At 34.5% G+C, this 72089-nt stretch overlaps 3 protein-coding genes and 1 long non-coding RNA gene across 4 annotated transcripts; 3 read left to right on the top strand and 1 right to left on the bottom strand.

The window, feature by feature from the left end:
* Window positions 1–35011: 35011 nt before the first annotated feature.
* Window positions 35012–36903, top strand: LOC119071995. The gene is made up of 5 exons (XM_037177118.1): window positions 35012–35152; window positions 35963–36033; window positions 36099–36239; window positions 36491–36576; window positions 36636–36903. Exons 2-5 carry the CDS (start codon window positions 35979–35981, stop codon window positions 36882–36884), a joined length of 531 nt encoding a protein of 176 aa, XP_037033013.1. The 5' UTR covers window positions 35012–35152; window positions 35963–35978; the 3' UTR covers window positions 36885–36903.
* Window positions 36904–46894: 9991 nt separating this feature from the next.
* Window positions 46895–59804, top strand: LOC119071989. Its single transcript, XR_005086764.1, has 3 exons — window positions 46895–46904; window positions 53478–53482; window positions 59770–59804. It is a non-coding gene; the product is annotated as an uncharacterized LOC119071989 (long non-coding RNA).
* Window positions 59805–60386: 582 nt separating this feature from the next.
* On the top strand, window positions 60387–62102 carry LOC119072023 (NADP-dependent malic enzyme-like). Its single transcript, XM_037177141.1, has 6 exons — window positions 60387–60530; window positions 60575–60976; window positions 61047–61386; window positions 61451–61578; window positions 61639–61918; window positions 62044–62102. The coding sequence occupies exons 1-6, from the start codon at window positions 60387–60389 to the stop codon at window positions 62100–62102; spliced, it is 1353 nt and encodes a 450-aa protein (XP_037033036.1).
* A 4621-nt stretch (window positions 62103–66723) lies between these two features.
* On the bottom strand, window positions 66724–67697 carry LOC119071988. Its single transcript, XM_037177111.1, has 3 exons — window positions 67432–67697; window positions 67191–67372; window positions 66724–67127 (listed from the first exon to the last, which is right to left on the bottom strand). Exons 1-3 carry the CDS (start codon window positions 67650–67652, stop codon window positions 66778–66780), a joined length of 753 nt encoding a protein of 250 aa, XP_037033006.1. The 5' UTR covers window positions 67653–67697; the 3' UTR covers window positions 66724–66777.
* Window positions 67698–72089: the final 4392 nt, after the last annotated feature.

Below are 72089 nucleotides of genomic sequence, written 5' to 3'. Positions count from 1 at the left end.
CAGATTACGCTTTAGCATTACGGTTTGGAAGTTGAATTATTAATTAAAATGGAAGTTGAGGAACGGTAGATCATAAAACTTACCTTTACTGACGTCACACTTTTGCTTTGAGGTTGTCTGGGTTGTTGGATATAAATGTGTTGTAAGTAACATTATGTTGACACTGAACAGCACAAAACGATAGTGATCCTATAAACAACATTGGCCGATTGAAATTAATGAGTTGTGGCGGATGTTTGTATTGAACATACTTTTTTGGTGAATTTTATTTCTGAATAATTTTGATTTCTGATTTTTCGAAATTTTTTAGAGCTTCTAGATTTGTTCACAATTAAAATTTCGCAATAATAAGCCCTGTTTGAAGAAGTGTAGTCGAGTTGGTCGGAAATCAGAACGCTGAATATCGTATGACGAAATATTCAAAGAAGGTCACCATAATTGAGTCTATTACTTCTATTGATACAAACAATTTGAACAGAATCTTTTACTTCACTAATTTTAACATAGGTCTTACTATATATTGAGGCCCTTATTAATCAGAGAACACCGATTATTTAATCGTTGTCGATAACAAATGTCCACCTGGCGTGTTGTAAGAACTTTACGAGTAGTTTTCATCGCTTAAGTCTTTATCAAACATTCACTGAAAATCCGCTAAATAATCTGAATGTTTTTTACTATTTAATTTACTATTATTATTTAATTATTATTACATAGTGTTAGAATGATAGTTTCAAATTTCTTTCATTATTGAGCATTTTTAAAATAAAGAAGAGCTTAAGGCTACCCACAAGCTGCCTGTTCGTTTCTCCTCGATGTGTCGTTTCAGAGAAGGATTGCAGACTGTGCTGACTATTCCAAAATGTATGAGTTTGCTGTTTGCTGTTTGCAAGTTTGTGCTTCGTGTTGAACATCTTTAAGCACCACTCCCTTCTCTTCTCGAACAACTTTAATCAGTACGACACTCGGTTCTCCTACCCATTGAGAAGGCCTTGGGTCCGTTCCAAGTTTGGCGAGCGCAGCCTACAGTCTTCAGGCCATCGACTATTTAATTCGTTACCTTCTCAGATTATAAATTCAACGCCGCAATCCGAATTCATTCATAAATTAAACGCATTTCTTTTGGAATCCACGTCAGGCTGATAATTTTTTTTTTGTGGATTTAACGTGAAGGAAACGCAACTTACTTTATGTCTAAGACAGCAATGGTTCCATATGTTGATTTTCTCTTAGGTTTTCAACTATAATCTTCTTCTTCTTTCCCTTTTTGTTTTATTTTGTTTTAGCTACTTATCTAGCTTGTGAACTATATTTTTGAATTAACTTATCTTCTCACGAATCATTTTGATTTAATTTTATTTCTAATTTTGAAAGCTCCTTAAAATGGCTATCTAGCTCACCGGAGCTACGCTCTTATTAATTTGAATTAGGTTTAAAAAAAAACTTATTTTGCTGTTTTGTATGCTGTATGACGACAATGCTTGCCGCAAAGCTCGAGAAAACATATACCACCCCAGTTCACCACTGGTAACGCGACAGAACAAAAGCAAATATTGGTACACAGCCTATCTCTCATCCAATATCCGATCCGAATACGATTTTGTAGATTCATCCATTATTTGTCTTTCGAAACAGAACGTTCGATCAATGTCGCCGCCGGCACAACCAATTTTGCTTTTAAACTTTAGGTTGCTAATTATGTTAGAAAGTAATTATTGAACAAACAAAAAATTATGATGGCGAAAGCGATTTTCGTGTACATGGCTTTCAAGCTATAAAAAAAGTCTTTTTTTACCTGTGTGACTGGAAAACTATTTTCACCACACGATTCCGACTGACACAAAATTCTCATTCGCTCTCATCGCGTTGTATGTATGAGATTGGTATATTCACGTTAAATAAATCAAAAATCTTTAAATATTTTTCCATAATATTGTGAAATTGTATGCATACATCAAATCGTGACATATAGAGCCGAAGATAATAGGACAATTTATTTGATTTATTACACTCTATTTATCAGACATAAAATTTTGTTTCGCTGTTTTCGCTCTAACGGCGACGGCGACATGAAACGAGAATGCGATATGTATGTGCAAAAGCAGCTTTTATGTTAAAAGTGATAATACAAAAATATTAAGTTATTGATGGTGTCCTTATGCATAAATTCTTTTTTTTCTTCTTCCTTTGTTATATTATAATATGCGTTACTGTTCCGCTACGTACTGTATCCATACAGTGGTATATGTCACAGAAAATCTCCGAGACGGAAGTTGATCTTAAAAATATTTTGAAATTCAAGGGACGTATGATTTAGCATATTTTATGTTTGGTGTTAATATACCAAAAACATGGATAAATAGAGTTGTTTGCAAAATCACTCGGTCATTTTTATAGATGTCTTCTTAATGGCTACATTTTTATAATAGCACTTCTTGTGGAGATGACAAATGTTGCAGATGAATTTTTCTTTTAAATTTATTCAAATTCCCCCACTTCACAGACACTCTTTTTTTAGTACAAGTAGGAAAATCATTTATTTAAATTATGTCTTAAATTTTACAGATTTAGCATTTTTTCAGCGCGTGTTGAAGATAGTGACAAATGCGAGATTGGGTTGTGATTCCCCTTTCTATCATTTAGTGGTTTTGGTAGTTGGTGTGAATGATACCAAATTTCTATACAATTATTGGTCTCATTGGCCTCTCATTTTAACGCTTCAACGCACTAACGATTCTCGAAGGTAAGTGATTGTAGTGGGACGGCAATTTGCCTCATTACCATTTCAGACTGTAATTTACAGCAAATTCCGCTATCTCTCGGCAAAATTTGTTCTTTCACTGCGAAGAAAATGTTCTTGCTGACGGCTAACGCCAAATGTGTCATCCAATATGGACAAGCTTTCATTGTGCTGAAAAATTATTCCTGTGAGAAACCAAACCAAAACCTATATCGCAAAAACTTTCTTAGACTAAAATAACTTAAAACTTTCATGTACTAATTAATTAACCAACTTATCCATTACCGACGATGGCGACGTATATAAACTATACAGCAAAATTGTTCTTGAAACAAATGAAGTAAAAGATTTCATTTCGATTTATTGCAACAGATTCGACACGAGGTATATGTGACAACTAAAATTATTAACTTGAGATTATATAGATCATTTTCTTCCTACGTTTGGCAAGCTGTTTGAATCCGTTGTGTGCAATCTTCTGACAGAGAAGCTTAGACCCATCATCTCGGTAACGCAGCACGGCTTTATGAAGGGTCGATCGACATCGACGAATTTGATTGATTTCGTACACGAAGCAATTCGGGTGGTGGAAAGAGGTAACCAGATGGATGTTGTTTACACGGATGTGCGCAAAGCGTTCGACAGGGTTCAACACGATTCTCTCCTTTGTAAGCTTAGAGAACTTGGAGTGCACTCTTCACTGTTGGGGTGGTTGCGATCGTATCTGTCTGATCGTAAACAATATGTCAAGTTGATGGGGTGGAAGTCACAGTCGTTTTTAGTGACTTCTGGTATTCCTCAAGGGAGCCACTTAGGTCCGCTCTTGTTTTTGATCTTTATAAACGATGTCATGGAAGCAGTCAGGTTCTCAAAGTGCTCGTTGTTCGCTGATGACCTCAAATTATACCGAGAGGTAAAAACGCTGAGAGACTGCATCGCTCTTCAGAGAGACTTGCTTGCTCTGAATCGATGGTTTGAAGCGAATGCGCTGGAACTCAACGTTAGTAAATGCGTCACTATGTCCTTTTTTCGAAAACGGAAACCGTTGCGATTTGCTTATGGGGTGGCCGGCTCTGTCTTGAAACGGGCTGTGGAGGTTCGCGATCTAGGAGTAACACTCACTGAGGAGTTGTCGTTTAACAGGCACATGGATATCATTGTAGCTAAAGCGTACTCGATGCTTGGATTTGTGAAGCGAATCTGTAAAAATTTTCATAGTGTGGCAGCCCTTAAGAGTGTTTACTTTGCTCATGTCAGGTCTCATCTTGAGTACGCCTCGGTCGTTTGGTCTCCGTACTACCAGAACTATAGTGACAAAATCGAGTCCGTGCAGAAGAACTTCCTTATATACGCGTTGAGGAGGACCGTTAAGAGGGATGAGAATTTCAAACTTCCTTCGTATGAGAGCAGGTGTGAGTCGATCCAGATCGAATCACTGGCACGAAGACGACTCAATTTGTCAGCAATGTTTGTCTTTGATGTCCTCAGCGACCGCGTAGACTCGCCCAGTTTGCGCTCAAAGTTGAGTGTTAATCAGCCAGTCAGGCCTTTACGCAACACTGGGTACCTGGTCATTGAAAGTCACCGCGTAAATTACGGGCTATATGAGCCAATCAATTACTTGTCAAGAGTCTTCAATGTGTTCGCACACCTTTTCACCCCGTCCACTACTCGGTTCGCTTTTCGATCGTCGGTTAAATCTATGCATCTGACGAGTCAGACGTTAAGAAGGCATGGATTTATTCTTTCTGCCACCTGATCATTTTCTTTTTCGGTCGTTATTCATAGTTCTTGTCATACGTCTTCTTGACTGTACTTTCTAAGAATTGCTCTTTTCTTATTCCATATTGACTGCGTGGACCGATCACACGAATGGAGAATCATGCGAGTTGTTTTCATGGACCGGTTACCCAATCATTCAGTGTATGGAACGTGGACTGTTGTGCGCTGCTGGACCGCGAATTTCCGAAATAGAACGCGATCGATCAGTTTCAATCAAGTGACGAAGCAAAAGGCGAAACGAGGCTCCGACGGGTCGACTGGGCCGAATTTCACCTCCGGTTTTGCTTAATGAATTTACCTTATTCTATTTGTAAATTCTTATGTTGTAAATTACAGCCAGTAGGTGTCAGCCGTTGGCTTAAATAAATTAAAATTAAATTTTCATTATACGGTACTTGACAACGTAACCCCACTTAATTTTTCGTCAAGTAGTTCTTAACCTCAATCAATTGACGTTAACTACGTTCAATTTACTGAAAATCGTTCGTTCAATTCATTCGATATTTTTCGACATGTCTGACAGTTGTGATCGTGTCTGACGTTTACAAGGTCATGAATATGATCTATTGTACAAGCTCATAACGCCACTGACTTTCGCTGACACACATAAACAATAATTTCAACACCTGATTATAGTCATGATTAACAAAAAAAAAATTTATCGTAAATGTCTGATTTTATTATTTCTTTTAAATGTTATTTTGACGTATAGGTATTATGGCCCACGCCTTCGGCTAGGGCAATAATGTCCTACACGTCAAAATACCAATCTTGGCAACAGGTACATAATATATAAAAAATGTGCGGCAGATCAATACCTTGTTTGGCTTGTAGTCATACCACGGCGTACTAGTTAAATCTCCAAAATCTTTTCCATCATTTGTTTTGGCATACAATTTTGATAAAATAATGGGACACCATCCAATGCTCTTTGATTATTTTTGTCATCGTTGTCGATAACACATGAATTTTGTGCAATGGATAATTTGATTTAGAATTAGAATAACTAGTAGTACTCGTTCTAATTCTTAAAAGTGGCGATTCAGTGATATTAGACGACAGACAAGCCACCTGCAGCCGAAATTATATCTTGCTTCTTACACGACTCATCAAACCTTTTGTTAAAATTCACCGTAAATAAGCTTTAACAACCTTAATCAACTGTAAACAAACATAGCACAGCGGATTAACTTTTTGTCATCTGAGTTCATCCAATATAATGCTCTCAAAAATAAATCAATCGACACATAAAGTGATTTGAACAACTTTTTCGTTCGTATGTCCTCCGACCGACGAAGTTTTCATGAACGATTTTCTGGTATAACCGAAAATGTAATCTTCACTTATAGGTCAAGATCGATCTTTTAATTCCGATTTTCTATCCCATTCCAATGAGAAATAATTTATCAACAAGAAAATAACCATCGAAAATATACCAAAATAATAATAACTTTTGCTCTGGTTTATCTTTAAGAAGTAAACGGAAGTTGGTTGATGGAAAAACTTTTTCCACTTCATTAGTGCAAAGACATTTTGGGATTTTTATTTTCTGGGCTTTTTTCTCTCTCGTTCTCGGGGTATTACGCATTGGGCTTATATGAGGATTATTTGATGTTTCCCTACAATATGAATGTGTGCCCAATTCGCATTTTATATAAAAAAAAATTCTTGGCATTTTTTCTGTTTCTGCCGATGAAAATCAAAATACATTTCAGTAATGATCGAATATAAAATGCTGTACCATACTGCTGAAATATGATTTGCTACGTCTTATGTATTATATTGAAGGATTATGTGTAAGCAAAATAAACCAAAAATAAACAAACCGATTTAAATGCTCTGGAAAATATTAACCATAAATAATTATTGGGCCATTAAAGCAGATAAATTCTGAATTTATAAAACCAATACTCCAGATCTACAGTGTGGTAGACATTGAAAATACCGAAAAAAATATTTTTCTAGACAATAGGCATATAGGATCATATCATATTATACTTACACCACCACCGATACCGGAATAAAATGGGAAAAACCAACATTAAGACAAAGCGAACGAAGAAGAAGAAAAAATTAATAAACCCATTTCCGAAATATCCCAAGCTTATAAAACTCCGTTTCTTGTTTTTTAATCCACCCCTCTCTCTCACTGGTGGCCCACTCCAAAAAAAGCTTAAATATAAATTTCCATCTTATACAAATTACAGCAATTTGAAATAAGCTTTCGGTATACACGACTTCTTCATTATTAAAATCAACAAAGGGCTTTTGCGAAAATAAAGTAAACTCGACTGTGCAAAAGATATGCTATTAGAAGAAAGGAAGACGAAAAAAAATAACGGGGAAAAAATCTCAATAAGACTAAGTATATTAGAGCGATTCCACACCAGTATTACAAAGACAAACTCGACCAATGAACGGCAAACCGTACACCATATAATTTTATTCATTTATTGGAATTCCAAATGACAATTTTCGGAATATTGAGAAGTGTCTGATTTGCATAAAATTTGAAAGCTTTTTTTTGTGGGGGTTTTTATTTTGGGTATAATTTTGTTTTTCTGCCACTCAATAAATGTAAAACAAAATTTTAACGGACTTCTGTCGCATTTATTGCCATTCGAGAATTTTTCTTCATAGTTTATATGGAAACTGATTGATAGGCCTCGAAATACCCTCTAACGATCTGTCTCGATCATATTATCTTTGATCTACACTTCCTGCAAAACGATCAGATCCTATTGTTAAGGTTCAGTCATTAAATCTGTCTGTTTTATAGATTGAAGCATCGCCTAGTGTGTAACACAAAATCTTTTACTTCATTTGTTTAGTGATTAATTTAAGATTACATAAACCGTTGATCATCGTCACTTATTTTTGCCGTTGGCCTCGATAGCAGATGATTGGTCGCTTCTGAAATGATTCGTAAATTCTAGTTTTGTCAATTAAAGACTTTTATGGACGTTGAAACACAAAGCTTATTTTGTCGCCTAAGTAAACACTCTAAATTAGGGGTTTTGATGAGCGTTTTTATCAATAATTTGTAGAAAACTCGGAGTCGCTCAATTCAATTTCATTTAATGCCAAATCAATTTCGACATCAATTTGATGTCATCATCAGTGGCTGAAAACATCGTTACAATAAGGACACATTTTTCATTGAAAATTACAGCACAATATCCTACCTCGAATGTTTACAAATGCTAAATTACAAAACAAAACATTAAAACACTAGCTTAGCGATAGTCACCTACTTAAAACATCGGTGGTCACGAATAAACAGAATAATCGGTTAAATCCTACGGTTGAATAAATTAATTTAAAATAATAGATCGACGGTCGATTAGCAAAAACAAAATATTAACTGACAGAAGTTTAAACAAAGGAAAAATCCTTAATGAGTCATTGATACCAACTAAAATTGAATGATAAGAACTTCTACATCTGATTAGACACGAATTTCAAATGACGTTATTGTAAACAGTCGAAAGCATTACACAGTCCATTTGCTTATTCAGACTGTTATTTGTCTTTTTTACCGCAATCATCTCTAGAATATCTCTTTTCTTTTGGTTAGTCTCACGGTACACAATCTTTACATCATCCCATAATGGTATGTGACCGGTGTTGATAGCATGATCACACAACGCACTATGACTGTTGTTCTTGATGCTGACATTGTATTTGTGTTGGTAAATCCTGTCTTCCAGAAGCTCTCTAAAGCACTCTAATGGGTTATGAAGAACATAGAACCTTTCTCCATTAAATCACAACCACATTAACCCCAGCTAATATAATCCATTTTAATTTCTCGTATGCACTTTTAGAATTAGTTGAAAAGACATTTTTTTCACTAATTTTACAGTCGGTACACGAAGAGCTGTAAAACAATTAACTTTCCTTTCTTCCTTCACTGCATTGTGTCGATATTTCTCCAGGCAGCCATAGTTCATATATAAATTTAAAGTTAACTCACAATCAAGTTGAAGACTTTATGCTACCTTTATCTCGATGGTACTTCGGCAATAAATAAAACTTTTGTAACAACACTCTATCGAAGAACGAGAATAAATCATTTACGTAAAAAAAACGATATTCCGTGCATAATAATCACACAGGCGAGTTGTACAGTAAGGGAGTGTATATCGCGAAAACATATTTCATTTTTTTTCTGCTTGAAACGGCAAAAAGTTTTCTGTAATAAAAAAAAATAGAACCTGAAAAAGGAATGTATAACTAAAGTGATACTCGTGTTGGGAATAATTTTTTAACGTGACCTTTAATGAAATGAAGATATAAATAAAGACTTTTTTCCTTTGCTCTCTTCTTTTTCTATAAATGATAAACAATCTGTCGTTAAGACTATGTTGCTTTGTGATACAGGACCAACAAACTAGAAACTTTTTCTGATTCGATATTTCATGAATCCACAAAAATGGTAAAAGTACTAAATTTTCTGGTGCATAATGTACCAGGATGCATTTCTAAGTAGATAAGTCGTAGGTGTAATCTGGTAATTGTGAAGCTTCAGCAGGACTTAGCAATATTGGGATTATTAAAGGTTTTTGAATGTATATCACATGTTGGACAAAACGTCTTTAACGTCTCTTATAATGATTTTCTTATAGTTTTACCTTCAATCTACTACTTCTTTTGTTTATAGTATCATCCATCGTTTGATACACATCTTGCTTGAATGTACATCTTGCTTGATGTTAGTCAGAGTTAGTCGCCTCTAACTAACGAACGGTTTGCATTCGAGCTAGCCGAATTTTAGGTAATATTTGAAAACTTTACCTGACTACCGATTTTTCAGCAGCAATTGCAACGAAACTTTTTAAGTTCCATGAATAAGTATCTAGTACTTTAAAGTCTAAAGAGGAACGTAATATATAAATGTTAATGAAACTTGTTAAATATGTCAAAATAGTGAACGGTTTTAAAGTTGTGTTGTTAGCTTCTATTAGCCATTAAAAAATATTCTTTCTCCATCATTTTGTTCGATCCCTCAACAACAAAAATAACAGACTGTAAACTCTTTTTTAACTGAAAAAACCACCCAAATTATTTTGCACAAAATCGTCGTACATACACACATATATTCCGAGCAGAGAAGAGAAAGAAAAATAAATGACCGCCTCATCCCACACCCTATTGTATCCAAATCCACATCCTTCCATCCTATTAAACGTTTGCCCCAATTTCTTTACAATAAAAATCAATGCATTAATGTTACATTATTATATGTCGATGGAGAGGTCTCTATCAAATGTGCCCATTTTCTTGTTGGCCGAATTCGTTCTTTTTTATTTCCTTTTATTATAGTGCTTTGAAAAATAAATTGAAATGCTTTGTCTTTGTGAACCTGGAAAGTTATTTTTCGAAAATATAAATTGGATGTTTGGTACAGTGAGTTAGAAGTATATAAATGTGTAGGATGGAATGGTTGTTTACGAAATAGGTCTTTATTATGCCTATATATGTGGGACATAGACGTGTATATAGATTTAATATTGCTGGTGTACTCTCGGAGAATTTTGTTGTTATTGCGGGAAAAAATTTCTTCTTTTACATTATTAAATGCATGAGGATGTTACGTTTATTTTTCGTTTAACTTAAGCTGTGTTTTTCATTTCGTCAGCATTTCTTTCAACCATTCCAGCAAGTTAAAGAAAATTATGGGAAATACCACCGACGCGGCTAGAACAGCCGCCACTCTATAAAATTGAATCAGCATATTGTTCAAGTTCGGTCATTCTGAGCTCAGGAGAAAAACCAGATAATAATCTGCTATCCCCAACAACAACAAATACAAGCGATGAATTCAGGTTAACGTGGTCTTAAACAGTAATTTTAATTCGTTTATTGAAAGAAAATATTTGGCGTCAATTAGGTTAGATGATACTTTGAACAAACGAAGTAGTAGATTTCATGATAATGTCGTCATTAGGCTAGTTTTTTTTGTATGAAAAAAACATTTGTCGGCTACGGAAAACCTTGACCCCCTCAAAATATTGTACCATTAAATGCATCTCAAATATATATTTTTTTTATTTTTTCATTCAGCCTTGGCGGTGGAGAAAATTCAGTAAAGAGCAACTTTCCCATACAAAATTTTTTTTCAAAAAACTTCAATGATTTTTATCCACGCTAAAGCTGCGTGAAAAAATTTAAAAAAATATATATTTGAGATGCATTTAATGGCACAATATTTTGAGGGGGTCAAGGTTTTCCGTAGCCGACAATATTTTTTTTTTCATACAGTCAAAAACTAGCCTACGTCATACGCATGTCGTTTGTAAATGAATTATTTGCCGTGTACACGGACGGGCGGACACACAATTATTCTGAATGGAATTCGCAATAGTAGTAATGGCGACATACATTTTGTATAATACCGGGCAATAGAAAATGTCAATTGTTTCCTTATGATATTTTGTTTCGAAAAACTCTTTGTTCACCAGTATGTCAAACAAATCAATTTCAGTGGTACTCAGAAGTTTCTATATAATCCCTTTGGAATAAACTGTTTCTGTTGTTTTTGATCACTTGAAACGTCTTCGACGTTACCTAACAATTTACATTTCCTTTACTCATTCGTACAGACGTAAATTCACTTCAGCGTAGCGATTAAGTAAGTGAAGTCGTTTCTTTTCACTTTAAACATTTAAATATAAACCGAAAATATGTAAATGCAATGGCACTCTTTTCTTTAAAAATATAAATAAAAAATTTATGATGCAGTGAAAGGCTAAACACATCATAGCACATATTATTGCCAACACAAAACATAGTCCATGTTCTGGAAAGCTTCTTTGAAAGGTTATAAAAACATGGAATTTTAGAGAAAACTTGCAATTTATACTTTAATGTACTCTGTTCGTACTTATATATATGTTAGGGTGAGCCGAGCTTTACCTTTTTCTCGGAAAGTCTGACCCCTTGTTGATGGAATGGTTTTTACCATTTTTCAACAAATTGGTTTCCTCTTGAGGGATTCTTTTGAAGATCCACCTATCAAAATCGGACCCATTTCGTCTGGGATGGATGTATACATGGTTTGAAAAGTCTTAAAGCACTGCATATGAGGTATCAATGAAAAGCTTAGACAATGTATGTTGCGACTAGCATCTTAGGTTCACATTAAGCGTCATCAGTACCAGCCCAGACCTGTCTAAAGTTCACACAGATTTTGAAAAAAATTTCTTGCAAATTTTTGCAAACATATATCAATGAATCTAATCAAACTTGGCATGACCTGAAAGTACTTAAGCTCAGCTTTCGAACGAGCTCACTCTCAACCGGAACTATCATTTATAACGCCCAAAAAATTCGGATAAAAAACACTATCTTTCCAACTTCGGAGATCTTCCACCAGCAACCAGGTGTGGCCTGTTTTGAAGTCTACTGGCAAAGACCTTTCAAACCATGTATATATCCATCCCAGACGAAATGGGTTCGATTTTGATAGGTGGATTTTCAAAAGAATCCCTCCTTACAAGATTCAAGTTAGAATTTCGTCGATACGAGCAAATGACAGAATGGAGATCGGAAATTGTTATCGTGGGAACGATTGCTATGGAACCAGACAGATACCTCAGTGAGGATTTCTCAATATTTTCATAAAGTGGCTACCGCTACCTAATAACCACAGTCAAGCCAATAATGTTGTTTTCACTTCTTCCAATTCGGAGAAATCATTCGGCCTACATGAAAATTTCTTCTACTACCACAATAAACTAAAGTTCGTCTGTAGGCATGGTAAAAACATTTTTTAGCATGTTCTACGAAAAAGTTTCTCGACCATTCTGCTTATAACTAGACATCATGTTTTTCCAAGTAAAAAAAAATATCAAACCTAAAATCCCACCCACCCTACGTTATGTGTATAAGTGAGTACGACATACACACGTTCTGCTTGCACTGTAACGTTACATATATGAAATTTCTGCTTTTATATTTGAGATCCTGTACCAGCATATGGAATGGTGGTAAAAGAAGATTTTCGGAATGGAAAATAGAAGAACACATTCAGCACCACAAAAACATAGTGCCGAAACATATTTCGAAATATTTGTATATAGAATGTTTTGCAATTCGAAATGCTAGAGTCGAGAGCATTTAAATTTTATAAAGAAAATGGGAAACTCAACAACATGAAAATCTTCCCAGCTTCAACTTATTTTCCTTTTGTATTTGAAAATTGCTTTTGGCTGCTTATATTGAGGTATATTCTGTTTTGTAATTTCGAATATTTTATATGGTTTTTTATTGCATGGCATATTGTGTGAAAGGACTGGCAAAAACACTCCACCGAAGTGTAATGAAAATTCTAAACACAATAACCATACGATTGGTGATGAACATGAACAGCAATAATGATAGCAAACATTATTTCAATACAATATTAACTCTAGTTCCTTCTTTCAAGCTAAATTTGTACATACGACTATCACATCTGGTAACGACAGAGTTCTCTTATAGCAAATTTTTCAATTTCAACAAAAGAAGTAAAAGATTTTCAATCAATATGTATATCAATTAAGATCAAACGAAGTTATATATTCGATAAATTTATTGCTAAGCAATGCTTAGTAAGCATATCAGCATATCACTCCGATTTGAAGTTAAATAAATTTAGCTAGCTGTTGTCACTGAAGTTTGGTTATTCGCAGCAGCAGTTCGCGAGACGAAATCGATCTTGAGGAAAATAATGCATTGCCTTGGAAGGGCTGACATTTGGGGCGCAGGAAAATGTCACGATTCCGCCCATTCTAAGTTAATGTTTCTTATCTGATTAAGCAACCAGTCACAAAATTTAGTGATTTGGTGAAGAATATAAGTTTAAATGCTGCGATTTGATGACAACAAAAATTTGTTGTGGAACCCTAACAAAGATAGGCCTAGGCCTCTGAGTCGGCTTACATCGTAGAAAAACTAAACTTTTGTTAAGATCTAGGTGTCTCTTGAAAAATTAAAAATTTTCTTCAATGATAGCCTTATATGTCCTTTCTATTATCAACTTATCAGGTGCGAGGGACCGCTCATTATTTTTTTTGTATTTCATTCTTCAGACACCAGATCCTACATTTTGAACTGATTTCTCTGCGATGTTGATGTAACCTAATAATGTACTAAAAACAAATGCTGCTGTGGTGCACAGCAGTAACTTTTCTAAGAGAAGTCTCTCTATTTCTACTACTAACATCTTCAGTTTGATTTCTTGAGATGATAAAACGTTACAACTTGCAATCGAAAACTTTAAACCATAAATAACATTGATAACAAGCTATTCCAGGTGTGTGTGCATTCAATTGGATCGCTTTCAAACATTCCAACTTTATTAGAGAAATAATCTAAGATTGGGTGCTTAGAGTCTGAGGAATTTAATTCTAAATTGATTTCATTAACTGACTGATAAACTGAAAAGTTTTTTTTTTCACCTTTAAATAAAGCAAATGAAAATCATTGCAAGCACTTCAGAAACTAAATTCTCTCACAATACTATACGTAATGCTACACGATACACCGTATTGTGCAATAGATGTATCGACTATATCATTTACAATACAAACTTCCCTTTTTCAAACTATACAGAGCAATAAGAGATTGAAAGACTCTTGATAGCATATGAAAACGCTGAAATGGTCAATATAGCTCGTGTAGTCTCTGGGCACACTACTCAAGTGTTTGGATGGGTTCGTTATATAAACGCTTGAACTAGAATAGGTTTTGAATCACTTCTTTTGTCGATTGATTTTACGTTCTTCTCCATTGCTGCATTGATATAGTTTGTTCGTTTTTTTTTACTCCACAGCTGATGTAGTGTGGTGTGGTCGCTGTAGATTGGATTGTTCATTTTGATACTTTTTGTTGTTTATTCGATTTTCTCCAAATTCGAATAAAAACAATCGAAAATAAATTGGAAAGCAAATTGACTTGGTCAAACCGAAGACTCTTACGTAGAGGCGTGTAGTTATCGTTCAACTTCTACCTACTCGTTTTTAATTAAATTACAATGTTGCGCTAAATTTTATTTCAATTTTGAAATAAAATAATGTAACATCGAAGGGACTAGCAACACTCGATAATTTACAGTGCCCTTATTGTAGCTATGTACACATCTAAAGTCAAAATTATCTCAAATTACTTTTGTTACAATGTCTAAGGAAGTACGAAAGAAATGTTTAATTGTAGGTGTATTTCACCTTGCTGTGTGGATCGACAGAGGACTACGAGTATTTTTTCTAACCTTGACTTCTCAATTAAATTTTTATTCTCCATTTTAACGTGAGATTGGGCGTGCTCAGAATGTTTTCTTGCATCAAAAATTTTCCATCACCGAAATTTATACAGTCAAAGCAGGTAAAGACAACTAAATTGGTCTCTAAGTTTGATTCAGATGTTTTATAAGCTAGTACACTCGTACAACCACACTATCTACACATTATTTTCGTGTTTTACCACTTCCATTACACACAATCAATCAGAGTGTTTGTGTGAGTGCACCAGCTTGTACCATAGCTGAAGTAAACCTCAATATAAAATTGGATGACTTTAGCTGTAAATATCTGAAAGACGAAAAAGTAAGGAAGAGAAGTCATTTTGACAAAATGTAAAACTGTCCACTGAAAAGTCATTGAAAACCTTCCTAACCGCAAATGGTATTTCTTTCGCCACTTTTAGTAAAAGTATTTCCTGAAAAAAAGGGATCCTTCATTTAACACTCAATTTAGAATAGAATTGAACGAATTAGACGTGAATAAATTTCACAAAAAAATATCAGATTTCGGAATTATATGCAAAGCTTTCGTTCGATAGCACAGCGATAATATTGGTACGGTGGTGTGTTCATTTAAACATCTAGTCTACCTCTACTTGTTATAAATTTTCATTTGTGATTTACGCATTTTAAATCCAATTCCTAACCAACCGTATAGACGAAATTCAATCGATCATATAGGTGATGAATAATAAATACTACAAGAGAGAGGAGAGAGGCAGGAAAAAAAATTTGTGCGGAAAAAAAATATTCGAACGGATGGTTTTTTATATTAAAGAAAACATGACCAGAATAATGTGTACGAGTGAGTAACAACAGAGCATTGCAAAAAGGTTATACGTTTATCATAAAGCATCGTCGAAAATCAACTCATCCCTGGTTGTAACAAAACATTTAGATCTATACAGACGTATCTACCACAATATATAATAATATAAGCCCGCCTGCAGGAGCAAAGTACAAGGTTGGATCCTCATCGAATAATAATGTTATGTAATGCGCTAACGATATTTTGTTAAAAAAAAGGTTTCACATACATAGATGTGATGCGAACACAAACGTATAACACAATAAATTCGGCTGAGCAAGTCGAAATTTATTTGTTATGTTGTTATGTACGATTGTTGGGGAAATGAAAATGTGAATAATTTAGTTAATTTCATTGAATTCATGATAATAATGGAATTCCTCCTTAATGCTATATGTGCTGATGATCAGTTGCTATTTTTAGCTTTCGCCTTCATCACCCCGTAATTAGCGACAACATTTTATAGAAAGTTGGTAAGTTAATTACAACTTCAATTTTCAAAGTCAAAGATAATTATTATGAAACGCCAAAGCGTAAAGGATGTCTACTGTACACGAAGTGTTTTGAATGAAAGGGAGAATTTAGATAATAAATATTTCGGATTTTTTTTTTCTTTCTTTCATCGGTTAAACTTCGTCTTCGTCATCATCATCATCTTTATATCGCGTTTAGGTTAATGATATTTCGGTGTGGCTGATGATGAATGGGACGGATGGAAGTGTTATGCTAAGAAAATTTAAGCTTGATGTTTAAAATATTCAATTACAGCTTAACCGATATATAAATTTGAAAGAGTGTATTTAACTTGGGCGTTTTTCTGAGAAAATTCTGGCGGAGACTCGACCATGCAATTATAAGGAATAAACTTCCCATTTTTATTTTCATATTATATAGATAATATTTATAATATCTTTATCGGTAAAGTTTAATGTTTTTCTAATTTTTTTTTTTTGGTTTAAACAAATCTTGTTGATTTTGATTTCCTTGACATACACTGACAAAAAAGTTTCGAAAAACTGTCTCCAGGTAATCTACATTATCTACCGCAGCTGTAATTTTTGTATGGGGCGCTACAGCTGTGGCAGCTATTGTAGATTACCTGGAGACAAAGTTACCCGCAACAGCTGAGTTTTTCGAAACTTTTTTGTCAGTGTATTTTTGGATGAAAACGAGTTGAATATGAAAAGAGTTGTTGCAAAAGAGTTGCACAGAAAAAGAGTTGCAAGCAAAAAAAAAGAGTTGAACCGGAGATGTACGCAAAAAAAGAGTTGCAAAAAGAGTTAATTAAAAACGGAGATCAAAAATCGAAAAATGCAAATAAAAACGAATAATTTCGCAAACAAAAAAGTAAAAAACGCAGAATTCCGGAGATAAAAAAGCAAAATTTCGTAGATAACTATATCCATTTTTCATTTATTTATCTCCAGTTTACTGCCTTTTTATCTTCGTTTTTGAAAAACAGGTATCTCCGTTTTTTAAATAATTATCTCCACTTTCGAGTTATCTTCTTTCCTATCTGCCTTTTTGTGAATTTATTATCTCCGCTTTTCTGGCTTTGGAAAATATATGTCTTCATTTTTGAATAAGTTGTCTCTATTTCTAAGTGCTCTATAACGAAAGCCCTTCAAATGCGTCTAATTTATTTATTGTGTCACACTCACGCTCCAAATCAATTAGGTTATCACAAAACAGGTCGCGAGAAGAGTGATGTAAGGGGAATTAACCTATCACAATCACATACGGCTATTCATCTGTTATCGATAACGACGACAAAACCAATGACAAGCTCTGGATAATATGGTCCTTTTATAGTAAAATGTATGTTAAAAAAATCGAAGTACAAGATTTGATCGGTAATAGACCCGATAATATTACTGGTACGCTTGCCGTCTGTAACGGGTTAATGTTGGTATATATGTGTTCTTCGTCGCTGAGTTCGTTTTTGATGTTTATCCGTTATTGAACCATGCTTGACCCAGGTCATGAGTGTCTAAACCAACTGTTCAAACGAGGCGTGGGGTAGTCTGGCACACGGTGGTAAAACAAGGCATTTTTCAACTAAGTAAAATGTGAACTCACACCCGATTTTTCGATACCAACATTTTGTAAAAGGAGTCATTCAGTCGATGACGACAGAGCTAAAAAGCATTTGCAGCATTAAACTTGCGCATGTGAGTGTACTTTTTAGTGCCAGATTCCCCGAAGCCCCAAATGAACCGACCATCTGTGTCCGTTAGGTCTACGAGTTGAAAGTAGCATTGTTCATTTGGGTGATTCGGGGGTTTTTCAGTGGGATTTTCCTTCGTAGTAGCGTTTACTTATGTCCGGGGTTTACCATCATCATTTGAAAACTCGTTCGACTGAATGATTTACTGCTGTCTTGCAAAGGGTGTTAGAAGAGCAACTGGTGATGACCAGGCCACACTGGCTTCTAACCGCTTTCTAAGACTCAAGGCGACTTCTCTGTCCTGATCGTTATTGTTTTTTTGTTTTTTTGGTGTGATAGCCGTTTTGTTTTTGATAATTTGGTGTTTGTAAATGTAAATGTAAAATGTAAAAAATGTAAAAAAGGAATAAATGTTCTATTGTTCGGATCTTGTTCCCACTATACGCGAAAATATGGTAAATCAGGACAGAGGTAGCGAAAAATAAGTTGTTGAATGACCCCAAGTTCCATACAGATATAAGGAGTGTCGATACTCATGTCTCGACTCATGTCGGCCAATTGAATATTCTTTTTCGTCAATATGGAGTATTTATATTGACGAAAAAGAATTAAAGATTTACTTGTACGATTGCGTATTAAATTTTAATTTCTTCAGCCGAAGTCATGAGATACAAAAAAAACTATTACGCTTCTACACTCAACATTGTGTTGAACGTGAGGTCAAAAATTCAACATCCAACGTACACAGTGATATTGAAGATAACTATCATATTTCAAGTTTTCTATTATATGCGCTATTTGACGTTTTTATCTCCGCTTTTTAGCGTTTTATCTCCTTTTATGACAAACAGATATCTCCACTTTCGAATTAATTACCTCCGTTTCTCTGGCTTTTTATCTCCGTTTATCTGCAGTTTTGAATTAGCTATCTTCTTTACTATCTGCCTTTCTGTGAATTAATTAACTCTATTTTTGTATGAAATGTAACTCCATGTTATATTTCCCAATTTTTTTTTTTCAAAATTAAATTTTTTATTTCCAATATTGTATTTTATTATCTCCGGATTTGCCCTCCTTTTTATCTCCATAGTGAATAAAATATCTGCCTTGTTGAATTTTTTAACTTTTTTGGTATCTTTTGGATATATTTTTGAATTTTTTATTTCAAGGTTTATTATAATCCGTTGCAAATCGAGTGGTTTGCCGCTCGGGATTTTTCGGGTTCGCTATTTCGTAAAGGAAAGAAAACATGTAAGACGCGATTTTGTCAGGTTTTTTCTGGTCAGGTTTGTGATTTTTCTGTGAATTTTTGTGGTTTTTGATCTTCGGTAAGCCAGTCAATTAATTAACTAATATTTCATAATATTTACGGGCAAATTTAGAGATTTTCGGAAATTTAAAGAAATTTTCGGGAAATTAAGGAATTTCATTTTTGAAAAATAGGCCCTGGTCCGTCGAGCTAAATTTGAGACATCATGTTGTAGGTATTATTCGCGTGATCTGACTGCAAAGGGCGAGAAAAACTCCCAACTCCCAATGTCATTATATTGACACGCCTCTCGACAGTTTAAAATCGTTTGCTCAAAATCCACAATAATGTCACTGACTGTCAGGAAAAACCTATTACGCATTGCGGTTCATAAATTTAACATTAAAACCTCATTTCCGATAAAACAAGTAGAAGAAGAGCAAATGTTTGACGTCATTCATAATTATTAACTACCACGGAACTTAATGGCATTTTCATTTTAATTAACTTCTTTTCTTATTCGTTTTTTTTTACTATCTTGAATCAAAGTGGAAAAGTTAATTTAGTTAAAACAAAATGTTGCGTCGTCGTACGCGAATTAAATTGAATCTATTTCAAAACCTGAAAAGGAAAACCAAAACTTTTCTGAGACAAAAAAAGGAAAATGCAGGGAAATTACATTTTAAATTAAATAATTTCTATCACTGTCACCGATAAATAAAATGCAGAACAACTTACTAAATCAAAATAACGAGATCCAAATGAGAAAACAAAAATATTTACAAAATTTGAAAACTTTGCGACAAAACAAATTTTCCTTCAAACAATGTAGAATGAAACTCTCACACTGCAGCAAAAGAAATATTATAAAATTGCGACACACAGCTTTGTAGTTAGGATAGTCTTATTATACAAAACACAGAGAATACCTCAACTAAATGTAACCTTTCTTCCATTTCAATGTCTATAGATAGATAGATGTATGAAATTTGGTGCATTTAAATGGGAATTCCATATAAAACAATTTTATTTCAATCCGGAGTCTCTATACGTGTATTACGTATACAAAACACATTCGTACATTTCATTTCAAAAGGTAAAGCATTACTCTTAGCTCAATCGTATATTTCTCTACCTATCTCGTGTTGTAAAAGTTGAATCAAAGTCTTCTTGCTCAAAACAACTTTTTTTTTTGGAAAAAAAGTAAGTTAAAGCTACAAAAAGAATGAATTCTTCAAAAACAAATAGTTCTACTTATTTATATATCAATCAGAAGTTTATCTAAAGCAATTTGGCGAAAAGTTTTGTTGTAAAGTTTCGCTTCATATTAGGATGGTTTATAGAAAATGGAAAATGTGGCGCATTTTCAAATTCTCCCTTTACTACGTGTATTATACGAACATTTCGGACGGTATACGGATAACTATGTGTATTTTCCGTGTTGCTTTCAAGGTATCTGTCGTAGGTAACATGTTTACTCACTAGAGAGAAATTCCAAAGACTATAACTTTTTATTAGATTTTTAGTTTCAGTTCTTGGAATAAATTACTTTTCAAAGCATTTAAATTTCGAATAAAATAAACAATTTCCGCAATTCTCACATAATTGGTAGCTGAATGTACGTCACGCGAATGTACCATGGCTATTTCAACAATTACGCCGCAAAACAATACCCTAACCTAATACCCAAACAAGGTCTGAATAAACAAAAACATTCATCCGTTATTATTATTATTATTTCGTATGATATTTACAAGAACTTGTCATCATATTCCTTGGAGTAAATCGCGCCTTCGATTCGTGAGAAATTACTGCTATTCATCTGTTATCAACAGCAACGACAAATACAATCGATTAGGACTGGCTAGTGTGACGTTATATAGCTAGATGTACGTTAAAACAAATGAAGTAAAAGATTCTGTTTCAAACAATACTTGGAACGAAATAAGTAGCAGATTTAACTTAGCTTCGGTTTCTCGTTTTTAAAAGAAGATTTCCTTTAGCTTTTTTCTATCATCGATTAGCTATGCGGGCTCGGGTGTAAAATTACAGATCCAGTGCCTAAAAATGTATGCAACTAGTATAAATAACTGCGCTCGCTTCGCTGTCGTCGTTTCAAACTTGTTGGAATTTTCTTTTTTGCCGCTACTCGAATACATACAAATACCAAGAAATCTGACAAAAACTCATGGTGTTATATTTAGATGTTTTCCATTAACGATCTAAGTTGAGTACTAGAGTTTACATTGACCTAGATTCCTAGATCTAAGTATTTTTGTAGTAAATTCATGCATTTTAAATCATAGAGATCATTTTGTGACAAACTTTTTCGAGTTTTTCGGGAGATTTGTATCTGAAATGAGGAAATATATCGTCTAATTACCAATTTTTTTAATTATTAATTATTAATTAATTATTTTCACGCAAATCCGCGCAACCAATCACAATAAATATTTCGAATAAAGCATTCAAGGTTTTAATATGATTGATTGTAAAGCAAGATTAAAGCTGTACATCGAGAAGCGGTACAAACATTATACCGAAGCATCAAACTTGTTCATGTGGAAAACCCATGAAAACCTTGTTTTTCATTGTGATTGTTGATGCGAACGTAAAAAATTGTGTTCACATCGAATATTTCCGCAGTACGCACATCATTTCCGACTAAAATAAACACGCGAATAAATATATATTTTCTATTCTCGGAAATTTGGATACGTGATGTACAAAACTAATAAAGGGATGGCCGTTTTAAGGCTATTTAAAAATCATTGTAACGTGTTTCGTTCGATGATGAGAGACAGTGTAGCTCTAAAACAAAGTGTTTGATTTAGCAGCTTCATATTATGACTATCAAAAAAGCATGAAAAAATGTTGAGCTTTTTAAATTCTCCAACCAAAAACTGCTAGCAATAAACTACAACAACCGAAGCGACTAAAATCACAAGATGTGTCTCTCGACCAAAGAAAAATCCTTAGAAAATCTTTGAAAACTAAAAAATCCTCAAAATTGAAGATAATCCGCTGAAATCTAAAAAAATCCTTGGAAGTCCAAGAAAATCCTTGCTGATCCAGCACAAAGAAAATCCTCAGAAAATCACTGAATTTAAATATCTGCCTCTCAAAGTATCGTTCAACAAATTAACAATTCGTAAGTTGATGGCAAGCCCACAAACGGACAAATGTTTCAGTAAAAATGGAATTCTTCAAGTTCATTTATTCATGATGATGTAATTTGACTGACATTTCTCTAGGTCCTTCCATAGTAGTCCTCATAGCGTCCAAACCAAAAAGTATGTCTTACAGGTTGTGTAACAATATGACGTAAGTCTTAAATTTTTAATAATGTATTCGTTGTAAGGGTGGCAATTAATACGCTGCGGTATGTTCTATTTTCGACAAGTATCAATCCGTTGGTTGAAAAAAGGTTATTTGAGTTGCTAAGAGTGATGCTGGTGAAGTATTTTCCACTAAGACAAGGCGTTAGTATAACTGTTTCAAACTTTTATTGATATTTTATAAGAATTGTAGGCCTGGTATCTAAAATATAGTTGTCCTGACATCACTAGTAGGACATGCATGGAGGCCACAGTGCGACATTACTACGTCTAGTTTCGCAGAACAACAGATATTGGTCATGAATCATTTTCATTTCAATTTCGTAAATATTTGCAAAGGTCTGTTATAATATGCCGAAAGTTGTGGCAGCTTAAACGCTCAACGATATCCTACATTATTTTGATACAAAATATTGGCATTTTTCAACTCAAACCCTCCACTTACGATAATCTTGTCCTCTATCCCTTCACCAAAAAAAGAGGAAGAAGAATAAGAAGCAGCAAAAATTCTTGTACCATAATATACAACCTATAAATATGAATCAATCTACAAATTTTACCCGATTCAAACAAATATACACCTTGTTTCTCATATTTTACGTCGCACGGGATATTACCTCGTTCTTTATACGCTTCCTGAATAATAATGTTCTATCATGCGGGAAATAAGATCAGTGTATAATGTATTCGGTATATATATGAGGCAAAAATGTGGCAGAGGGTTGCTGCTTGCTGTTACAAGACTGGGTCCGTTGGAGTGGTGTGTATAGAATGATGATTGTTATGTGAAGTGTATGGTAACTGTACGTATATATATATACCAGCCATACACATTTTTATGCAACGAAAGATTTTTGTGAGAACTAAACTATAGTAAAGGATAACATTATTCATAACGAATAACGATACAGTCGGTTGTATAAATTTAAATATTAGTCCATGTTCGGTGTACGAGGATTGGATGATAATCGATCATGGAAATACATAATTTTTCACGATTGATTAGCTTTACGCTACCTAAATATCCATGGAAATGATAAGCTTTGTGAATTTGGAAAATGAAAAACGTTGCATTTCACCGCGTTTCTGGTAGTGCTTATCGATAAAATGTGTATGATTGACTGCCGACTGATGACTCCATTGAAAATCAATGAAATTGGCAACTGAAGAGATCACATTCGTATATCTACTGTTTTGTGTTTGAAATCAATTTGCGTTTTAATAGATCCGTTTATGTTTCGACAATTTAAACCGAGAGATACTGTGAATCAAATTCATTTAATGAATGGAAATCAAATGCTATGCAAAATTCATTAATTTTGTGTTTACAAGTGTTGTATACAAATAAACCAAACGTACAATTCGTACAATTTAACCCAACCAACTATTAAAGTCGTTTAACAATTCTTAATTATTTGTAAAACTTCGTTACAAAATGATTATTTTAATATAATTATTCCGTTGGGAGTAATCATTCCGAAACAGGGCCATCAAATTGCGTTTCCCCCATAATGGTATTCGAAATTGGCGAAAAAGGACTGTGTTTTTGGTGTATTTCTAGATATTATATACACCAAGGTTATATGTACCGAGCATTCTGTAGTAATTCTCCCCGCAGAGTTAATTACAGTGTTATGGAATTAACATATTCATTTCGGTGGCAATTATATTGTGGTATAGGTAAATACACTTTTCGGGTTTTTGGTACCCAATGGACTAAACACTGAAAAGTTTGTTCGGGTCAGATCCGGAATTGCTTTGAAATCGAAAGTAAAAGTTTTCACAAAACTAAACGAATTAATGAACTTTGTAAGGAACACGGTTTGAATATGTAAATCGGTTTGGATGTGTGCCGCCGTGTGCCGTTGTCGTCGACGAGAAGGAACCAAATATTAAAATAGTTATCTGGAAAAGAGAAACTTTTTGTCAAACACATTCTCAGCATGAGCTTCCTTGAATTTAAAGTAGAATTTCTCCCACAAGAAAACTGGAACAATTTTCACCAACATATTTGCCATTACATTTTCCAACATTTTCGTGTTCAATTTCAAATTTAATATATTTTTTCGCGAAAAAAAAATTGAATTTCTTTCTTCAACGAAGTAAGAAAAAACCATATCCATATAATAATCGAAAAAATTTTCCCCATATCCTCCTTTTCATCAGGATATATTTACATTATACACACAGTATAATATCTGTAGAGTTTTTCTCGTTCCCTACACCTAACCCGAATTAAAAGATTCAACTTTTGCTTCTTAACCAACATTTTCTTTTTTTTTTCTTTTCGATATATTGATTGTGATGTATGTGTTATTTACTCAGAGTCACACAGAAGAAGAAAAAAATGGCAGCCCACAGTACTTGGGTATATATTTGCTCAACATTATATATATGTAAATATAGAATGCCACAATTCATTATAGATATATTTATGTGTGTGAACGGTGTGTGTACGGCACCCTCGCAAAGCAAACGGAAAAAAAGTTACAAAAGTGATTGAGTTTCCGGATAATCCAGCTTATATAAGTGGCAAAATATAAAAGTAAATTTTTTTTTTCATCTCATATTGGTTCAGATAATATTCGACGATCTATTTATCTAATTTCAACCCATATTCTACTTGAATTCATAACATTAACGAAATATTTTCATTAAACAAAACTATTAATTTGTTGGTCTAATGGTAATTAAGTGACCACTTTTATATGCACTTGACATTTTATTAACGAAAAATGATTTTTCGATAATTTTTTTACCGCAATATAACTGGGAAGTAACTTATGGGTGAGTCAGGTCCGTTGACTGATGGAATTATCAAAAGATGTTGAAACGTAAGACCATAAAATGTGTAGGCCCGGCAGGGCCTATTTTAAGGAATTTAATTTCCAAAAATTTCCAAAATTTCACAAATTTCACAAAAATTCTTAAAATTTTCAAATTTTGTTTTCTGTTAGATCTCATTCCGAAGTAATCAGTTAAGCTCAAAGACATGAAAAACAACTAAAAAGGCAGTAAAAACAACATTTACGATGCAATCTGTTGTATTTTAATATGATATGACGAAAAGTGATGGAAAAATTTGAGAATTTTTAGAAATTTAATTTCCTTAAAATAGGCCCTGAAGCCCGGACACACTGCAATGAGGTAAAAACGACTGTTAAAAAAACAACAAACAAAGGCACATGAAGCTTGGAAACAAACAAATAATTAACATCATGAACGTGGCTTTAGTGGAGATGGAAAAGATGGAAGCAACCAGCGCCAGTAACAAGGCGACCATTTCAACTTTTCCAAAGTGACCAAAATCTAAAAAATTCATTTTGAAAATGAAAATAATGCGAGTTCGACGAGATCTCGCAGAATGCGTCAAAAGCGATATCAGAATGTTTGGAAGTTTGAAAAGATCGGAACTGTATCATTTATTCCTCTTTAGAGATTTTTGTGGGATTTTTAAGAGAATAATGCAAAAGATCCAGAGGATACCTCTAAGTTCTCGGTTGCAGAATAAAAATCGTAGATGCTATTGGCAGACCTGCAAATAGTCTTTGTAAAAGGGAAAACACTATTCGCAGGCAAGTTCGCCTCCCAATAGCATTTTGTATTGAAGCCTGCCAATAGCATCTTTAGTAACAATTTGGCTATTGGCAGGCGAATAGTCACTACGTATAAAAATGCATCAGAATATTGACACGCGGTAAAGGTGTCTAAAGTGCAGAACTCTGTTAAATGCAACTTTTTCGTGATCCTGTAACCGGGTCTTCAGATTCCATCATTTTAGACAGATTTAAAACAGATTAAATTTTTTTTTTTAAATCTGCCAACTTCGAATTCATTTATCACAACACAGCAGCAATTCTTTTGTCTCTACATTATGTGCTGTTATGGGACAACTAAACTACAGAAAGCCTTTAAAATAAATGGAGCAAATGAAGTATTGCCTATCATTACTCATTGTAGGAAAAGAAATTGTCTGTGTAAATTAAAATTGTGTTGTGATGTGTAGTCAGCTAAACCTTGACTTTCAAGTATGTAAATTGTGTAACTTTTGCATATTCTCAAAATTGATAATCGACAACATGGTACATGGCATAAAGTTAAAAAGTAATGGTTGACTGACTTAGAAATATTTCCAACTTGAAGAAGAGATTGGTTGTTAGGGTTAAAGGCACGATTGAATAACAATATCGATTTACAAATATTGTAAAAGTTTCTGAAACGATCAAACGACCACCTCACTTTCAAGAAAGGCAGGAGAAAGGATTCCATGATTTCGTAGAAAGAACTTTTTGTATCAGTAAACGATATATAAATGTTGGTGAACAAGACAACTAAATTTGATAAACATTGCCGTTTGTGGAAGATTAATATGTATCTTATTCATTAAACAGTGGTACTATGAGGTGAAGCATACGCTTGGGCATTGGAGCTCGTATAAGAATTGTATTTCACTCACTCACGTTAACTTTTGTCGCTCAGTTAACTGTGAAGTTAGATTCTCTACGGCCGATTTTGTTCGCGAATAATTAACAAGTCAGTGAAACTTGAAACGACAGTTGTCATTCATTTTCATTAACTCGGCGACTAAAAATAGTATATTTCAACATACCCCAACACATCGAGTGTGTATTGGGGTATTTTGAAAGATATTTTTCTGTAATAGTGAGAGTGTGTTGGTGCATTCCTTCCCAACCGTTACTTTCCTTCTCAACCGTTTACTTTCCCTACCGACCGATTCATATCATAGCTCACCAATACACTCTCACGTATACAGAAAATATAATTTCTGTACGCGGCCTTACAATTTCGATGATTTTACGTTGTACGTTAAGCGGTGTTTTAAGAGACGTTGATACTTACACTTAGTTGAAATTATAGTCTATATTTGGGAGTTTCGTATTATATTCTCGCTGATATCTTTTTACAAAAATCGTTTCTGAAAAATATAAGACAGCAATAAAATTAAATTCTCGAAACTGTTCTTTCATTTGATGCACTATTGAAATACCTACAATAGCTATCGCAACAATAGTTTGAATAAAAATTACCCAGAAGAAATGACTTTTTCAATTAAAAAATTCTTGAAAAATAGACCTCAGTGAAACTTGGTGCCGCATCAAAACGACGTTACAACATTTTTTAACTTCTTTTTTTGCATGTCGTAATGGACCCTTTAGACTTGGCGCAGACTGAAAACTCTGCAAAAGCATCTGTAGATTTTTTTTGGTTGAATCTATCTCGAAAATTTTGAGAATTTTTTTAAAAATTATTATTAATGCTCATGCGAAGGTGAATCGCGGTAGGCCGGAATCCGGAATCGGTTTTAAAAAAAACTTGAAATCGTTACACCCTAGTCTATCTCACGACCAGGACACCAAATAGCAATAACGATGGTTAATCTCTTATTAAAAGATCCAGAAAACGTGTTAATCTCTTATTGAACATAATTTTTGTAACAATGCGAAGTTTTATTGGTACATATGTGACTTTGATTTGATATCTAAAATTCATTTAGCACTAAAATATAACACTGTTTGACTCAATAATAACACCGTAGCAGCTATTGTTATTGAAGTAATATTTAAAAAAATTTCGAGGGCCTTAATAAAGCTGAAATCTGCCCATCAGATCAACGCCAACTTTGTTGTCTTGAAAATTTCCAATGGAACAGTTGATGAGTCGAATAACTTTGCTCGTTCAAGATCCCTAGACTTGAGGTCGGGTTCAATTGTCAGCCCTAAATGAGCCCTAAACGTTAAGCTATGCTTTAAATAAGAAATACATTGTATATCAATAAAACGCCTAAAATGACATGATTTTTTTTTCTTAAACATTGAATAACTTTGGTCACTGAGCGGCTTCAAACTCGGGACCGGTTTCAATCATCAGCCCTAAATGAGCCCTAAGCGATAGACTATAATTTCAGTCAGAAGCTTTTTGAATATCGTTGAAACAGCTAATATGACATGTTTGTGTTTAGAAAAAGCTTAATATCTTTGGCGGTATAGCAGCCCTAAACTCAGGATTGCCTTCAATTGTCAGCCCTAAACTAGCCCCAAACGTTAATATATACTTTCAACTAGGAAGACTATGAATAACCTCGAAAACTTCGAGAAAAAATTAAATAACTTTGGTATTTGAGCAGCCCTCAACTCGGGACCAGTTTCAATCGTCAGCCCTAAACTAGCCCCAAATCATAGATTAAGTGGAAAGACAAAAACCTATTCAGTTTACGACAAAACTCACGTAAATCGACAGCCCTAAACTCGGGACTGGTTCCATTCGTCAGCCCTAAACGAGCCCTTAATATGAGCCCTAACTCGACACAGCCCTAAATGGTGGAGGTTCCAGCGACATGTGCCTTAAAATTGAGTCCAAAAATTTAATTTTCATATTTAATACGAGAATTTCGGCTTTTCTAAAATCAAAAATAAATTAGGTCGACGCCTAGATGTAGACTACATTTCAGTGTGCTACTGATTGTTCTTAAAAAAGGCTGGTATCAAATATGATCTGTTGAGGATATATACAAAAACGATTTAATTTCCCCGAAAAGTTTGCGTATGTATCATATCAGTAAAAACAGCCTTGACAATTAGAGAAGCGATCCATTAATTTTAGATGTAATACCTAGTTAAACAGTGCTCGCTAAGAACATATACGGATATAAGGGAAATATCCAAAAGTATAAGGGTAAAAAACCCCATGTAAAGCATACCAAAATTTAAACTCCACTCACCTCGATAAGTTAATTTCGCAAACAAAAGTAAATTAATTTCCTTAATGCTGGCAAAGTTACGTTGTGTAACTTTAATATTAATGCGAATGTTTCGGCAAAAACTTCTGGCGAAAATTGTTCAGCTTTTTGACGTGATACATTTAATATATCGAAAACTTGTAACACATACATTGGAAAATTTTGTTAAATTAATTTTGAAGATGAAATGTTTGAGTTGACGATTCAAATTACAATTTGGAAAGACAAAAGGTTTTTTTTCTGTTCTTGTGTTAAATAAAAGTTTAATCTGAGAGATGTGAAAAGAGGAATTCTTTTGTTTAACTTTAACAGTGCTCTAGATGATGAAATTGATATTTTAGGACGCGCGGCGATGGCATCATTTACACAATGTTATAGAAAAAAGGTTATCCGAAAAGATATCCCCGCACCATTTACCATTTTGATACACTTTGTTCGGCGCCAGCAAAGTACTCAAGTACATTGGAAAATTATTCAAATCTAAACTGTCCAAGCCATTATCATTTTAACAAAAGACTTTGCTGACATAAAAAAACAAATGCGTTACGTTGTGCTGTACACAAAATGAAAATTTGAATGAATTTTTTTTTATATCACTTCGTGTGTATTATATGTCGCTGTCTCACAGATAGTTGCTCAAAATATGCGGATGGTTGTTGTAGAAGCTTTTCTTTTTTGTCTCTGAACATAGTTCATATCATTTTAATAGTGTCTGTCAAAATCTGTACGAGGTTGAAATTTTTCAAATTATTTGTCTGTTGAAGAAAAATGGATGACATAAGGCTTCGTTACTTAATGTTGCGAAAAAGTCATGTTGTAAAGCTAGTGCCATTACTCAGTTTAAACGAAGTAAAATAAAAGTACCTTCACCATAAAATACACCAATCTCAGTTTCTGTTACTATGACATATTTGTGTGACTTATTCGACAGCTATGTGGTTTTAAGCTTCGAAATATGCTTCGCATGCGACATTTTACGGACATTACTTTTCTTCCTCAAAACTTTATACTGCAAAATCAATTTTAATGTTGGCTGTTATAGCCAAGGTGTTAAGGTGTTAAATGTAAGATGGTGCGCTGAAAGAACAGTTTTGATGTTAGTTCCATCTCCAGTGGGAAATATTTTAAAGGAACTAAAAATGAAATCGCATCGTACGGCGATCCCATACTTAATTTCCTGTATTTTATTACTTGGTACTATTGCATACCTTTTTCCGGTGGGTCGTGTCCGGTGATTGAGAGGTACTTTCTTTAATTTTATTAGTTAAAGTGGTTAAAGTTCTCACTCTCACTGCAGTTTAACTCCGAGACATGTATGTTTGGAAGTAAAATTTAATACAAATTCGTTTGGTCGGTTAAACTTTTAAACAAAGAGTAGGGAGCAACGTTGAAAACGTGAAATGAGTTGACACAATAAATTACTTAAACGAAGTGACTATTGGCACTTGGGTGCGAATAGTGTATAAGAAGACTATTGGCACTTGGGTGCCAATAGTCTATATATGAATGCTATTGGCACTTGAGTGCGATTAGTCTATATGAAGACTATTGGCACTTGGGTGAAGGCTATTAACATAAAATGTTGTTTATGTTTGTTACTGTTTAAATGACAGTTAATGACATAATCAGAAGTTCGTCTTTATGAAGCGTAGGAACGCCTAAATAATTAACAATTTCTAATGCCTAATTGAGAGGCATTTTATGAAATTTGTTAACTGAAATCGAATCATAAGTAAGTTAAGAAGCGCCATGTAACAATACCAAACTGTTTTCTGTATTCCGTATGCCTTCAATTTTCAAAAAAACGTTGAAACTGTCGCCTGGCGTTCTTATATTTTCCGTCTAGAGGTGTTCTGCTGTAGCCTAATAAAATTTATCCTGTTACGATTAAGAACGTCTGGGTATTGGTTCGACCCTAGTGAATTTATCCTTTTACGAATAAGAACGTATGGGTGTTCGATTTATCTTTCCGAATTTATGCTTCTACGAAAAGGGACGTAGAGGTGATCTACTAGAAACTAACAGAATTTCTACTTTTACGAATAGGAACGAAAGGTGTTCGTTCGACCCTAGGAAATTTATCATTTTACGAAGAGTAAGGTAGATGTGTTTTGATCGACGGTAACAGAATTTCTTCTGTTACTAATAGGAGCGTAGAGATGTTCTGTTCAACCCTAGGTATTTTCTCTTTATATTACATTAGGTGATTTGACAAAATGAAACAAAAAATCAAAAATAATAGACCTACTTCAATAAACAATTTATCCTTTTACGAAGAGGAACATAGAGGTGTTCTGCTGCAGCCTAATAAAATTTATCCTTTTACGAATAAGAACGTATGGGTGTTCGATTGCCCCTAGCGAATTTATGCCTCTACACGTAGAGGTCTACACGTGGAGGTGATCTGCTAGAAACTAACCGAATTTCTACTTTCACGAATAAGAACGTAAAAGTGGTCTGTTCAACCCTGGTGACTTTATTCTTTTATAAAGAGGAACGCAGATCTGTTCTGCTCTACCCTAATAGATATTATCCTTTTACGAATACGAGCTTATGGGTGTTCGTTCGACCCTAATAAAATTGACCCTTTTACGAATAAGAGCTTATGGGTGTTCGTTTGACTCTAGGGAATTTATCCTTTTACGAAGATGGACGTAGAGGTGATCTGCTGGACCCTCACAGAATTTCTCCTATTACGTATAGGAACGTTGGGGTGTAAACTGTTAAAAAATATTTAATTTTTAATTTAGTAACAAAATTATCAATAGTCTATACGCCGTATGCGCCGCGCAAAATCTTATTTCGACATGAATTACACAAATCATCTTCCAATAGCATTCGTATAAACTAATTCCACTCCAGTGCCAACAGCCTTCGTACAGACTATTGGCACCCAAGTGCCAGTAGCACGCGCCTTACTTAAACCCACCTACAAAGCTTGGGTATGTCGAATGAACCACAAAACCTTTGAAATGGACTAAATTAGGTCCATAAAAAAAGTTTTTTAATTGTAACAGATGCGACAAAAAATGTTAAAAACCATTCACCTATTGAGCAAACATATTGGGGGCCGAGTATGTCAAAGTCATCTAGCCGAAAATTTCCCTGTGATGATTAATCTTTCAATGCATTACTCATATTGTTCCTTCAGTCCTTTTTTTTGTTTTTATTCACTCACACAGTCATAATATATCAAAATGTATTAGAGCAGACAAATGTTTAGTTATCGTAAGTTTATACAAATATACTCTGAATAATATTAGTAAAATTTACATCTGATGTCTCTAGAGAGGAGTCTAGACGATGAACTTGAACTTTGTTTTCTAAGTAATGTGTGTAGTCTGTATAGGATATAGTATAATGTAGCCTAGTTTAACGATACGAGATTGTTAGTCTAAAAAACAACATTTGTTTCAAAATTAGTGAGAAAATTATATTTTTTTATAAGCAATAATTTCTCTAGTTCAGACTCAAACCCAAATTTTGACAACAAGAAGAACTCTGTAAAGGGAACATTAAAACATGAAGTTACCGACAGACACCTAGACTTCGAATGGTTGCTCAACGATTTTAACTTGTTGAAAATGTGGCATTTTTTTAACACCTCAAGTGATTTTGCCCTTGTTATAATGATCACAGTTGCTTATCAGTCTGCTCGACTTATATTGCGAAGCAAAAAATATCACTCCATATGAGATAATTGCACTGCTACTTTCAAAGCAACAAAAATCTTCATACGAAATATATGATTTCATGCTAAGAGGCACCGGCACTTAGCTAAAATTGTAGCCTACATTTGCGTGTTTCGTATTTAATTTTTGTTAATATCTTTTCATCAGGTCCTTTTTGAAAAATGTACGACCGCAATTCCGACCACGTATGTGTTAGCTTTCAACAGAAATTAGTTTAGGTTGTAGTCGTTTGACCAGCTCTGAGAAAAGTGAGCAGTTCAAAGAAATTTTCATAAGCTGGACCAAACACATCACACTGTCTCACCAGATAGAGTGTAGAATCGAAAACAACTTTTTCGTCGGAAGCTGCGAGAATTTGCTCACAGATCGCCTCACAACCAAACATATAAAAGAATTTTTGACTAACACTTAAAACATCTAATTCCAGTCATAGAAAGTGCATCTGTAAAAATTCCATGAAATCAATGCTCACTTTTTGCATTGTTGTACTTTGAAGTACTAATTAAGTGCCTTTAATAACGTTGTTAACGCTAACTCAAAAATTAAAACTTCTGTGCGATATGAAATTTCTGTACTCCCATCTGCGTAACAAGCGCTTTTTCTAATTAAACCCGAATTTCCATTTTATTACGAGCCCATCACGCATTTACTCTACCATTCAAAAGTATTCGATCATTGAGTGTTTTCAGTGTAAATTGACAAACTATGAGAGGGCGCCAAAAATCGAAATGGTACCGGATTTTCACGAAAGTTGGCGCATTCGATATAAATAAATATAAAAAATATTTTCACCGAATATGAAAATTTTGAGAATTTTCAATTTTCCCGAAGGTCTGCATGGCCTGGTAACAACTTTGTTCCCCGACTTCACAGACCTTTGCAAAAATTAGGATTTCTCAAAAATTTCATATTTGGTGAAAACATTTGTTACATTTTTCCTTTAAAGATTAAGGATCAAGCTATCCAATGCGCCATCTTTCGTGAAAATCCGGTACCATTTCGATTTTTGGCGCCCTCTCAAATTTGTCAATTTACACTGAAAACACTCAATGATCGAATACTTTCGAACGGTAGTGTAGTTTCGTTTTAATCATTTTAAAAATAAACCTATCAGCTAGCAGTCTAAATAAAAAATGACAAAATTTCGATTCTGTGAACAATAATGATTCAAAATCAAAATAATGCTTAAAATTGTGCGCCAACAATACTTCGTTCGGGCTACAACTCGCGAAATTGCCTAAAAACAATCGTCCAAAACAGATACTCAAAAAAATTTTCATGTAAGGGGTCGAAAACCAGAGAAAAATCTTAAAACTCCTTCATTTTCGGCCCCAACACATGAAAATTCATCTGGCATAGTGTTTATCTGGTCCGGAAGGCTAAAATATTGGACCCGTATTTTTTTTAGAATTTAAAAAAATATTTTAGATTTGGGGAGCGAAGCATTTGTTCAAATGTACGAAAGCGTTGGTTAGAAGAGAGGAGGATGATGGTGTATATCTTTTTTACTCTTCTAACCAACGCATTCTAAACGCAGATCTAAACAATTTTTTCAAATTCTAAAAAAAAACGGGTCCAATATTTTAGCCTTCCGGACCAGATAAACACCATGCCAGATGAATTTGAGACTATTCATAGATAATCCTCTGCTAAGAATATCCTCACAAAATAATTTTAAGAAAATCCGTGACAATTGAAGATAAAAAATGAAATCGCAGAAAATCCTGTAGAACTGAAATTGCATGATGATCACGATTACCACTAGATTTTGAGCTCTCCGATTCTCTGCAGAAACTTTTCACGAACTTTATTTCATGAACTTAATTACACTGAAACACTGAATTGCTGACATTTACAGTTTACCTAAAAACTTTATCGGTAAGTTTGTGGTAAATCTTGGTAATTATAATTACTAGTAATAGCCCTGGATTTTACGTTTATTGTATTTCATTCAAGTCAAAGGGTCAGGACGAAACCAATCAACCGTTGCTCTTAAAATGTTAAGTTTCACTGTTTCGAGTGTGTGTGGATTAGAAAAAGTGAAACAGAAAATCCAATTATATTTTGAACCGAGCTGAAAGAAGAAACGATTTATAACTTTTTGTTTATTTGAATTTGTCAGGTTTTTTTTCTTCTTATATTTTTAGTTCTTCATTCTTTGCATTCACACAAAAACCGACAGCATGTATTACTCAACATGTTTTGTTTATTTTGACTATTCGCGTCTGTGAGCTCGCAGAGAAAACATTATTTGTGAACGAAAGTATTCACGTTTCGTTTCCTGATCTGTCCGGTCTGTGCCAGTTTAAACGATTATTGTGTTGTATCAGATTTAAGGTAAAATTTTATTAAATTTATTATAAATTACATTAGTTTGTCCGACTATTAATATTTACGAACTGCAAAGTTTCATTGTGTCTTTAATCAAAGTGTATTTTTTATGATATAACAACGTCGACAGAAAATTTAAGTTGTAAACGTGAACCTAATTAGAAGCAGTTTGTGTGTATCCAATGGCTTTTAGATAAACGCATTATTGACAAACGTGATCTTATTGAACATTTCTGGATATCAAATATAAAATTAAAAGAATTTTAATCGGATAAGTGTGTCTCAGAACTTTAACCGAAAAATTCAATCCTTTAACATGAGAATAAATTGTGAATCGTACAACTCAACGCTGCATTGTTTTGTCCTCCTTTCTCACTCCTAATTTTAAAATTACAGCGCACCATCGCGTTATTCGAACATTTTTCAAACAATAAGCTATTGGTTATCGACAAAGACGAGAAAAATAAGCAAAGAGCTCTGCCTAACATTCTTATAAATAGCAAAAAATATGTTAAACTTGAAGTATAAGATGTCGAGTCAAACTCCGCGACGTTCCTTGAACAAAAGAAGTAATAGATTCAACTATTCCAGCGCGATACGTTGGCATTTGTAAGACGTTAAGAACAGAAACTTTTAAGATTATTCAAAGCGAAAATAAAAAAATATTTTACTGCTGGCTCTTAAGACAATACCAGGTATACTACGTAACCCCACAGGCTACTCTTAAAACGCGACGTTATATTTATCACAAAAGAAAAACAGCAGGGACCCAGTTACTTTTGTGAAACTCACGAAGCATATTTTTTTTCCCAACAGAACATTCAATAGTACAATGAAGATATTTACATTTAAATCTTTCCTGTGCTGCATGACGCTTGAAACTGGAGGTTTGTAAAATCTATTTTGCGATCCACCATTTTCTTAGACTTATCTAGTCAATTTTCTTGTTCAGGTTATGTAATCAGTTCAATCCATTTGATCATACAAGCACTGATTTTGCTCTTCGGCATCGCTTTCCTAAGCATCTACGACTGTAGTGACTTCGAAGAAATGGTCAATGTTGCAGAAGGGAGGATATGCATGTTCAATCGAGGTAAGAGAGAAAATAGTCTTTAGAAGTAGTTGCAAAAGTTGCTGCAAAAAATATTTTCCTTTTACAGATTTTGCAACTACTTTTGCAACTACTTCAGCCGGCTCCCAGCCTTTCGAAGTAGTTGCGAAAGTTGTTGCAAGAAACATTTTTCTTTTACAAATTTTGCAACTTCTTTTGCAACAACTTCAGAAGGGTAGAGAAAATTCATAAGTTCGATTAAAATTTACGAACATTTCATCTCGATATTACAGATTTCGTCGCTTTTAATTTGCTGCTGGTGACATTTTCGTTATCATTTGCCATATTACCTTATTGGTGCATTAAAGCCATAAAAAATGTTGGAAAATTCACTTGTACGTGTCAATGTTCCTTTTAATATTTTCGATTTTTTTTTAGAGAAACTTCAACGATGTCAAGCCTTTTATGTGGTTTTTGGTGGTGGTTGCCATTTGTTCCTTTTACGATCTTGCATTTCTCACACTGGAAGGACTTGCTTTAGCATTAATTAAGGGTTCCATAAATGTGTACTTTTTTTACGTTATTTTCTCCCTTCACATTATGCTGAGAGACGGTCCGAAGCGAAAACATACGCTACTGGACGAACCACCGGCTGGTTTAAAGAAAAATGCAAAATTAAACGTTTAAAGAAATAAAATCCTATTCCAACAGAGCTGTAAGCAAATTTAATTCTCATTCTACATGCGTGCGCCGTATAGATGGATCAGCTGAATTTATTAATACATTTTTGGATATTTCGCGAGGGGTTTACCACCATCGAAAAAATGTACCAAAGGTTCCAAACGTTATACATTCATTGTTGTTCTCGCACAAAAGGTGAACCAAAAATTAAATCAAAAATTCCATTTTCAATTCGAACATATTAGTACATTACCCCTCCCTATAAAATTCAGTTCTTAGCAACACCATAAATAATTAGTCATTATAATGGACCACTAAGAATTGTATGCGAGGTTTATTTACGTGATTTCGATGATGCAAATCAAATAGACATACGCATATACAATGTACCATATACGGTGTCTTTACGTCAGCAAAAATAAACTCATTCTTATAAAAGTGAATGGTAAATAGAAGCCCAAAAAAATAATTAAGAGGACGTAAATGCAAACAGTGACGTACGACGCCTACATGTTGTAACTCATTGATTCATTTTGTAATCAAACGATGAGCAGTATAATTGTTAGTTTCAATATTTCAGATTTTAGACCTAGGCGGAAGATTTTATTTATAGATTCGAAATTTACATATTTCCACCACACACAATGATGTTACAAGTGTTTCTCCTATTCATGCGTAAAATTGATGAAAGTTATGTTTTGATCCACTCGGTCGACCTTAAAGTACGCGCGACATTTTTGAAGCGAATTGAGTAAAGTATCGAAAGGCAAAACAATAGTGAAACGTATGTGAATAGACGGGATAATTCTGGCAACATGTTTTGACATCGACATAGAAGCAATATTCAAAAACGACACCGAAATTTGAACTATTCAAATAGCTATTTATCTACTGCAAGTTGAAAATATTCATAATTTTCAGCACCAATGTAGTTAGCAAACACAGTTGATTTACACACGACGTCGTAAAAAATATTCATAATTTTCATGCAAAACCACATCAACCCGTAACTAATACAGAATTCTACTTCACATGATCGTAGTAGGATTCTGTCAATTGTGTGAGCAAATCCTCATATCTTGGTTATATACAAGGTTATATATCCTTATGGATATGATTACACAGATTTACGCATGAAAATTGTCGCGTGCAAATGAACTACGTCTGCTCTAGCATTAGTTAACTAGATTGTTGTTGGAAATTATCTGCTCCGTTCGAACCAATTTGAACCTTACGTAGACGGCAATTTTCTCATTACTGATAATTTTAGCCTGTTTTTGGGCTTTGTAACAGGTATAACTCAAAATATTTTAATATTTTTAGACCCGTACGAAGTACTGGGGTCTTATGCGTTTACGCATACGTCCGTAACACGTCGAATTGGACTCCCTGAGTAAGGGGAAACCTATTGTGGTTGTCTAGAGATGCCAAATCAGTGAAAAAAAAAATGTCCGTCTGTCCGTCTGCACGCCAACTTGAGTAAAACGCATCTGATTTTGAAAAAAAAAAAATCCCGTTTGGTAATGTCAAAAGACAGGCTAAGTTCGAAGATGAGTGATTTTGGATCGACCCTTCCCGAGCTGTGGCCCAATAAGTGCTTTACGGTTTTTCGAAGATATCTCCGGACATTCAAACGTTACACTTGTAACTGATACGTCAAATAAAAGGTATTTACAATACCGATCGACAAAAAAAAGTTTATGGAAATCGGATGACCGACTCGTGAGTTAGACCCCTTGGTGTGAAACAGGCACAGGGCGGCAAGCAGTTTTTGCTTGTAGGTCGGCCACATTTGAACATATTTCGTCTGTTTTAGCTTTATTAGATAGGTGTTGACCGTACCAATTAGGGAACAAAAGAGTGTGAGCTAGGTCTCTTGGAGTGAGCTCTTATCTGGCTACTCGGCCGTACAGTTAACGTGGAGTATTTTGTCAATATCTCGAGTAAATTTTGACCGAATTTCATGATTTTTTTTTTGTTTGAAAGGTATTAACGAATGTAAAGCGTCGGTAAAATTTCCGGTCTCCTAACAAAATGGCTGACGGTGGCCATATTGGATTTTAATAAAAGTGACATATCTTGGGAAAAATGGTACTTAGAGTGTTTCTGTTAACATGGAAATAATTTGTTATGTGTGTGGCGTGTTTCAGGCATTCCATATATGGACATCTATATATATATATATATATCTATATTCAGCTATATTGAGCTATATACAGGCATATAGAGCTATATAATAGCATATTCATCTGTGAAATGTTTATTTATAGGAAAATATAGGTAAATATAGCGGTATATAGCTGTTTAAATAGGAATTTATGAAAGTTGACTTCGTACGGGGCTGTCTATATTGCCTCCGGCAATTTATTTGTATATGCTAACAAGGCAAAGAAAGATAATGTAAGTGATTTTAAAGGGCGAATTAATAGCTTTTCAGTAGAGAATGAAGTAAAAGAAATGAAGAGTTTCACAGTAAAGGCTTTTGATACGAATAGGTGTTTCGTACGGGTCGGCGTTAGCTATCTTTATTTCTGCTATGGAAATATCTTTCAAATGAGCTATCGCAAGACAAGTTTATAAATAATTTGGCCAAAAAAATTGATTTTTTCATATTGAAAATTGTGGAAAATCGGACCTCCGCGAAACTTGATGACTCACAAAAACTCGGCCAGCAAACTTTTTCATTTTTTTTCCTTTTTTGTATGTTAGAGTAGACCTCATAAAAGGACAAAATGCTGATTTAAGGTTTAAAAAAATGTACAATGTACCCTTTTCAAATTTTGATTTTTCGCCACCAGGAGATGATCAAGAAAAAAGTTGGTATGTGGCTTTTTGGTACCTATGAGCCACTAGAATTTCAAAATCGACCACCACTAGTATCTAATCGTAAACTGGCAAGCAATAGTAATGGATGTAATCAAACATATTTAACGTATTGTACAAAAATAAACACAAATCCAAAGAAAATAGAGTAAAACAAATACTTTCTTGATTTAATAACATTTTGAGTAGGACCAGTTATTGGTGGGTCAGCTCTAATAGCATGGTCTATGCAGTTCGGATCATAGCAAATGAGGTGTCGTTGTAAAGGTAAGACTTAGAGGTTGGACAACGGCAGTCACAGAGAACGGACGTGTTTATGCGTTGCTCTCTAAAAGTGTTTCTTTTGTGTGGCTGTGTGTGAATTCATTTTCGATTTTGTCTAATTTCTGTGCCAACTTTTACGGCTTTGGTGTTTTTATTTTGCTGTAATGGTTAAATGGTGAAATTATTTTAAAGGTCTTATTAACGAAGTCAAAGTGTTGTTCTCGTAGGTCATTTTCTCTTTGATCAATAAAGTCGTTCTCGCCTCATTGTGCGATATCAACAATTGTGTTATTTCCTTTGTTATTTAACATGTGCTTCGTGGCGTCGGTGTACGGATTAACAATCGACTCTACCAGAAGCTAATGCTAAATTACGTGCTCGATTAATGTACGAAAATGACACATTGCCGTATGGCATCTGGCAGTCAATTTTAGTGCAGGTAAGGTACAAACGCCTCGGGTTCTCATTTGACACCCCAAAACCACATAGCAAATTTTTACAAATTTGCTGTGGTACAATCCCAAGATACAGAAACTATCTTGTACTCCAAAATGACCGCGAGGTTTAACAGATCTATTGATTGATACGTTGTATGGATGTCAAGGGATATGACGAAATACGAATCATTCAAACGCTACAACCTGCAACGCCAGAACGAGTTCAGTCACATGGTGGCATGGCGATTTATACGAAGAGGCAACTCATGGCCTATGGTGATTAGACACTTGCTATTACCTAAAACTAATAGCCGTAACCGTAACAAAGTCGGAAATATCAAAAAACCCAACATTCGCTTTCTCCATAAAAGAAACCATATCGACATAATGTCAATAGTAGAAAGAGCTACAACATGACAATGTTGATAGCGCCATCTTTGGGAAAATGTACAGGTCAATTAGTGATGGTTGTGGTATTCGCATACCACCCACGGCTTGGAGAATTCACAACGTATGGGACGTTAACACACGGTCGATTTGTGAACAATCTAAGTCGGGAGAGATATGATGTAAAATCACAGTCCATATGATCAAGAGACTTGTACAATAGCACAACAGGCCCATCTGAGGCTTAGGTGCTGGGCTTACACCCTCCCATCTAATCTAATCTAATCTAATCTAGTATCTAATCTTCTACTTCTCTTGATTTGAAAATTTTCAAGAGATTCTTGATGAATAATCTTTTACTTCATTAGTTTTGACATTCATTTTGCTATATAAAAGGAATTGAGCGCGTCTGTACGTTTTTGTCATTATTTTTGAAAGTGCCGTTAGTCTTTATTTCACTATTCGTACAAAGGTAATGTTCAGGTGTGTTTGTGTGATTGATTGTCATGACAAATGGCAGTCTGAATCAATCAACTATAGTTAAATGTTTGGTGAAAGCAAAGTGACCTGATGCTGCGCCATTAAAAGTTTCAGTTTTTTGCGGCTTATCTTCAAGAGAAACTTTCAATTGGAAGTTTAAAAGAGTTTCAAATATCAAAACTAATACAGTTTCATAGCATAATAATCACGCATTACATGCACTCACATAATCATTTTCCATTTTTCTGTGCACTCAGCCAAATGTCGAAGAAATGGTTCGATAGCTCATTCATTCCAGACAATTTAATCTGAGTATCGAACATTTGAGTAAAGAAGAAACAAATTTGGGATTTTTTTTATGATGGAATATGATCTAGGAAATCCTTTTATCACGGGAAAATCCTCTGTCAGCCAAATTCGCGTTTATCTGCCCTATGGACACCATTATCATCAATCTATTTTCCTAGAAGGGAAATACCTGATCGAGGTATTGTTACGAGGTGTGCTTGCATTTCAGCAAAGGAAAATAACATTTGAAGTACACGTGTGCTACAATTGTTTGTGATCAACATCTTCAGTATGTCGTCGAATTATTTCACCAACAATTCTTCCATATATGAACGGAGTTAATTAGTAAAGAGCCACCACACAATGAGCACCCACACATTAAATTCAAAATTTAATACAAAGCGTCACATAAAATTACATAATTAGTGGATTACAAGAACCATGATTACGTAGTTAAGGCAAACGAACACATAATTTGTTTAAATAGTCGACTGGATTTTACGAATTCCCATAATTCAAATAAACAAACAATTTATATATCACCCATCATTTCGCGGATGGGGATGGCTTTTGTGTATACAGTACAATATGTTTATAGTAAAATGTTGTTGCTCTATTTTGTCTCTGTCAAAATTCCATGTAAAATTACAACCTGCAGACATATAAAATGAAACTTCTCAAAATTAATATCAAAAGCCTATATATTATTACACTTTCTCCTCGTTTTGACAAAATATACAAAAGCTTTGCTTTCTTATCGCTTTGCCTGAAGCCTTAATTTCGTCATTCAGTGAGTCTTATGCTGTATGGTTTGTTGTGTACCATACCATATACCATATCGATATAACATCCGAATAAGTGATAGGCATATATATGGATATGTGTATGTGTGTAGTATACATAGTATATTGTTGACGAACAACAAAACACATCCCTTGGCGCACACAATACGAAAAAGATGAAAGGACACGTGACACATCCAAAACGATTTATTTACGAGACAAAATTGAAGATTTTTCTTCTATATTACTTCTCTGGTTCGTACGTATCCATCTATATATGTGGCTGGGATATTGTCAATGGGGAAAATTTGATGTATAAAATGGTACAAAGATTTATTAATATTTTTCCAATAACAAAAGTTTCTCTCGATGTTATTTGTTGTCATCCATCATTACAAATATTAAAAAGAAAAAAAATTAAATCTTGTTTTTGATGTGTGCCATGTCAACTGTTTGTGTACCATACCATAGTATTTCGGCAGCATCCAGTTTTACTGTGTTTTATCCACTGTGGTGGCAGCAAGAACCTTCTATTTAACATGTGTGTGTGTGCTGATCACGGCAGCAGCATATATGGGTACACCTAAACGTACGTATATTCAACACTAAATATAAAATTATAATTCAACTCAAATTGTATCTTGCATGCTTAAAATCATAAATAGTGAGCTCCCAAGCACGCTGGAATGATTATTTTCATAAATCAACATTTATTCGAGTCAAAACACAAAAGGAGAATTTTCATTCTCGCAAAAACTTTTTAGTATTTCAACCGCATAGTCCCGAATTGCGAATGCAAAACAACCAAAATAATAATACAGCCGGTTGGAAGATGGAGTGTAGTAGTATACTACTACACTTCGTTTGGAATATAATTTGCTAGAGCCATCTCAATTGATGGAGTTTAGCTCTAGTTCTCCATTTAAGCTGTATATTGTATACAAGACAATACTTCGAAAACATTCACGCTGAGTTGCATGTTTATAACATCATCGCGTTCTGAATTTAAATTAGAAATGTAATTATTAAGTTAAACACAATTAACCAAATAAGTTTTGCATATGCATACCTCGTTGCGGGAGGTGGAGTGTGTGAGTTCGGTGGGTACATAGCGGTTTTTCGAGAATGTGATGAGAGATCTCGGTTCGTTTACAGTTGGATGGTATATTATGCTCGGCTTTTTTACTTTTACAAAACGACGGAATGTTTGGAGAATAGTTTTATGAATGGAAAGATGCTAGATTATTATACGGCGGTTTTGCAGCTCTTTTCTGTTCCAATACTTATTATATAAATGAGCAGTGAACACATAAAGTTTTCCGTGCTCATATACCAAAAGAAATTACTTTTCAGTCAGTTTTTAAGATCAACAAATGCAATAAGAAATCATAACGAAAGTTTTGTCATCATAAGTTTATGTTCATGTTCGCTTGTCTGCATGATGACTTTAATTCGTCACAGGGCTGGTTGTTGGTTATGTAATAATGTCTTTCAGTTAATACTTTAACGGAATTACAAAGGATTGTGTCGGTGACGTGTTGCACGACATTTTAAATTGTTTGCAAATTAAAAATTCAGCTCATATTTCTGTTCAAATTCAGATTCAGTTTGTTTGTTTGTTTGTCGCTTTTTTGTTCGCAGTCTAATTTGATTTTTATATTATTCTTTTTCAAATCACCAATTTTCCATCGAAATGCAATCGGTTTATATTTATACGTTTGACTTGTCGGAACATGTTTCGATATATAAATTTTAATTCAAAAACAATGCCAACACCAGCAGAGCATAGTGCTGCACACATTCATTTTATAAAACTTTTAAAATGCACAATCGTTCCGAAAGTCACATTTTTTAACATTAGATTTTTTTTGAAATCGGAGAAATATTGGCGTAAAAATATGAAAATAAATGGCAAAGTTGCACAGCGAATTTGCATCTATGACCACACAACCACATAATATGTGACCTGCATTGTTATTGTGTGTTATTTTTGTAATGTTGTGTGATATATAGAATATTTTTAGTCGTCTTTTCGTGTAGACAATTTTTTTTTTGTTTGGTTTAAGTGTAAAATGTAGCGTACAGAGAACTTTCCTGTTACTCGTTATTTTCTCGTCGAGCTGGATGGAAAAAATGTGAATATATCCGGGGGGTAATCGCTTTGAGTAAATGATGTTAGGTACCGACCTAATACAGTAAATAAAATTACTGCAACACAGTGATTTCGAGTAAAAGTGAGGCCGAATTAACGGTACAGCAATTTTCCTGGTACAAGTTGGGAGATTGGAATTTTACGCAAAAGATGTGGAAATTTTCAAAGCGAATAGAAGCCATGCTTGATAACACATACTAATGTAGAACTTTCAGTCCAGGCACAAGATTTTTGGCGCCAGCGGATCATAATTCGATGTTTTTCTTGACTCTAACATTAGGATCAAAAGGTTCGATTATTTGGTGGAAATTTTTGCAATCGGAAAATGTTTTATCACTTAGTACACTATATACTATCACATTCAGCAGTGGATATGTATTCTTACGACCGTCCAGTTACGCATTACTACTCCAAGCTAAGGAGATACAATAGAATATCCGATTAAATGCTAATGTTAGGATGCTATGCTGTTCCATAATTTCGGGCGGTGATGTACCCCTCGGAAATTCTTGAAGGGATTGTTAAAATGGTTGCATTTTTCACATTTTAGATTATTTGAATACATGTTACAACATGAGTTTTTTTTAAATAAAACCGATAGTATTTGCACGGAAATGCCATTTTGTTATTTATAGTTCAATGATGACGATAAAAAAAACGTCGAATCTAATGTTAACTTTTGACTTTTCGATGGCGGATTTTGCCTTAGGTTCTTAGTATATTGTTAAGATTTATGATAACTTCAAATTTGTGATTTATAATTTGAACTTTGATTTGTTTTCTTTACGTCCGATGCACTATTTCTATGAGATCAGGTAGAGTCAACAGAAACTTATAGAATTGTAGTATGAATGTAGTATGTACATGAAGGATTCATGTGTCGTTTTAGGGGACACCCAGAGACCCTGAGTATCAACATTCTAACATAGACCAAATGACATGTTTGTCCAACGATTAAACAAATGATACAGAAATACAGAAACGAGAAATTATGAAAATTATGGAAAAGTATAAAAAAATGAATCGGGCCGAGAAACACATCGGTTCAGAAATAATTCAGCTCCACCAAATCTACAAAGTGTCGACACCTCTCACAGTGATTTAAAACATTCAGAAAATTACGGACATATCTCCGAAACGAGATGCCCGATTTAAATAAATAAAAAAAGAAAATTTTAACGAATTTACAGTCTTTCTATCGGTTTCAGAGATTTTCCTTTGAGAAAAAAATATTTTTCGACTTTGACCAATTTTTTCCGCCATTTTGGATTCAAATGTCAAAAAAAAAATCCTCAAAAAAATGTAGACGTTTCTCTATAACTTATCCTTTGGAAGTGAATTGATATATCTTCTCGCTTACGAATAAAAAATCATAGAAAAAAAGTGACATAACGGCCGCTCACCAGAGAACCATTGAGCTGCCGCCTTGGCCCCACATCAATTTAGAATCGACGATTATAACGATTTTGTAAGATGCACGATTAAGCCTTTTAATCAACCTAAGAGGGTCCACTATAAAGGATATCCTAGATTTTGAAAAAGGTGAATCTAAAGAAAATATCAAAAAATCATTAATCTAATATGAGGATATGCACAACAACACAATGCAAGGTCCTCTGTTTGTGTCCTGTTGTGTGTGTCCTGTTGTGTGTTCTGTTTTAATTTGCTGCAACATTTTCACACGGTTAATATCATGAAACAATAAAAGTTTCCATTTATTATTCAACAATTAACCAAATAATGAAATTTAAATATGAATTTGAATTCGCATCTACTACTTTTGATATTATTATAATTAACTCTACTCAAAATTTCAGTTCTCATTCCGTCATCATAATAATGTACATTATAATTGAATTGAGTTCTTTAAAATAAAAAATTCCCGCTCGTTTCATACAAAATCTAAAATTTTAGTCAACGAACACATAAATATTATTTTTTTTTGGAAAATTTCGTTACCATGGAAATTCAATAATAATGGAACTTAATTTGCACCCTTTCATTATCGCCTAATTGCTCTTCCATTACTTCAATTAAACCGTCACTTTGAACATGTCTATAATCTAATTTTTGGCATTGCTATTTTATAGAGAGGTGACAATGTGTACGGGTGTGTACAGCACATATATAGATATTTTAATGGAAAAGCACCCGTGTAGATTAATGTGTTATTCCTTGTTATACGCTTTTACATTGTATGATTTTAAGGAATTTTCTGTTTAGTATAGAAAATTTGGTGAAGAGTATTATAGAATCAAAAGTATTAGAGAGTGTTTAGGAACATCATGTGAAACAATTGCAGTAACATCGAAATGGCTTTAAATATTTTGTCCAGGTCCAATTATGAACCGAATCGTGAGTACACTATAAATTCAAATATTTATTAAGGTGGATTGGGCCACTAAACCTTAGAGTAATTATACCCAGAGAGGAAATTCGTACGACGAAATGTGGTCCCAACATCAGTTTGTATAAGATACCCATTTCGTATAATTTTACACCATTACATGTATGCATTGATGCTTTTCGCTTTTGATAGTTCGATTTGCTCTCTTAATTAAGGGGCAAACACACAATACCAATAAACATTTCGTATTTCATGTTGGGACCACATATTTAACGTAATTTTGTTCGAAATTTCCTCTCTAGGTACTACGTCCCACCTGTTGGGTGGGTCAGATCCCTTGACTGTTTGTCTGAGCTTCTCAATAGTATTTTTATTGACAATGATCTATTGATTTATTTCAATGAAATGTAATTTTGTATAATATAAAATACCCCAGTAAAAAATGGCGCTTCGCTCTGGCTGCAAACTTCCCACTCATTAATTTTGGTTCAGTTTTTTCAGTTTTGTTTACAAGGCAAAATTAAATAACAAGACTCAAGATCGTTTTAACAAAGAGTAGAAAAGGCTTCTTTTGAGAACTACTCCCAGATTGTTGAACCAATCCGTAGAGATTACTCCAGTTATCGTGTTAACCAAGAGGAGAATAGGCTTCTATTGATAATTACTCACAAAAACATATTTAGAAGAAGAAATATTAAACGGTCTAATAATTCTCTCATTGAAGATTTAATTCTGCTTAGTTTCATTGAAAATCTTCGAACCGTTGTCCATACACTAATGAAACTTAAACTCGTGTTATTTGCGGCCCTCGCTTCGCTCTGGTCACAAACTTCACACTCGTTAATTTTTGTTCTATTTATTCGGTTTTGTTTACATAACAAGAAAAATACTATTGAAATAGATAAAAAAAAATGTTAGCAACATAATCTATCTTGGAACCTAACCTCAGGAATTAATTCCATTCTCCACCAAACAGTTTTTTTTAAATCCGTTGAGAATTACTCAAGTTATCGTGTTAACAAAGAGCAGAAAAGGCTTCTTTGGAGAACTTCTCCTAGATGGTTGAACCGATACCAACCATTTTAGAACTTGACCTGAGGATTTCAATACTTCATTGAATAAAAAAGGTTTTTGAAAATTCGTTGTGATTTACTCAAGTTATCGTGTTAACAAGTAGCAGAAAATTGTTACATTTAACGTTTTTTAATCACATTTCCATACATTTTTAATCATAGTGAACGTGTTATGTACGGTGTATTTTCTTTTGTAAAACCCATGACTTAAATACAGTCAATGGAATAATTACTCTTAGCACTAAAAACTTACCACAGACAATACTAAAGTTACTAAAGGCTGAGGCTGTTACTTTTTTTTATCAAAATACCAATAGTTCCAAGGCCATACATATTGTCAAATTACTGGCAAATTTTATCGATAGATACCTAACCACATCGATATTTGTATGAAAACCGAGCTCTGTGGATGAAATCGTGTTCGTTCGGCCAGTCAAATTTCGTGTTTACAGTTACTTGGAACAAACCTACCGACAAAATCTTGTCCTTCATTAATTTTAACATTAATTTTCGGTACATAAACGCACATTAGGCAAAGGGGTTCGGAGGGTTGAACTTTTTTTTCTCAGATTCCAGAAGCCATTTTTTCTTCCTCTTCAACAACCTGTAATCATTGAAATATTGTCGGAACGTTCCCTAAAAAAAATTAGAAAATTACAATATCGTTGTAACGGTTCGTTTTCGCACTGCTTTGTGGTAATCTTCTTCTCATGTGGTAATGCGAAATGAGTGATCGAATTGTCGATTATTTAACAGTAGCAGACAGCAACGTAGCAACATTATCGGAAATTCCTACTCTTTTTGAACAACCAATTGAAATATACTATTAAATGTAATGCTTAAATGCCATCGACGCGTACTGTGTATATATAATATACTCACCCGTAGAAGCTATTTCCTCCGATAGAAGAATTAAAGTTTGCACTTCTTCTCCACAATCAAATCTGAACTTGATTGTTGGATGTTTGTAACTTTTTCCAGCAACATTCTTAAAACTCGTTCCACTGACTGTTCGTATTCGCACAGCCATATAATAGGTCATAATTGCAACATTTCCGAATCGATTTTCATTGGTTCTTTGTTCACAGCTGTAGAAATGTCCATTAAAGATTATACCGTGTGCTTACACACCCTCAAGTAAAACTATTAATCATTGCGAAGTGTTTGCAATAAAAATGAATATAAAACTACAATTTAGTCAAAACGATTCTTCAGTTAGTAATTTCTCTTTTTCTTCCTTTTCTTCTGTGCCACTCAACCGGAAGCACCATTATATTCTTTACATATTTGAATTTTCTCTCAGTGTCGGAAGAAAAGGAAGAAAATGTTTTCTAGTGTTTCCATTTCAACACACAGATTTGATTGCGTTGTGGGCCCTCTATCCGTATCATAACTTATAAATCACTTGATCGAATATACGAAAACGAAAATCTCATCATTTCGAAATCCATATTTCCGCAATACTTAACTCCTTTGCATATATTATGTGGGGCGGCTGGGTATGTCCGTTTCTTTCAAGTATATCTTTTTGATTTATTATATTCATATCTCGGATAAAAGGACTTTAATCCTTAAAATCTCGTGACCTAACGTTCAGTCATGCAGAAGTATCATAAGATTGCGGTTGGCCGAGTAATTTTCTTTTCAAAAAGCCATTTTCAAACCGTGAAGCGAGGCGATGTGTGGTGAGCTTTTTTATATATATATGGGTTCTTCTGTAGTTGGACACTTGTCTGTAGTTGTACATATATAGAGAGACGGCTATCGAGTCTAGACTCGTTTAAAATATCCCTTTTATCTTTTTGTATTTAAAATTTATTTTTTTCCTCTCTCTTTCAAATGCTGGTGATAGAAATTTCGCAAAGTTTTAGTCTCAGTTCGTTGTACGATTGATTGAAAGTACTACGCTCGTTCATAGCACAAAGTAAAAATTCGGAGAATTCTATCCGTACAGAATGTTCGAAATTGTTTTTAATGTTGAAAGGACTGGGAATGCATCTCTAAGTTTTCATTTACAGAAACTGTTGTGATTCATTTATAGCTGGATTAACACTTGAATCAGAATGAAGATGGGAATTGTATAATTTCCTCTTTTTTTCCTGTTCTCCGTTTCTATGTGACTCTTGACTTGAAGTTTTTATTTGAGAATTATTACACTTTAGTGTGCAATTATACATACCAGACAAACACGGTGGAATGTATTTTTAAAATTTCACAATTCCTCTTTTCAACCATCCATCGCATGGAAAAAGAAAATCTCTTGGCCGCATTTTTTTCCTTGTTCATTTTTTTCCTGCTGTAGTCCGCAATCTTAAGCCAGAAGAAAATTAAACCCAGTAATAACTTTAGAAAAGCTCCCAAAGCGAACATAAAATATAATTTACGATTTAAACACATAAATTATGGTCGAACGGAGGCAGCAAACGATATATACAATTGACCGACAATGACTTTTTACTTGCCATGTAATCTCGAGTTTGGCTTCTTCTTTCGTAGAATTTTTTTTTTCTCATCCCTCTCAACGTTTCGGTGCAATCGTTTGGTATTTAAGTTTAAGGAAAAATATAAAAATTAACGCCTCGAAAAGCAATTATATAAGAGAATGCCGAGGAAGATGACACTGATGAGGTTAAAGGGTTTTACGTTTTGAGTGTAGAAGTCTCTTGATAATTTTTCACTTTTTCCAGATGAAATGTAATTTTAACTTGACTTACTTTTAGTTATATTTCCATCGGGTTTCACATTCTATTGTAAAGTGAGAGACAATTCATTCACTTGTTAAAGGATTGAATGCGTTTTTCCCCCTCAGAGTATAAGCGCAGAAATACTTTCAAAAATATTTCTTGATTACTCAGCAGAAGCAGTACAATAGGAGCTATTATGAAATGTCAACGAGTCAATCGACTCCTTCAGATTCTAACATTTCTAACAAACATTTCAACCAACAACAAAATTCAAACCAAGCATTCAAAAAAATATTAACGGTCAATTGACCACTTATTTTGTATGAAACGTCGGACCTCAGTGACATTATCCATTATACCGACAATTAAAACCGAAACCTAATATATATGAGAAATTCTGAAATTCTCAGGCCCCTATTTAGTAAATTGCGTTGAAAAAGTCGAGAACTACACTCACTACATAGAAGGGATGGAAATTGTTGACTTTGATCCTATAGCTAGCACATCATTAGATAGTTTTTGGGTCTATTACTTGATTTGAATTAATGAAATCTTTTACTTCATTTCTTTTAACAGGCTTTTGCTACGTAAGACAACATAATAGATGATTTGACTGTCCGTAATCTCTGTCTTCTTTGTTCATCTCATCTACATACACCCTAGTCACTTAAACCAACATGTTACTACCTTGTATGTTATGTCAAACTTGTTCCTAGAAAGATCGCATGAATGAATCGCTAGAATCTAGCAGCTAGATTACGTTTTCTTGTAACTATTGGTCATAAACCCCCCAGAAAAAGGTTAATCTAATTACTTAAACTTTTCTCCTAAATTCTACGATTTTTCAGACCGAACTTTATTTGTAAATATTATTTATGGAACACAAGTTTCGAGCAAACAACACAATGTTTCGTTTTCGTTTTTTTTAACAGAATCATAAATCCATCCAAAAATGACCTTTTTGTTCCTTGATAACCTTTCGATATAATATTTTATGGCAGAACAATGCACACAAAAGCTCAACTTGTAACAAAATTTGTCCACACAAAAAAAAGTCTTGAACAAAGTGGAAAAAAAGTAGAATGGCGCAAAGTTCAAGTTACATCCTCTCATATGTTCTGTACAATACCGTACATATAATTGTTGTTGTACTTTTTACCATGAATGTTCTGCTCAGCATACATACATACGCTTATATGTACTTAACTTTCTGGTCGTCAGTTATATCGTCAAAATATATCAAACAAAATTTATCTGTATTCAGTTTAATGTTACATATATGTTCGGTTATTATGTGCAAGTTTTCGTATAAACAAAATTATTTTTTTGATATATTGGAAAAGTTATGATTGAAAAGTTACATCCTCGATTTGTGTTCTCTTGCAAAAAGGAAAAAAGAAACACAATCGGAATGGTATTTTGTATCCATCAGAGGGGAGTTTTAAATTTTGAATCTTTGCATTGAAAACTTTAAAATTAATAGAAAAAGGACAGTCGAAGTCGTTTGTTCATTGTCACAAAGTGGTTGTTATCCTTTCACAAACGGCATATTACCATTTTAGGAGATTTGATGCTTAATTTCGTTTGTCCAGGGTCAGACTGGCTATCAAAAGGACATATTTAGTCCAAAGAGGTGCCAATATTGGAATTTTTGACTAAAAAGGTGAGAGGATCAATTGATTTTATCATTTTCAGCAACACACTTCAAGCAAAAGTGGTACTCTAAATAGGGTACTGAAACTTGACAGTGCTCCATACAAAATTTTACACTGTAAAAAGAGTGGTGGTAAAATTTCATACAAAATAGTACTCTATTTGGCAGCTGTCATTAATAGCACTTTTGCTTGAAGTGCGTTGTTTTCAGGCAATATCCGAGTGCCGAGCCATATTAAATACATAGCACTATCTATTTTAATAGTTAGTTATAGTGCTAAACTGATGAGCGCTGCTGTCAACTTTACCCGAAGGGAGAAACAAGTACTCAATAGACTTATCTGATTTTTTATGTGTTAATTTTATTAAAATTGAGTAAAAAGATACAGTCAGAGGCAGTGACATTTCAGCATGAATTTGCTTCAGCTGTTTTTCAGCTGATCCATTAGGCATGCTCTGTTTCACAGGGGGGTCCAAAGTTCAGCTGGAGATGGGTTTTCCTGGTCCGGAAGGCTAAAATATTGGACCCGTATTTTTTTTTAGAATTATAAAAATTAATTTAGGCATGGGGAGCGAGGCATTTGTTCATATACACAAATACATTGGTTAGAGGAGTAAAGAAGATATGCACTATACAAACACTATATATCTTCTCTCCTCTAACCAATGTATTTGTGTATATGAACAAATGCCTCGCTCCCCATGCCTAAATTAATTTTTATAATTCTAAAAAAAAATACGGGTCCAATATTTTAGCCTTCCGGACCAGGAAAACCCATCTCCAGCTGAACTTTGGACCCCCCTGTGAAACAGAGCAGGCCTACTGATCCATACATACAATCAAAACGACGCCCGTAATGGTGGTAAAAGCGCATAAAGACGCATAAACACATTTGATAGTTTATGTGGATCAGCTGGAAAACAGCTGCAACAAATTCATGAGAAAATTTCACTGGCTCTAAGTGTACCCGTGTCTAGAAGATAGATAAACTATTATATTAAGGCTTACTATCGGGTCAGGTCAACCTGAAAATGTCAGGTCAGGTCAATTCCAGGTCAGGCCATGGCAATTATGTGAGTTAAGAGTCACCAGTACTTAGCTAAAATTGTAGCCTACATTTGCGTGTTTCGTATTTCCTTTTTAATGATATATTTTCATCAGAATCCTTTTCGAAAAATGTACGACCGCAATAACGACCACGAATGTGTTAGCTTTCAACAAAAATTAGTTTTGGTTGTAGTCGTTTGACCAGCTCTGAGAAAAGCGAGAAGTTTAACGAATTTTTCATAATCTGCTCATTGTTCTCAGATCTGGTCGACTTGCTACAATCAAATCTATTTTCTGTTGAAAGCTACCACATTCGTGGTCGGAATTGCGGTCGTACATTTTTGAAAATGAATTCTGGTGGAAAGATATCATCAAAAGTAAACTAAAATCCAGTATCTAAAAAAACGTCCAAATGTACGCTTTTCAGTGTCGGTGCCTCTTAAAATGAAAGATGTTTCGTAAACATAGTGATGCTTGAATGATTTCTGGCTCGATGGAACATCTCGTCAGCGTTAGAATATCAGGGAAGGAAATTCACCCTCTTAGATCGGTAGGATGTAAGACCATTCAAGAGCCAATTGAAAAGGAATTTATAACCAACGCCGAGCTAAACGATTAATTCTTTGAAATTACGGACTAACGACTTTTATTGTAGACTTTGATTTCAGGTCATCACGTTATTTCGAGTTATTTCAGGTCATGGCCTGAAAACTCAGGTCAGGTCAGGTCAAAGTGAATTTCTATTTCAGGACAACCTGACCTGACCTGTAGTAAGCCTTATATTATATTTTGACGAAAGTTGTTTCTGTCTAAACTTAATAACAGAACTTGAAACAACCCATCTGTTATCTATATAGACTTCAGAAATAAATGACAATATTTGACTAATGCAGTCTTACATAGCTAAAAGCATGTTTAAAATAATGAAGTGAAAGATTTGAAATCAATGTCTGTATCAAATGAAGTAATAGATCCGATAGTAAGTTGAGTAAATAAGTGATAAAATGAGTAAGTTTGCATAATTCAGCCATAGCTCATTTGTAAACGAATTTTGTTATGATTTAGTATCGAATCGCCACAGTTCAATCTGTAAACAAATATGAGTCGAACATTTGTAATATTTCGAGTAATATGAAGCGATTCAGTTTTGAACAGTAAACAGTTCCGTATGTGCAGTAATTAGTGTCCTAATTAATTAGCGACAAATTCTCCCAAATAATTTTAAATTCAGATAATTTTACTAGAGCACTGCGCCGTTCAGCTGATGGACAGTTGGCGGCTAAAACGTAGCCGACACCCTTCGGCGGCCGGCTAGTATGATATTTATGGCGGCTAGCCGGCTCAGCCGGCAGAATGATTCCACACAAAATTTGTTTAACCAATAAAGGACTAATATTTCACATTCGGAATTTTTGGTAGGCACGCGATCGCCAGCTGAAATGAAATTAATCTAGGTCCTCTTTTGTTAAACAAATTTTGTGTGGAATCATTTGGAATCCACAATGAGTCCCAAATCAAAATACCTGACGATATTCACTTTTGTTCTCCTGTATTGCTACAATCGAATCAAATCTCATAGAAGTACGCAAGTCGGAAGTCAGTTACAGAGATATTTGTTTCATATGGATTAGACGAAACCGCTTCCATTCAAAAAAGGAATCAAACATTCAACAAAGGCTTTAGCTGTTTAAGCTGATCTCACTCATACTACAACTAAAACACGCGCACGATTTACCATTTCACATGTAGTACATTCATGACTTTATTGTACTGCCCTCTATCAGTCGACAGGTGCGTACACAATTTTGTAAGCCAACGAAAAAAATTGCTGCAAAATTCTCCCAAACTGTGTTAAAACCAAAACTTTCTCAAGCCATCTTCCGCCGCCGATTTTTAACATGGCTGAGGCAGCTGAGAATGGTTTCGGTGGCGGTTCCGGCTAATGTGTTTTTATAATTAAAAAAAATGATTGGACGTTGAACTGGCACCGCAAATTGTTACGAATCGTGAGTTTTCTAAGGTGAGGATCGAACCAAATTTTATCTACGATTTCGAAATCCGTTTCTTAGACATCAGAGCAGAAAGCATGTATAACTATAAGGAAGGGCTATTTTTGTGAAAAGTTTTCCTAAATTTTCCCACATTTTACAGTTTTTGTGGAAAATCTGGGAAAAGGTTTTTCCGTATCGCAAGATTTCTGAAAGCCGTTGCGGAATTTGGTAAATCTTTGTACAAGCAACACACACACTCTGTAATTCTGGTGATAAGATGTTAATTCATTCAATCCATGGCCTGGCCATGCAACAATAACTCGAAATCATAAGAATAAAATCTGTGCGAAGAGCGAAGGGAGGGGGAGGTAATTTTTACTCCAGCTGCATCCGAGGAAGAAACTGTACTGAAGAAACAATTTTTATAGTCAAGTTTGAGGCTCAAGCCTTCAGTCCTGAGCCTTGGGTCATAGAAAACAAGTCTCAGCAGTTTAAAGACTACTTACAGGATGCAATTTGTAATCAATTTCTTTTCATCTTTTTCATCTATAACTGAGACAGTTCGGGATTATACGGATAATGTATGGTGTTCTAGGAGTTGCCTCAATTCGTTCTATTAAATGAGATTTATATTTAACGAGGTAGAATTAGCCAAACATTCGGGACGAATCGTTCCGCATTTACAGCTTCTGCTTTGAAATTTTATTTTTATTGCTCCTGTCTAATGAAATACAGCCAACCCCAGTTAACCTTTCAACCTCTATGACTCATTGACATTCTGTTAGACATCCACCAACCAAGGATCTTCATTCGTTTCATTCAATACTTACAGTGTTTCGCATCGGCCCTCACTCGTCCAGCACTATTTCCTATGCCTGAATTCGCGGTCAAATTGATATTTGGTATGGAAAGAGGAGTACATTTTCATTTTCATTTTGGAAATTTTAATTGGTCAATTTGTTCTATTTATTGTTTCGGCAACTTCGCGAGCATAATCTATTTCTTCGTTGTTCAAGCTCGATTTACCACCAAACATTGATTCGTTCAATATAATTTGTATTTGCGTTTTACGAATGTCGATCACAGTTCTGTGATGCTCAATGATCAATGCTGTTTGTAGAGTAAACAAAAACCGTTTTTAGAATATAAAAAAATAGAGGTCTCTGTGATATTTTCGGCAGTTCAATGCCTTTCGATCCCAACAATTATGTGCATGAATGTCCTTAGAACCAGTTTTGATTACACTGGTATGCAATTTATGCAATTCGTTCGCAATACTTGCGGCAATATATGATCTGCACGGGGAAATCCTCTGTGCCTTTGTAAACACTATTTTCACTGTAAACATTCGAACACTTTTTGTAAATGTCCAGAACGTTTGTGTTCATTTTTGCATTTGTACATGTGTACACAACACACACACGCAATTGTGAAAGTCGCAGATAAGACGAAGGGTCGTACAACATCCTTTTTTTTGAATATTCTCCTATGGCAATTGAAATCCAACGCAACCCTTCACTAAATAATTTTTTTTGAAACAATAAGAGAAAGCGGAATGATAACGCTTCGATGTGTTTCATTTGCATTTTGGCATTAACAAGTAAAGGTAACGTAATTTCGTTTTTTTGCAAATCTTGAATTTCTTTTCAGGCAGACGAAGGATTGTTTCAGCATTGGTAATAAATTCATCGAAAAGAAACATCGATGCATTTATTGCCAATGCTGAATTACAATAACGGAAACTAATTTTCATTGGAATAAAATGAAGCAAAAATTTCATTTCATTCTACTGCAAATTAATCCCAACAATGCTCTATGCCGACCTAATGACGCTAGAGCCATCGGTCTTGACCATAGTTGTCAAGCGCCTCGTCATTGTAGAATTCCTCCAACCCTTTTTTATATTCATTTTAGAGTCACGGCAAAATGTGCTCCCGACCAATCTTTAGGGCGTCCTTCAGCTCCCCTCCATCTGCACAGGCGGAACAATGGCCAAGGTATCTAACCATGGTCACCGTTACGTTGGAGACTAACATATCTCGAATCCATTGGTTTCAGGAAACCAATGTCTGAAGTTTTCATCGCCTTTAGATGAAAACAAAGCAGGGCAGGGAACCATGCACATCAGAGTTTTTCCCTTGCAGAAAATTCCATGTGTGCTTTGCATACATTAGGGAATAAGGGACGTAAATTGCTTTCGATTTAGTTTTGTGAATATGTTCCATTAGTGTGTGATGATGAAACATGTTTCCATGTCTAAATCAAAAGCAATTTACCATATAGGGTATATTAGGCAAGGTATTAAATGTAGGAGGTACTTCTGCCTTCAAATTTTTTAAGATGGCCGACTTTTTCAACCGCATTATGAATTATGAATAAATATTACGAAGTTGAGCACATTTTATCTCCTACATTACCTTGGTGTTAGGTGTATCGCTAATTATTACAAGACAAAGTCAAATCATCCCATCAAATGAACAGTACATACACACGTTTATATTAAGGGTATTCACGGTATATTGCTTATATCGAATATAAGTCGTTTAAATGACGAAAAACAATTAGATTTCGAGTGAACGGATTTTGGTGAAACAAAATGTATATTCAAATCAACGCGAATTTTTTTTTAAATTTGTATTCTCTACCCTAGTGCAAGAAATATCAGCATCCAGAAGATAAAATTTATTTCATTTGTTGGATGGTTAATTTTGTCACGTTATTTTTAGCGATTCAGGGACTGAATAGGGTTGAATACAGGTAAAAATGGTAAGATAACTAACACTCTTTTGTATTGCAACAGCTTTTCTATAGAAGCTATTGCAAAAGTTTCAAAAAGTGTTAGAAAATTTGTAACTAATAGCTTCACACTGAAACAAAAACGGAATACGAACGTGTGAAGTTAAAAACTTTAAAATTTTTTATCTGTCTAGAACGATAATCTCGAGCTTATCCCTCTAGGGAGTTTTTGTTTATCTCGATATATCTGTTCTCGACATATAAAATATGATATGCACCTATTGCCAGACTGTTATTTTGACGTGAAGGCATTATGACCCACGCCTTCGGCTAGGTTTGAAGCTGAATATTGGAGATAAAACGACAAAATATTAAAAAAAGGCAAAAAAAAATTAAAAGTAAAAAAATTTGAGCCGTAAAAAAACAATCAAAAAAGCAAAAAAAAAAAAAAAAAAAATTACCGGCAAAAAATTTGAGCCGTAAAAAAAAACAAACAAAAAAGTATAAAAATAAAAAGCAAAAAAAATATTAGCGGCAAAAAATTTGAGCCGTAAAAAACAAAAATGTAATTTATATCCCATACCGTGTCCTTCCCTTTAAATTAATCTAACACGTCCAACCCGATTTACTCTAACTCAATTTTAACAATTCCCTTCTAGTTCAGCCAAGGACCCATCGCTTTCAATACTCAACTACGGCAATCCGATCGAGTGGCAATTGACTGACTGACTCTGGCTGATTAAGATTTTCGGTATGATAATCAAAAAGCATTTATCACTCGGTTGTATAAATAACTATTATGGTACTCGAAAATCAGCGCCAACCCTATAATGTCGTTTTCTTTAACTTCAGTTTGACGGCTACGTATTGCCAGTCTATATCTATTTAGTGTAAGATAGAGGAGGAGGGTCGAAAACTGAACGTCATTTCTGAACGGCCCCAAAGCTAATTTGATATATCTTACAGACTATTACAAAATGAGTCGTGACAAATCAAAGGCATCCCGTTTGGGTATGACTGGACCGATAATTGCTGACCGTGCTGAGCATCGTACTGACATCGATTCGATCACCGAAAAATTGGCTGCTGAATCATTCGTTAACCGTAAGCACAATTTTACAATATTTATAAACTGATGAAAATTTCCCTTCGGATGATAAATGATGGTTTTTTACCCGAATGCAAATAAAAAACAAAAAAAATCGGAATTTATTGATTCCCATTCGGCCATTTTACGATTTAGCAGAAACCCGAATTTTCCTAATTTTCACCTTTATTTAGGAACCGGCACCAAGGCAGACCGAAAGGAAGAAGCTCTGAAAGCTGTGAAAGAAAAAATTGGTTACCTAGAACAGAAAGTTCACTCAGCTGGTTTTCCATATGACGCAGCCACCATTCGTCCTAATATCGACATGCTGATGTCAAAGAATAAGAAGGAAAGCGGTCGGTCTTGGAAACAATCACTTCATATAAAACTTGGATGTTGAACGCAATACACCTGCTGCGACATAAAACGCATCCACAATCCAGCATCGACGAAATCCAAACGGGTAAGGTTAACATAATAATATCTTTGAGCACAGCACTGCTACTAGCATGAACACTGAATTGACAAGTGTCAAATTGAAGCAGGGCTGTGCTTTGAGCTTTGATCCGATAATTCGAAATTTTGTTATGTTCTCTGACTACATTCTTTCACTCACGAGTTTTTAGTATGTTTCTTACTATCTCGATATTGAGGTCAAGTACTTTCAAGTCATGCCCAGTTTGAGAACATCCATTGACGTTAGAATCCCACATTGTAAAAAAATCAAGGATCAGTAAAATAAGCCCTGAGCTTGAGTGGACTATAGAATCTCACTATACTTTCAGACACTCCATTCAATCGCCAAGCAGTCGAGCGCACCACTCCCATCAACGTGAAAAAAACTATTCGTCTGCACATGAACAAAATTACCGTTGAGGAGAAGAATGCTGAAATTCCTTCAACAGTTCGCAGACACAAATTAGCTACTCCAACTGACAATCGCGTTGCAAGTGAATTTGTTGTGCAGAAAATTATCGACGGACAGATTTGGATGCGTCACGTAACTTCCTGGGGCAGCATGCCATTTTATCTGCAGACAAACCGGTACGAACCTTTCATTTTGGAAGAATATGGCACCTAAGGCAACAAAATCCGGAAATGCAACGTTTGTAAAGTTCGTAGACACAAAAAGGACTCACAGGAATTCCATTCTAACTACGCCCACAACGGTGGAAAACATTGTGACCAATGTTTATTCGTCGCCTTCACATTGGAACAATTCGATGCGCACAAGCCGAACTGTAATTTATACCGTTCGAACAGTTTACGATTGGAAATGGACAATGAACAGAACGTGGTCGAAGGTAATGGGTACTCGATATCGAAAGTCCTGGCGATACCGTTGCAACAACAGACTAAAACGGAATTGTGGATTGGAACCACATTGTGTTTGACGGCAATGGCTGGTGCTCGAGTTGCGGTAAATTTGGTGAATACGGCAAAGAAGCAAAATTTTGGCAAAAGCCATCGCAAATACTGTCCATCGTTGGCGGAGATGCTATACCCAACGAGTCAAATGTGCTTCCGTGGAAAGCGGATGTGGCTAATGCGTTTTTCTTTGTTGGGAATTTTGGCGGATCACCAACGGCAACAGAGTACACCAAATTTTTCATTCGTGAAGTGTTCAATTGCAACGCACACAACAAACCACACAATAACATTCACATAAAAATGAAACACGTGAAGGGCAAAATGCTACAGGAATTGTCAGAACAAGTCAACATACCACACAGACACATGCAATATTTACGCGAGCATTACCTCCACTCCAATCACAGTCACACTACCTCCAGTCTACAGTTCGATCCGTTTCCATTTCTGAATCACAACAGACAAAAGTATCACTTCATCGTTAACGATGCTCAGGTATGGATATGCAATTTTAGATAATCATCCATTCACATCTGAGCGAATTTTGTTCCCTTTTTTCTAACAGTGTACCGCATCAGTCGTAATGGCCGGTGTATTGGCCTCATTAAAATTGACCAACACCCGTTTGAGCGACAATACAATCTTGTTACAAGGAGCCGAAGAAGCTGCTTTGGCTATAGCTTCGTTCTGTGTTATGGCTATGAAGAAAGATGGTCTTAGTGAAGCAGACGCAGCTCGGAAATTGTGGGTGGTTGATAATAAGGGACTGATTGTTAAGAATCGTCCAAATGGTGGTTGGAATGCCAGTTTTTCGTCATATGCTCATAAACATGATCCGGCTGATACTTTGGCTGAGGCCGTCGAACAAATTAAGCCTACAATATTAGTTGGCGCTGCAGCTATTGGTATGCCCTTTTTGATGGCGATGCTTGTAAATCAAACACTAAACTTGAAAATTGATAATTTCAGGAGGTGCATTTACACCAGCTATTTTAAAGCGAATGGCTGAATTCAACGACAGACCAATAATCTTCGCTCTTTCAAATTCAACAAGTAAAGCTGAATGCACCGCCGAAGATGCTTACAAATATACCAGCGTAAGAAACAAGCTCACAATTTCTTATTTAGATAATCGAAATTGAATCAATATTTCACAGGGTAAATGTGTCTTCGCTTCTGGTTCGCCATTCCCACCTGTCGTATACGATCGAAAGACATATTTTCCAGGACAGTGCAATTCCTCACACATATTCCCAGGTGTCGCACTTGCAGTTATTTGCACTGGTGCATCGACCATTCCAGAAGAGGTATTTCTGATATCGGCCGAAAAACTGGCTGGTATGGTTACAGCTGCTGATCTGGATAAAGGAAGCTTGTATGGACGATTCGACAATTGTATCTTGCAAATTGCAACGACAAATTTTTTATACGAAGCAGGTACGGATTATTGATAAACGTATAGTTTTTCTGAGTTTGGAAGGTACATACGTAATGTTTTATTTACAGGTTTCGCTACGGTTCGTCCAGCCCCGAGAGATCATAAGACATTTATTATATCGCAGGTGTCCTCATATTTAAGCTCACCGTGATTGAAACAACAAAACCGACAGCGACCAAATGATTACTAAAAATTGTTAATAAGACATTTATTATATCGCTGTTCAATGATTTAAAATAAACGCAGCTCCGGCAGATGTCGAGAAATTGAAACTAAAATTTTTGTTTTCGTCACTGAGTTTCCGAAAAGTTTATCTTTTTATAAACATGAGTAATACTCATTGAGTATCTGACACATGAACATAATTATAATATCATGCAAATACCAAATGGATCGCAGGCTTTGGTTGCTGTTTTCAGGTTTCGAAAAAGAGTACGTTAAGAAGGCACCCGACGGAAAAGTCACATTTTTGTAAATAAAATGTGCTGCAATTTGAATCAATAAATCAATGAATACTTTATGTGTACACGAGGTTTGTATTAAATGTTGATTTTTCCCGCAACTCCCTGACGCAAAATCTATTACTTCAGTTGTTTGAATAAACGTTTTGCTATATAATAACATTTCTCGTGTGTTTTTGGCCTGAAGAATTTGGATAGGTGGGAGGTATTTAAATTTTGATTTTACTTTCACAATTCACGAAGCCATACAACGTTCGGACTTAAGTAATTATGAATGAAATTATGTGATTGCATATTATTTACAACTGGAGATTACCAGTTTACGAGATAAAAGTGTAGAATGTTTAAATTAAATTAATTTCGCCGGAAACACTTTTGCTTAAATTTATATGATTTTATATGGGAGATAATCGGGAGACATAACGGTAATTTTACAACGAGTGTTCCCAGTAATGTTTACATAATTTCCTAGAATCTTAGACAATTTTTAGTTTTTTAACACATTTTTAAAAGAAAGTTTATTGATCAATAAATAATTCTTTGCTAAAGTATCGACAAGTATGCCAAATATTTCGTTTCAATAGATATACTTACACTTGATCATAATCAAAGAGAAAATGGGCCGAGCGCTCATCCCTGATTTTTGTTGTCATTCTGGATAATAGTTGATGATGCGATGATCAGTTGTAGATTAGATCGAATACACTGACTGATGAATAATTGTAAAATGTGCAATAAACCTCAGAAAATTTTTCTTGCAGACATTGAGTTGGTCTTTGCCAGTAGACCTTTTTTCATACTAAGCTAGTAATATTTCAGTATTTCAGTTATAATGGAATTCTGTTTCTTCATAACTTTAACATTCTTTTTCATTGTTATAACCTTGATATCTTCGTTCTTCAGATAAATATTCAAATTCTTAAATTCCAATTCGAAAAAAGAGATTGGTATGAGCTAGAAACTATAATTTTCTATATTCCATCGATTAATTGTACGCGTAACGTAATCAAAAATTATGAGGGTGATGAAAGAAGTCTAGACGAAGAATGTTTTACTTATGCAGGTACAACGGTGGTCATCGATCTATTTTAATATATGTCGTTTTAAAGTCCTTATAGTAATTATTAACGGATATGCTATAGATTTATATGTTTCTACTTGTTTATTTGTTTAAAGGTTCATCGTGAAGGTTATTGCTGATTAAAACAGTATTCAATGTTCCACACACGACATTAGTACAATTATGTAATCTACTACTTCGATCGCTTAGTAGGACATTACGTCCGAGCGAGGTTCGCGAGGCTGAATTACCACTAGTCAAAATAAAAATTTGGAATCTCGTATGTACAGTGCTTCACGTGCGCGAAAAACGGACTAAAATAGAATAAAATACTTCGTTAGTTTTTGTTTTAGCTCATTTACATTCTGATACTAATATAAGAAAATATAAAGAGTCGTTGTCGGTAACAGATGACTATTCGTCGTTGTCGATAACAGATGACTTTAGCTAACACTTTTATTAAAACATTTTGTAGAATGGAAGAAAATCGATTTTCCAAAAAATAGGCTCCTTTCGTTACTTCGTGCTGAATGTGATCCTAACGCAAAAGAAACCCCAAAAAATATTAACTTGATTTCGAAATACTGATTCAGTGTTCAATTTCAACCATTAATGTGTTGATAAACTCCCTGGAATACGTTATGAGTTAATTGAGTCATAGAAATTTATATTTAAAAAAAACAGACAAAAATTGCGTTGACATTCAGCATAGCTCTGCTCCTAGCATGAACCAGACTGGAGAGCCGCCAAATTCCGGGCCCAAAACGACCCGCCGCCACCGCCGGAGATTTTGGTCGGCTAATTGCAGCTAGCCGCCGTAAGCCGCCGCCAGAGGTTTAGGTCGGCTAACTCGGCGGCTGGTGCATATTTTATCCAAAAAAGACAAAAAGACGACACAAACCAACAACATTAAATTCATTTTTTGGAACAGTACCGTCACTTGAGAATGTACTCCTACTTTTAATGTCCCTTGCGATGTCTATCTTTAAGATATTTTCTACTTTGATTTTCGTAAGTTTTTTATTTTTTCTTCAAAACAACATTCCAAGAAAAATTGAGTTGGACATGGTCTTTTGTTTGTGAAAATCCCAAATTTTATGAAAATCGTAAATATACGTAAAAACTGCGAAAATTCGATTCGTAAAAGATTTGAAATTCCATGAAAAGCGCAAAAATTCGTAAAAAGCGCGAAAACTTGTGAACAGAGCGAAAATTCGTGAAAAGCGTGAAAATTCGTAAAAAATCGCAGAAATTCGTGAAAATTACAAAAATTTGTCATCCAGCCGCCGCCAGCCGACCTTTTTGGTCGGCGGCTAGGCCCAGTCGCCGCCTGAACTTTTTTAACGGCTAAGCCGTACTTAGCCGCCACCGCCACACCTTTTTTGGACGGCTAGACGCCGCCAGCGTTTATTGGCTCTCCACTCTGGCATGAACACCAATTTTTCCAACGTCAAAAAGCCTTCAAATTTTCAAACATGTATGCGTGTACGAATGTGTTGTGTATTTTTACGAAAGATCTATGAGACCTATTAAGACCTATTTTGATTGCATTAGCCTCTGAATATGTCTTATGTTCCTGCTAGGAGCAGAGCTGTGATTCAGGTAAACAAACATTGTTGACATTTGTGTTGTGAAGAATACGTGCGACTTATATTTAATTTGAATGTACGTACGTTTCCGGTAAAATCAAAATAGACAAATAGTCTTTCCTCATGACAACTACGTAACATGAAACATATGTTCAATTTGAGTAAGTTTTATTCCGCCTAATTGGTTGTTACGACCAGAATATGTCCTATCAAATTCTTTTAAATGAAATCAATGATTCTCTGTACATCTAAAGAAGAATGAACCGTACACAACAAAATTGTTTAATCACAAATGTTACATTCACTTATGTCCCTTCATTCTCATGGTTACATGGTTACAACGACTGAACGACTCCTTTGTATTCAATTAACTCACATGACCATGAAATTTAATTATCGTACCATTAAGACATTAAAGTCTCTATCAATTACATCTGTTTTTGTGTTGTTCGACAAACACCGAAATCGAACTCATTAGACATACCTGCAGGCGAGACACATCGTTAATAATTTTTGAATTTTGTTCTTACAACATCATCTGTATTATGCATGCTAAATGCTCTCAGACCAACAAGCTTGAATGCAATGAAAAGTGCCACACAGCAACTAAGGGATTCATTTTATAAAATTGTGAATTTAAAAAAAAGTTGAAGAGCACTTAATGTGTCGTCTACTGAACATTAAGTAACTCAATTAGTCTCAGATGTTCTATGACTACACAATTTCGAAATGAGTATGTTGATGATGAAGTAGCTTTCTGATCTGTCTATGCTGAATAGTTTTTCTTTTCTTTTTTAATATAACAGTTCAATCATCAATGGAAAAAATTATATTTGCCAGACTTGTAGCGCAGAGGCAATTAATTATTTTGATATTATGTTGACAAAGTAGAAACAAGTTACACGGCTGAAAAAATTGTTGTTGTAAATTGCCTTCGATCAAAGTATTTTGAACAACTTTTTTAAAGAATTTTAAGAATCAACTTACCGAAAATAACCCTTCGAATATACTACGAGTAGATATAATTGTTATTAAGCCAAACAGTCACTGAAGAACCTTGAGTTCCTGCTCTGGGAAGATATTGGAACCATAGAACGTTAGGAACTAACCTGCCGCCACCTTAAATCGCGATTCAAAGCACTTAAAAATTCTTGAGCTCTGGGAGTAAAGCTGGTAAAAATCGTGCGCGCAATTCTTTCTTATTTGATCTTAGGAATAGGAATGTCAAGATGATTAGCTAGAGAAAAGGGTGTTTCAGCAGGTTTGCTCTCCACCAAAAAATCTAAAAGAATCTAAAACATTTTCCCGTCGAGATGATGTAATTTTCAACGGTTCTGTATTGCTTACGCTTCCCCACTACACGACAATTCAGCACATCCCAACACGGAAAAATCACAAAATATTCTTTTCCGCACAAACAGTATTTTGCATGACTAGGAATAAAAAGATGAAACGTAGAATTTTTGTGTGAATTTTGTTGATCCGAGGCGAAGCCGAGGTCAATAAACTCACGAAAACGATACTTATCTTTTTTATCGCGATTTATGTAATGGATTTTGCATGCTGAGGGCGTCGAAAGGAGTGCTTGAAACATGACAGGTACGGTACGCATGTAGTATGTAAACAAATTTTATCACCTCCCACGTCTTCCCCCTACCATTAAAAATTTAAAAGAAAAACAAAATCAACACCATAAGTAAATGTACTTGCGAAAATGTTGTTTACTGTCCATATAAAATAAATTCCAATTACATAACAGCTGACGCAAATTTATTGGTCAAGGTTATGTCAGTAGATAGAAGATGGTATCTGTATGCACTTCCATATTCACCGTGCATTTGTTTATCGACGTCTACGAACTTACAAGCATAGGTGCCATTCACTGTGAAGTTTTCAATTGTTGAGCGTTTTTCGGCAATCTTCAGCGTAAAATCTCTTTCGAACTCAAAGTCACTGTTAGGTGCAATTTCGTAGTGCGTTACTTTACCCTCTACGCCGGAAATCTTTTTCGTATCCAAGTTTAAACGAAATAACTTTGCCGATCGATACATTGCTACCATTTTCTCTATCACTGGAAAGTATTCGGCACTTTGTACTTCTGTGGAACGCTACTTCTGTTAGATTAAGAAAACAAATCTATTTGTTGATGATAAGCAAAAACCTTTCTCGCTGACATCTTGCAGAGTGGACAAAATAGCAATAACGTTACTATCGTGAGTGACTTCATAACTCGTTCCATTTGGATTGACACGGAGCGTTTGCGCATCACCGTGCTCATCAACATATATCATACTCCACAAGACATCGTCGCTTATTCCAACTTCGTCTGAATAAATTCCGTATCTTTAAAAAATTTAGGACATTAATTAAGGATAGGATTACAGTGCCACGTATATACTTACGATAACCATCCATTCGGATAGAGTTCGTATTTGGTGACAGCTTTTTTGGAATCGTAAGGATCAAAAGCGATATTCTTTTGGAAGAATTCAAATTCATTTTTAAGTAACCGAATTTGGTCTACAGTAACGGATGATTCACAGAATTGTGCTGACTCACGTCCAAAAATTGGAGTTATCATGAACACCAAGAACAAAAATAAAAATTTAATCGAGAACTTCATTTTGTCGTGTATTAAACAGAACTCACTCTCACTAAGTGATCATTTCTTATTTATGTCAATGATGTAACAGTAAAATTGGTAATCATTGAGACGATTAAGCAGAGGTCAAATGTTATCCATTTTTTTTTCGTTGTTGTTATAATAGAGTCAGTCAGAAACCTTAAGTGACGCAAGTGGCAGATGGATTAAGCTTTGTCGTCTTGATTTCTCTAGTCGTAAATTTTCTTTTTTCTCAGCTACATCCACTTGCAAAGCTCATTTTTAGACCTGTACGAATTATGTGCCTTACGTTTGTAACACGTCAATTGTCTAGAGATGCCAAATCACCGGGAAAAAAAATCCGTCTGTCATCACGATAACTTGGATCTCGCTCGTTCCTTGAATCTTGTTTCATCTGAATATCGGGTTTCGAAGAAAAAATTATGCCAAAATCAAATCGCGGGATCAGAAGTTAGTTGGAGTGGCCAATTTTTGTTACATTATCACCAGGGCTACATGCCAACAGTGGCTTTTTATTGTTGGGAAGAACGCAATCCAATGTAGTAAGTTGCATATATTATGTACCTGTTGCCTGGCAATAGGTGCATACCATAAATACCATTAATACCATTGTCTAGATGCACAGGTTACCATTTTGTTATAATTAGGGCACTGTGTCTGACTAATGTCGATTTTTTTTTACTGAAAGGGCTTCTCACTTTTCAACAAAAAAAAGCAGCAACCAAATCTTCGAATTCACTTTCATTAAAGTTAATAAATCGATAAGAAAAAAGATTAACTTATTCAACTAACCTAAGGTCCTACTTGTGATTGAAGTGACCTACAATTTAACTATATAAACATATTGACACTGGACTACTCCATTACAGTAGTACTCCAGTTCTCTCTATTCCGATCGTTAAATGAAATTACGAAAAGGTTGCTAGGTCATGCAAAGGATTGAAAAAGTTTTTTTTTCTTATCCAAACATTAACATAAACCGAATTTTGGATTAGGTATCGTCAAACAGACCAAATTGGTGTCGTTGTAACCGTGTCTGGCTATAGGTGTAAATTTTATGCTGTTCCAACATTATACATTTGAGCTAAGAGAAATTCCAATAATAATTTCCATTTTTATCGAAAATTATCTCTTTATAACGCATAGAACAGCACATATATGAAAGCTGCCTTGACATATAGATAATCATATCTTTTACCCAGTCAGTTGATGAATATGCTTACATCATATACACATTATTATATATAAACTGGAATACACCTCGCATATGTTGTGCAATTCGCTTCGATTTTATATGTACGGTGTGAATAAAGAAGTGTCAATATGCGAAGGCGAATGAATTTAACTTCAACACACCACCATCATCTCAACAAGTACAATGTAAAATTTGTTTGCCATGGAAAAACGAATGTATTATCTGAAAATTTTCAATTTAGATGCTGTCTGAAGGAAAAGCAATGCCATTTATGTCATCTCGTCGATACGTTTTATTCATGAAAATCAAAGTGAATTTATTAAGACAATAATCAACACAACATATACTTTTAATTTCCCGTGTTGTACTATTACAGTACTACTGTATAGAAATATTCGGTTTGAATATTTTGTTGTCGTTCGTTTTTTTTTGTGGCAGACGAGTGGAAAATGATATTCGAATAAATTTACGGAAAATTTGATATATTTTTTTCCACATTATTGGTAAAGTATATATAAAGCTCGTGATGGGGTTATTATAAATTTTAAAGCAGCAGTTCGGTTAGCAGCCTTTTCATTTGATATAAGGCTTTTCACGCATGTATGTCCGAAAATCAAGGCTATTTTTGAAGCTCTTGTTTCATTGTTTGAATATCGTCTAGTGTTTGCAAAATCTATTACTTCATTCATTTTACAATTTGCTAACAGATGATGAGCCGTTTCTGAAAAATAAGTGAGTCTTTGTGACTGTTGTAGAGACGTTAGAATCATCGTGTTATTACTTTCGAGAGAAATGTAACAACAAGATCCCCAGAAACGAGATTTAACGCTAGTGTTTTTGAAGAAAAACGAACTTTCGCTGTGCAGCAAGCTTGTTTCTCACACTTGTGAGTTTGTCTTTATCACAAAACTGTTACCTTATGTAATGAATTACTTTCGCAGTATCCAATGTAATCTACTAGTAGAACCTAGTTCAGTTTAACCTGTTACAGACTGCAAGCATATGACCATTGACCTGTATCGGGTCTACTTCCATCGATCAAAGTACCTTTAGTCGGTTGATCTAAAATCTTCTACTTCAATTTTGTTAACATGCATTTCACAATATACTTTAACGACCATATGATCATCATTATTTTTGTAGTAATTTGGACAGTAGTCCATTATTTGGTCCTTTTCTCATTTTTTTCCCTTAGATATTTTGACCATTTACTAAACTATGTCTATGTCCAATTAAAACGAGAAAACGCGAATTGATAACTTCCTATAAATGAAATGTATACGCGAGAATATGCGACTTTTTAATTAAAAACGCCGTGCATATACTGACTGATGAAATATTCATTTGATAGAAACGAGAAATCAAACCAATTGCGTATCCCATATGTGTTTGCTTAACCCAAATAGATTCAATTCCATCCAAATATATTATTCAATAAATAAAACCCAAATGGTCAAACAAAATAAAAAGTTTCCCCGGCATCAATAGCATCAACTTATTGCGAATAATATTAAATACACTTTCTCAAATTATTCGTTTTATATCTCGGAAATTTTATGGAATAACCTTTCATTAAATAAAAGCTAATATACAAAAAAAATGTACATATCCCAATACATACAATACACAATATCCCTACTCCATTTCCAAGGTTCCATCTTGTGTGTTTATATTTTCCTTTCGCCGTATTAGTTTATTTTGTAGCGTTCGTTGTTTTATTTTTCTTTCCTTTCATTGATTGCAATTTATTAGCTCCACGATAAATCAGTATTTCTCTCACTTTTTATGCACATAAATTTCAATTCGCTTGAAAGCTTTCGATTGAGCTTGAGTGAAGAAATATGTGTAATATTAGCAGCTGTTATTTACAGTATCATCAATTTGTAAATTGCTCGAGTTCGTGATGCCCTCTAATGTGTTTGGATTATTTTGAAAAATATAAAACTTTCTTCATATTCTGCATTGAAAAATGGCATAGACAATTGCACCATTTGACATATATGTGACGCTCTGTGCTGGGAAGCATTTACATTTTCACTTTGAAAAATCGACAATAATAAAGTGAATGAAGATGAAATTCTGCAAAATAAAGCGGTTTTTTTCTGGCATGCCATTCTTGGCAAAACAATTTTTTTTTCGTCGATTACACTTAAAGTTTGTATTTGTGAAAATAGAATTGAATTGCATGCTCCAATCAAACCAGCTCTAGAGTACCTTCACGACAATAATCATCTGCCCCTTGTGACGCAATTATTTTTGCGAAATTTTGTAAATTGTCATCGGTAAAATTCTCGTCGACATATTTTCTTGTTAAAAATTGATCACGTTTAGGCGCAGAATGCGTCACCAAAACTGATATCAAATGTTTTGGAAGTTTAATTTTTACAGGACTAGCGTCACCTCTTCCTCTTTTGAGGTTTTTGTGGGATAGGGAATTTCGAGATGTATTTTCTGATGTAAGACCTTTGACTTTACAGTCAATTAATGAAATTTCATCTTATATTACGTAACGTACATCATTATTACTTATTAGAAATCAACATCATCATCATGCGCTTTGACATCAGTCATCATGTTAACCAGGTGACTATTGACCGAGACAATTTTATATTGCAACAAATTATCGAATCTAAGTTCCTGATTATTTAATGTGTGATATCTGCTGTAGTCTTCAACAATATTGCTTATTCTAAAGCATTCATTAATTTAGTATTATCACAATACGACAATTGCGTGTGACAAAGCGGATATTTTCGTGTTACTCAATGGAATCAGTGCTGTGTGAATTCCATATAACGCAACAAAATGTTTTTTCCGTTTCTGTCGTTCTACTTTTGCAGCATAATAGCAATTGTGTTTAGTGATAATTGATAATGTTTTCATATAATATCAAAATCATATACACAGAGAAGAGAGAGAGTAGAACTACAACACTCGACTTGACCTCTACTCATGTCATAATATTTTAACACACAGCAATTTTCTAGACATCATTTTTACAGAGTTACATCATTTTTACTAAAATCCAAGATGGCGGACGGCTGCCATTTTTTTGGGACACTAAAAGCAGAGAAACCACTTTACGACTCTTAATACCTTTCAAACAGAAAAAAATGACGAAATTTACACGAAATACGGCCGAATAGCCCGACTCACGCTCACTTCGTGGGCTTTAAATTCCGACCCTGTCGTTCGATTTTGACAAAAAAATTCCTGTGAAACTAGTACCTTTCAAATGGAAG

Source organism: Bradysia coprophila (assembly GCF_014529535.1).
Source record: "Bradysia coprophila strain Holo2 chromosome IV unlocalized genomic scaffold, BU_Bcop_v1 contig_5, whole genome shotgun sequence".
NCBI lineage: Eukaryota > Metazoa > Arthropoda > Insecta > Diptera > Sciaridae > Bradysia > Bradysia coprophila.
The sequence above is the reverse complement of the archived record's forward strand: the minus strand, read 5'-3'. Positions and strand labels throughout refer to the sequence as shown.

Bases quoted from the DNA above. Each gene is read 5' to 3' on its own strand.
- LOC119071995 (XM_037177118.1), top strand. From the start codon at position 35,979: ATGAAGATATTTACATTTAAATCTTTCCTGTGCTGCATGACGCTTGAA. The intron at 36,034-36,098 runs GTTTGTAAAATC...TTTCTTGTTCAG, and splicing joins CATGACGCTTGAAACTGGAG to GTTATGTAATCAGTTCAATC. The intron at 36,577-36,635 runs GTTGGAAAATTC...ATTTTTTTTTAG, and splicing joins GCATTAAAGCCATAAAAAAT to AGAAACTTCAACGATGTCAA.
- LOC119072023 (XM_037177141.1), top strand. From the start codon at position 60,387: ATGGACAATGAACAGAACGTGGTCGAAGGTAATGGGTACTCGATATCG. The intron at 60,531-60,574 runs GTAAATTTGGTG...TTTTGGCAAAAG, and splicing joins TGGCTGGTGCTCGAGTTGCG to CCATCGCAAATACTGTCCAT. The intron at 61,387-61,450 runs GTATGCCCTTTT...TGATAATTTCAG, and splicing joins AGTTGGCGCTGCAGCTATTG to GAGGTGCATTTACACCAGCT.
- LOC119071988 (XM_037177111.1), bottom strand. From the start codon at position 67,652: ATGAAGTTCTCGATTAAATTTTTATTTTTGTTCTTGGTGTTCATGATA. The intron at 67,373-67,431 runs GTAAGTATATAC...AATTTTTTAAAG, and splicing joins TATCCGAATGGATGGTTATC to ATACGGAATTTATTCAGACG. The intron at 67,128-67,190 runs GTTTTTGCTTAT...AGCGTTCCACAG, and splicing joins GCAAGATGTCAGCGAGAAAG to AAGTACAAAGTGCCGAATAC.